This window comes from Oncorhynchus gorbuscha, linkage group LG01, assembly GCF_021184085.1.
Source record: "Oncorhynchus gorbuscha isolate QuinsamMale2020 ecotype Even-year linkage group LG01, OgorEven_v1.0, whole genome shotgun sequence".
NCBI classification, from domain to species: domain Eukaryota; kingdom Metazoa; phylum Chordata; class Actinopteri; order Salmoniformes; family Salmonidae; genus Oncorhynchus; species Oncorhynchus gorbuscha.
This window is the reverse complement of record NC_060173.1, coordinates 5987089-6057508: the sequence shown is the minus strand read 5'-3', so window position 1 is coordinate 6057508 and position 70420 is coordinate 5987089. Positions and strand designations below refer to the sequence as shown.

Genomic DNA, 70420 nt, shown 5'->3' with positions numbered 1-70420 from the left:
AATCTGAAATATAGGCTACCTATGTACACTGAACAAAAATATAAATTCAACATGTAATGCGTTGGTTTCACATCCCAGAGATGTGTTCACAAATGTGTTTACGTCCCTGTTGGTGGGCATTTCTCCTTTGCAAAAATAATCAAATCACCTGACAGGTGTGGCATATCAAGAAGCTGATTAAACAGCATGATCCGTCCACAGATGCACCTTGCGCTGGGGACAATAAAAGGCCACTTTAAAATGTGCAGTTTTGTCACGAAATAATATGCCACAGATGTCTCAATTTTTGCGGGAGCGTGCAATTGGCATGCTGAATGCAGGAATGTCCACCAGACCTGTTGCCAGATAATTGAATGTTAATTTCTCTACCATAAGCCGCCTCCAGCGTTGTTTTAGAGAATTTGGCAATACCTCCAACCGGACTCACAACCACAGACCACGTGTAACCACGCCACCCCAGAACCGCCACAACAGGCGGGATAGTCTGAGGCCAACCACCCGGACAGCTGATGAAACTGGGTTTGCACAACCTTTCAGAAACTGTCTCAGGGAAGTTCAACTGCGGGCTCATCGTCCTCACCAGGGTCTTTACTTGACTGCAGTTTGGAGTCGTAACCGACTTCAGTGGGCAAATGCACACCTTTGATGGCCACTGGCACGCAAGAGAAGTGTGCTCCTCACGGATGAATCCCGGGTTCTACTGTACCCGGCAGATGGCAGACAGCGTGTATGGAGTCATGTGGGGGAGCGGTTTGCTGATGTCAACGTTGTGAACAGAGTGTCCCATGGTGGTGGTGGGGTTGTAGTATGGGCAGGCATAAGCTACGGACAACGAACATAATTGCATTTTTTCGATGACAATTTGAATGCACAGAGATACTGTGACGAGATCTTGAGTCCCATTGTCGTGCCGTTCATCCTCTGCCATCACCTCATGTTTCAGCATGATAATGCACGGCCCCGTATCACAAAATCTGTAAACAATTCCTGGAAGCTGAAAAGGTCCAACTTGTTCCATGGCCTGCATACACAGGCCACAATCAACAGCCTGATCAACTCTATGCGAAGGAAATGTGCCGCGCTGCATGAGGCAAATGGTGGACACACCAGATACTGACTGGGTTTCTGATCCACACCCATACTTTTTTTTAAAGGTATCGGTATTCCCAGTCATGTGAAATCAATAGATTAGGGCCTAATTTATTTATTTAAATTGAATGATTTCCTTATATGAACTGTAACTCAGTAAAATCTTTGAAATTGTTGCATATGTTGTATTTATATTTTTGTTCAGTGTAGAATTATTATTATAGTCCTACAGTAATTCTCATGATGGAGGATTGTTGTCATTATTTTATTGAACAATAAAAAATGTTAATTTCTATATTTCTCTTTATTTAACCTTTTGTCTTCCAAACACCGGAAAAACATAGCAATAGAACAAATTATAATAAATTCTATGCTATGAACAAGCATGCAAGCATGCAATTATAATAAATGCTATGCTATGAACAAGCATGCAAGCATGCAATTATAATAAATGCTATGCTATGAACAAGCATGCAAGCATGCAATTATAATAAATTATATGCTATGAACAAGCATGCAAGCATGCAATTATAATAAATTCTATGCTATGAACAAGCATGCAATTATAATAAATTCTATGCTATGAACAAGCATGCAAGCATGCAATTATAATAAATTCTATGCTATGAACAAGCATGCAATTATAATAAATTCTATGCTATGAACAAGCATGCAATTATAATAAATTAACAAGCATGCAAGCGGACACTTTGCATCCATTCTAAACGGGTCAGTGTAGACCTACTGAACACTGAGTGTACAAAACATTAAGAACACCTTCCCCCTAAGAACAACCCCCCCCCGAATGGCACAAGCATTTACAAGCATTTTGCTACAACTGCAATAACATCTGCTGAACATGTGTATACGACCAATAACATTTGATTTGGGCACACACTCCTTATATTCAATTAAACCATTTCCTTCCAACCAGTCTCTCAACATGTTCTCTCACTAGTGTGGTGGGTTTGACAATCATAGCAACCGACCTTAATGAACAAGTGAATAGGTAATAAGGCATGTCTTTTCACAACCCCTCAACTACAGTGAGAATTTGGGTTGAGTGATTAACTGACTTACCGGATATTTTTTTGTTTTTAAAACAACTAATTGACTAAGGTCCGTTCATTTATTTGAATTGCATTTTGTTCGATCAAGCCCAAACTGTGCGATGTAGTAGGGATTTGTAGTTTCTAACAGGCCAATATTTGACAAAGTTCAGCATTAGAAAACATTGTAATTAACTACAATGACCATAATCCATTGCGTGCCTACTTGTCCAGTCTGAGACAGAGAGAAGAGACTGAAGAACAGACAATCAAGAGGGTCTCTACCTGAAAATACATGACCTAAGATAAAAGTGTGGCTCATTTACCTTGAAGAACTACTCAAATATAGATTTTGTCATGTGATGATGACTTGGAATTAAATCATATTTATCGAATAAGCCTAAAACAAATGTAATATATACAACATAAATATTTTATTAAAATTAAGTGAATAAGTGATAAGCAGGAATGGTCAGTCACTACCATCATGGGACTTGTATCGATTGTTTTATTCTGTGTTGTTACAGTCTTCAACCCACATAATGCACAGTGCATTTAATGACTATAAAACATTATCGAAATCGAAAACCAGGATACTAAAAATCATAATAAATAACCGTAGAGCTGAAATATCATTAGGTGTCAGTCATTTTATCTGATAATCCACTCTATAATGAACAGCCCTATATCAAAAGAAACCTGTCGTCAATCAATGCAGTTTTTCAGTCTTGTCAAGAGATGTTAGTAAACCCATTTATTCTTCCTATACACTGAACAAAAATATAAACGCAACATGTAACAACTTCAATTTTTTTTACTGAGTTACAGTTCATATAAGGAAATCAGTCAATTGAAATAAATAAATTAGGCCCTAATCTATGGATTTTACATGACTGGGCAGGGGAGCAGCAATGGGTGGGCCTGGAAGGGCATAGACCCACCCACTGGGGAGCCAGGTCCAGCCACTAAGGAGCCAGACCCACCCACTGGGGAGCCAGGTCCAGCCACTAAGGAGCCAGACCCACCCACTGGGGAGCCAGGTCCAGCCACTAAGGAGCCAGACCCACCCACTGGGGAGCCAGGTCCAGCCACTAAGGAGCCAGACCCACCCACTGGGGAGCCAGGTCCAGCCACTAAGGAGCCAGACCCACCCACTGGGGAGCCAGGTCCAGCCACTAAGGAGCCAGACCCACCCACTGGGGAGCCAGGTCCAGCCACTAAGGAGCCAGACCCACCCACTGGGGAGCCAGGTCCGGCCACTAAGGAGCCAGACCCACCCACTGGGGAGCCAGGTCCAGCCACTAAGGAGCCAGACCCACCCACTGGGGAGCCAGGTCCAGCCACTAAGGAGCCAGACCCACACACTGGGGAGCCAGGTCCAGCCACTAAGGAGCCAGACCCACACACTGGGGAGCCAGACCCACACACTGGGGAGCCAGACCCACACACTGGGGAGCCAGACCCACCCACTGGGGAGCCAGGTCCACCCACTAAGGAGCCAGACCCACCCACTGGGGAGCCAGGTCCACCCACTAAGGAGCCAGGCCCACACACTGGGGAGCCAGGTCCAGCCAATCAGAATTAGTTTTCCCCCACAAAAGGGCTTTATTACATACAGAAATACTCCTCAGTTTCATCAGCTGTCCGGATGACTGGTCTCAGACGATCCCGCAGGTGAAGAAGCTGGATGTGGAGGTCCTGGGCTGACGTGGTAACACGTGGTCTGCGGTTGTGAGGCCGGTTGGACGTACTGCCAAATTCTCGAAATTGATGTTGGAGGCGGCTTATGGTAGAGAATGGTAGAGAAATGTTCTGGTAACAGCTCTGGTGGACATTCCTGCATTCAGCATGCAGATTGCACGTTCCCTCAAAACTTGAGACGTCTGTGATATCGCGTTGTGTGACAAAACTGCATATTTTAGAGTGTCCTATCATTATCTCAGCATCAGGTGCCCCTGTGTAATGATCACGCTGTTTAATCACTCCATCCACCTGACAGGTGTGGCATATCTTGGCAAAGGAGACATGTTCACTAACAGGTATGTAAACAAATGTGTGCACAACATTTTAGAGAAATAAGCTTTTTGTGTTTATAGACTAATTCTGGGATCTTTTATTTCAGCTCATGAAACACTTGACATGCTGCATTCGTATTTCTGTTCGGTATAATAAGCCAAGATGTAATCATTGGAGACTGCGTGCCCCTCTCTCTCTCTCTCTGTTATCCAATCATTGACATAACTGCCCACGCCCTCAGGAGAAAAAGGTTTGAGAAGTTCAAGGTAGGACAGCCAATGCGATTGCAATCTCACTCTCTCTCGCCTTTGAGCAAGGCACTGAACCCCAATTGCTCCTGTAAGTCACAATGGGTAACAGTGTTTGCTAAATGACTCAAATGTAATAAACAGTTGGACGTTCTTCAAATAACAGCTAATGAACAATTTAAGAGATTCCTCTGCTACACCACTACCTTTAACTTAATTTGACAAGTATTCCTGTCAGAGCTTAAGGTTCAACTCAAAAGCTCATTCACTCGAGAAAGGAAAATGCACTGTGTTTATCAGACATCCTTGAGACCAACTAGGAGTCAGAGTCACATGTAGTTTAAATACAGGTCTGTAACTTTTCCCGGAATCTCCCACTCACTCCTTGATACTCTGAATTTCTGTCTGCTCCGGAACGTCTCGGAATTGTCTCATGAAGTCTACATCAACGGTTGGTAGCTCTAATAGGTATAATATAAAGTCTTGACTGAAATGGAAATAGGGTTAGCACACAAGAAAGTAGCTATGACCGATACAGTCAATATATTAATCCACCAGTATTATTATTTATTATTATTATTATAAAAGTAAAAAAATGCTGAATATTCAAAACATGGGGAATATATATTTAAAAAAAAACACTCAGACACAAGATGCAACAAAAACTGTTTATCCATCAGTGAAAGATCAAATAATAATATATAAAACACACAAAAAAAAATCCCTAAAACTCATTACTTATCACGGAGACACAGTTTCCTGAACGATCATATAACATTACTATCCATCTGCTCATAGCATGTACATATAGACTGTATACAGTGCCTCTGGAAAGTATTCAGACCCCTTGACATTTTCCACATTTTGTTAAGTTACAGCCTTATTCTAAAATGGATTAAATCATTAAAAATCCTCAATCTAAACACAATTTCCAATAATGACAAAGTGAAAACAGTTTTTATTTATTTAAATGTTTGCAAATGTGTATATGTAAAAGCAAGCTGAAATACATTCACGTAAGAATTCAGACTCTTCACTATGAGACTCGAAATTACATTGAGCTCAGGTGCATCCCGTTTCCATTGATCATCATTGAGATGTTTCTACAACTTGATTGGAGTCCACCTGTGGTAAATTCAATTGATTGGAAATGATTTGGAAAAGCACACACCTGTCTATATAAAGGTCTCACAGTTGACAGTGCATCAGAGCAAAACAGAAAACCATGAGGTCAAAGGAATTGGCCGTAGAGCTCTAAGATAGAATTATGTCAAGGCACAGATCTGGGGAAGGATACCAAAACATTTCTGCAGCATTGAAGGTCCCCAAGAACACAATGGCCTCCATCATTCATAGATGGAAGAAGTTTGGAACCACCAAGACTCTTGCTAGAGCTGGCCGCCTGGCCAAACTGAGCAATCAGGGGAGAAGGGCCTTGGTCAGGGAAGTGAGCAAGAACCCGATGGTCAGTCTGACAGAGCTCCAGAGTTCTTCTGTGGAGATAGGAGAACCTTCCAGAAAGACAAGCATTTCTGCAGCACTCCACCAATCAGGCCTTTATGGTAGAGTGGCCAGACGAAAGCCACTCCTCAGTAAAAGGCACATGCCAGCCCTCTTGGAGTTTGCCAGAAGAACCCTCAGAGACCATGAGAAACAAGATTCTCTGGTCTTATGAAACCAAGATTGAACTCTTTGGCCTGAATGCAAAGCGTCACATCTGTAGGAAACCTGGCACCACCCCTACGGTGAAGCATGGTGGTGGCAGCATCATGCTGTGGGGATGTTTTTCAGCAGCAGGGACTGGGAGACTACGACCCTAAGCACACAGACAAGGCAAATCAGGAGTGGCTTCGGGACAAATCTCTGAATGTCGAGAGGCCCAGCCAGAGCCCTGGCTTGAACCCGATCTTACATCTCAGGAGAGACCTAAAAATAGCTGTGCAATAACGCTCCCCATCCAACCTGACAGAGCTTGAGAGGATCTGCAGAGAACAATGGGAGAAACTCCACAAATACCGGTGTGCCAAGCTTGTAGCGTCAAACCCAAGAAGACTTGAGGCTGTAATCTCTGACAAAGATGCTTCAACAAAAGTACAGAGTAAAGGGTGTGAATAATTATGGAAATGTGATATTTCAGTTCATTTTAATAAATAGGCAAACATTCCTAATAACATGTTTGTTTTTTTGCTTTGTCATTACAGGCTATTGTGAGTATGAGATTTTTTTTATTTTTTGTAATCCACACAAATGCACTGTATATACCTGTGTTTTATGTATCCATGGCAATGTTATTCATATTTACCTCCATTTCAAGTCATTGATATCTATACTTATGTTATTATAGTACAGGGTACATATTAAAACACACACAGATAGGACCATGGTCAATGAGAAATGGCTTTCAGAAGCTGCGGAACAACACACACGACCCAACGACAATATGGAAGATTGAATATAGCCAACAGTCAAAAGGACTGTAGTTCTGGTCACAGGATGCCTCCCCGAAATGGAACCCTATCGTCTATATAGTGCCTTACTTCAGACCAGGTCTGCAGTTCTGGTCACAGGATGCCTCCCCGAAATGGAACCTTATCGTCTATATAGTGCCTTACTTCAGACCAGGTCTGCAGTTCTGGTCACAGGATGCCTCCCCGAAATGGAACCCTATCGTCTATATAGTGCCTTACTTCAGACCAGGTCTGCAGTTCTGGTCACAGGATGCCTCCCCGAAATGGAACCTTATCGTCTATATAGTGCCTTACTTCAGACCAGGTCTGCAGTTCTGGTCACAGGATGCCTCCCCGAAATGGAACCCTACCGTCTATATAGTGCCTTACTTCAGACCAGGTCTGCATTTGAAATGGCACCCAATATCGTGCACTGAGAAGTAGTCCACTATCGGGAATGGGCTTTGGTTATAAGTAAGTGCACTAGATAGGGAATAGGTGCCATTTGAGAGATAAATCTACAGGACATTGTAAAAGGTAAGCTTGGACACACTTGTATGTAACATCAATTACCACACATACCGCTATGGGACTTTGTACACAACATGACACACAGGTCTGATCTTGACTCACGAATTCACCAAAACCACACCTGTTGACTAACTACACACAGAAACGTTGTTTTGTTCTGTTGCACGTACTAGAATACACAGTAAAGAACCAAGGCTTCTGTCAACCATGTTACTACAGATGGACATGGTTAAGGATTGTAGCCTGGCTAAACCAGACACTCACCACTAACACTGGTGAAACGTAATGACATTCCGTTCAGATGCCAGGCTAAAGAGATTATAGTCTACTTTGATAGGTTATACTATGTGATTTTTCTGGTGCAAAATGAATTCATTACAACACAATCTATCATCTGGGTGGCACCTAAATATCAATTTACAAACATACACGGGCTCCACTGATGTTCATCATTTTATGTTCATCATTTACAAGTTGATCTGTAAATTCACATTTACGTTTGCTCCAGTGCATGTGAATACAGCAACCATTGAGGTTGAAATTCCAGGTTCAGTGTGCCTCAAATAAAACACAGAAGCCTTTACAAACGTATAATACCAACAACCAGAAGGACAAAGAACTGAGATGCATTCACACACATCATAGAAAATATACAGGGGAAAGGCAGGTCTGTACAATCCCCGCCCTCAAAGAAATTTGAGAATAAAAAAGAAAAAGAAAATCATATTGAATATCACCACACAATCAGACAAGACAATTCACAGGATTTTGAAATAACTGTCGTTCATGTACACATTCACATTTGTTTCAAGTCTAATACTGTATACACATTTTTGTAATATCTATTCATTAAAGAATTCTTAATTTAAGAGTTATTTTGAAGACTAAAGACAAAGGCTAGATAGTTATTTTCTTTCGAGTTTCAGTTCATTAAAATGAGATATTTGTGTTAACAATATTATATTTTCAAATACCATTTTCACATCTACGCTCATGGGTTCTGACTAGAGGAAGTACACCTAACGACCCGGAAGTTATTTTTTCGTAGCAGGTTAGGTTCATTTACACAGCAGGTTAGGAGAAGGGTTAGGGTTTTAGCTAAAATGCTCTCCTAACCTGCAACGAAAAGTCACTCCCGGGTCGAAGTTGTACCCCCTCTAGTCATAACCACACTCATGTACTAATGTTGCACTCGTCAAGGTTAAAAATCCACCATTACCCAGAGCAATACTGATTGTTATGACGTCACCAATGACACCATTTACAACCAGCTTTGCCCCCTGGGTAATATGTTAATTTTTTGTTGTTGTTGCATTCGCTTCACAGGGTTCACTTTCAGGATTAGTGAGATGATTGACCAATGGGAATAAACATTCATAAACATCTACTAACAGCAAATACAATATCTTCAAAATGGGGATACGAAGACTACATTTTACAACTTAATTCTTAACTGGGTTACAGTTGCCGTACTTGGAATGTTCCATCCTATATGAACACTGTACGTGTGTGTTTCAAATGACTTGTTATTATTCAACACCTAGTCTTGGTTTCACTGATAATCAATAGCATAATGACTGTTCAAAAAAAAAAAAAACTCCCCTGTAACCTGAAACGTAAAATGGTAAGGAACTAGTAGACACTTCTAACATGACTTTGTTATGCCTTTGTGACTGGAGGTGAAGAAGCCAACAGCAGTCTGGTATTTCCAGTCTAGGCAATGCTAGCCAAACATTGAGATGTAGCCATTAGCTATCCAGCAACTAGGTAAGATCTAAACACAGACTAGAAATAGATTTCTATTGTATTTCTATCCATTTCTATGTCTAAAACAAGGTAGATGGATATCACATCTTTCCTGAGAATCTAGATAAAAATTCAACATGGACAAAATTGCTCTAATCCTTTTTTAAATACGATTCAAATAAGATTCTCCTGCATGTTTGTTTGTTGTTATGTCCACGTTTATCCTTTTTATAATGATACAGCACTGCAACAAAAAAACAACAAGTATAAACTGTTTCTCAAAGACAAGACATCACAATCCTACTAGTTCCTGCTAAGCTCCTTCCATAAAATAAAACATCCTTCCAAAAGCAATAACCCATAATATTTTCGGAAACATGGCATTGGCTCTAGTAAGACTGTATTGTATATTCTTCTATTCAAAGCGAATCAGAATTACGGGGCAGTGCAAGTGTCTGTCTGGCACATGGAAGCCGAGAATTTCAGCTGGAAAAATGTGTAATAGTAACAACAACAATGTGCATGGTTGGAGTGTTGGTCCACGCTAAGGGATAGATGGGTGAGTTCAGTAAAACATATGCTTAGGGGAAACCTTTTGGAGCAAAATCAAAACATTACATCATCCTATTCTGAATTGAACCCTAAATTGTGAATTTTGTTCTCATTTGATGATCATCCCTTTTCATCTCGGTCTGTCCCTCACCTACCCTGTGTGGCTCCGTTTTTATCTCTCATGCCAACTGACGATTCCATAAGGAGTTGACGAGAAACAGACTGGCACCCTGGCTATAGCTCACCTCCCTCTCACCCTCTCCTCCACCCTGGCTATATCTCACCCTCCCCTCCACCCTGGCTATATCTCACCCTCCCCTCCACCCTGGCTATATCTCACCCTCCCCTCCACCCTGGCTATATATCACCCCCCCTCTCACCCTCCCCTCCACCCTGGCTATATATCACCCTCCCCTCCACCCTGGCTATATCTCACCCTCCCCACCCTCCCCTCCACCCTGGCTATATATCACCCCCCTCTCACCCTCCCCTCCACCCTGGCTATATCTCACCCCCTCTCACACTCCCCTCCACCCTGGCTATATCTCACCTCCACCCTGGCTATATCTCACCCCCCGCTCACATTCCCCCCATCTCCCACCCTGACACTCCCCTCCACCCTGGCTATATCTCACCCCCTCCACCCTGGCTATATCTCACCCCCCTCCACCCTGGCTATATCTCACCCCCCCCTCTCACACTCCCCCCATCTCCCACCCTGACACTCTCCTCCACTCTGCCCTACATGCCCGGGTCGTCGTAGTTATAGGTGGGTGCCTGTGAGTACTGGGGTTGTTGCTGCTGCATGGCTCCCTGCGCCACCCCTACAGCGGCCTGCTGCGCTGCCTGCTGGACGTGAGGGTTCTTCCAGGCCCCGGTGGTCCACTCCTCCTGGGCTTTACTCATACTGCCCCCAGTGCCACGGTACATGTTGTGCACCTGGAGAGTCAGAGAGATGGTATTAGAGTGAGTTATATTACTGTAGCTAGTGTATGAGAGAGACGTACAGAATACTGGCCCGGTGCCACGGTACATGTTGTCAGGGAGACATGGTGTGTGAGTTATATTACTGCAAGTAACACAGAGGTCTTGAGAATGAATATGGTCTTTTCTCTCCGAGAGAAAAACATATTTTTTGTTGATGTTTTGTGTATTTCACTTGTTTTGGCAATGTAAACCCGTTTCCCATGCCAATAAAGCCCTTTCAATTGAACTGAATAGAGAGAGAGAGAGCGAGAAAGTCAAACGGAGGACAGAGAGAAAGAGTACTGTCCTTTAGTGCAGCGGTACATGTTTTGCGTGTGGAGAGAGAAAGAACGAAATAGTGTGAGAGACATACAGACATACAGTCAGGTCCAAAATGATTGGCACCCTTGATAAAGATGAGCAAAAACACTATAAAATAAATAATTAAAATACTGAGCTACATTGTGTATGCAAAAAAAAAAAGAAAAAAAAATGGGAAACTCATATTTTATACAATTGCTCAGAAAAATAGATTTTAACAAGGGCAAAACAAATATTGCCACCCCTGTACCCCAGAACCCTCCCCTTGGTAGGATAACGACACAGAGCCTTTTTTCTAAAATCTTTAATGAGTTGGGGAACACATTGGGAAGAATCTTAGACCATTCCTCCATACAGAATCTTTCCAGATCCTTGATATCCTATGTATGCACTTATGGACTGCTTTCTTTAATTCAAACCACCGGTTTTCAATGGGGTTTCGATCATGGCTGGAAACTGAGATGGTTATTGCAAAATTTCATTTTTTTTGTGGTGAATTAACCATTTCTTTGTGGATTTCGATGTGTCCTTGGGGGGTTATTGTCTTACTGGGAGATACACTTGTGGTCAAGTTTCAACCTTCTAGCAGAGGCAACCAGGGTTTATAAATGTCCTGGTACTGTGTAAAGTTCATGATGCCGTTGACCTTAAGAGCCCCAGGACGGAAGCAAAATAGCCCCATAACATCAAAGATTTATTACCATATTTTACAGTAGATAGAGGGTATTTTCTTCCCTATTTTCATATCATTTGACCATATAAATGCTAATACTTTTGGACCAGACTGTATATAATACTGGCCCCGGTGTCACGGTACATGTTGTGGACCTGGAGAGAGTCAGGGAGAGATTGAAATGATGTTAGAGATTCATATTACTGCTTGTCAAACAACAAAAAGGTAAAAAGACAGACCAGGCCAAAACAAAAAATTGGCCAACGGCACCATCAACTCTGGTGTGGACCTGCACGAGTCAGAGATATATATATATATTTTTTAAACTGTGGCATTAACTAACATTTCAGTGTTCAAACATCAATGAGGGGTTAAATGTGCCTCGAGTTAGCAAAAGGGATTATTTTTTTAAACTGTGGCATTAACTAACATTTCAGTGTTCAAACATCAATGAGGGGTTAAATGTGCCCCGAGTTAGCAAAAGGGATTATTTTTCAAAACTGTGGCATTAACTAACATTTCAGTGTTCAAACATCAATGAGGGGTTAAATGTGCCCCGAGTTAGCAAAAGGGATTCTTTTTTTAAAACTGTGGCATTAACTAACATTTCAGTGTTCAAACATCAATGAGGGGTTAAATGTGACCCGAGTTAGCAAAAGGGATTATTTTTTTAAACTGTGGCATTAACTAACATTTCAGTGTTCAAACATCAATGAGGGGTTAAATGTGCCCCGAGTTAGCAAAAGGGATTCTTTTTTTAACCGCCAGTCCTTGAGATTTTGAGAGTCTTATTACAGCCAAGTCAAACTAAAGTCGCAATAAATAAATACTGTCTTTGCTCTAAATAAGATCTGATCTCCTGTTACTATAGCAACCCATCAGGTAGTTGTCCTCCGCAGGTCACAGACTTACAGATTTTTTTTCTTCTTCTAGAACGCATGGTCAATAGGGCCCGGAACATAATTGCAAATAATTAGTAGACTGCAAATTGACCACAAGAAGCCCAAACAGATATAATATTTGACTAAAACATAATCATTACTTTGATATGTATACAATCAAATACTATATATATATATATATATCTCTCTATTATTTGTGGGAATAATTTGTTACAGATTTCCTACATTTTAAATCACTTGGAACAGATTTGCTGGTGTTTTTAGTCTTATGTCCAATGACAAAAAAAAAAAAAAAATATATTAACTTGGGGGACCAATAAAATCACCCGCAGGCAAAGTTCGTCCCGCAAGGTTGGGGACCCCTGACATAGTTGGGGACCCCTGACATACAGTAACATGAACCACACATTTCACATAGTTACTAGAGTTGCATTATACTGTAGTCAGAGTGAGAAAAGTGGTCGCTAGTGCTGAAGTGTAAAGTGTATATTGTACCTTGGTGAGCCCGGTGAAGGAGAGGACAGCCATGGCAGTGAACATGATGGTGGGGATCAGCATGACAACAGCAGAGCCTATATTGGTGCTGAAGAAGGTGATGGTAGCCAGCCAGCCACTAGAGGAAGGAAGGAGAAGAAGAAACAAGTGGATGACTGTTCTAAGGCAGGGTTCCCTAATGGTAACAATACAATTAAACAGTAGGCCAATGGCTGACAATCAGGTCAATCAATAAAATAGTTTAGCCCTTTTTACATCAACTGTTGTCACAAAATGATTAACCCGGCCAAGACCCCATTAAAGAGCACCGACATTGGCAAGGAAAAGCTCCCTAGAAGGAAGAAACCTTAAGAGGGACCAGACTCAGAGGCCATTCCTTTTACAGCCAATATTCACGACTTTCGCCAACAATTTAAAACGTTTGTTTTAGTTTTTTTTATACTGACGTTTTGGCCATCAGTGTAGGGCTAGGCGGTATACTGTATTTTACTACATCGGTATTGATGCATGGACCGGCTTGGGTTTTACTTTAACTTCTATGGTGGTATTTGAATGTTTGGTTTGTTAAATGTGATACGCATCCCTCTCTATTCTCTCTCTCCACGCCGCTTCAACAGTACTAGACCCGCCCCCTGTCACTCAAGGAGCGCATTTGTTGTTGCTTGACCACGAGACACTTTTGTTCAGTCTACATGGTCAATGCAGCACACACACTATATCAATGTTGTTACCAATTTGATCTGAATATAAATCCACAAGCGTTCTATAATTACAATATTAGTTTGTGTTTCTTACATCTGCAAATAGCTAGTTTTTAATTTTCTTAGCAAGGTAAGCTAAATCGTGTTAGCCACTCATGCTAATCGCTAGTTAGCTGGCTATAAAAGTAGTCAGAGCAAACGTAGCTAGCTAATACAGCCTGATACCAGTGCTGGTGCAGGCCTAAATCAGCATTTTGTTTGCGCAACAGTATCTTCTAAATCGATGAGAAATAGGCAAAGCATGAATATGTTGGCTATATGAATAAAGATGTAATGTAGCCAAAGATTATAGGGGCCCCTAGGAAACACTGAACATCACTTTGGTTCCTAACCTATCACAATAACACGTCCATGGCATTTTCCTTCGTTGTCATGTCAACCACTGTATTCAAAGTACCCACTATTATTTATATTCTAACTATAGAATTATAATAAACATTCCAAAAGTTCACCCAAGTGTTTTGATCTAAATCGCAATTTCAACATTTGGTTAAATATAAGGCCTAGTTATTTTGTCCATATCATGGCAGTGTGGAAATGATCTCAAATGAGTGCAGGAAAGGCTAAATTTGATGGAAATGCAGGAAATTGTATTAGGTTGAAGTTGAATTGAACTGTATAAACCAATCAGAATGGAGAAAGACCCATTTAAATAATTTAGAATATGTGTTGCTTCCATAGGGTCACTCAATAATAAAGCAAATTTAGAATTTTTATTAATCAAAAACATAAAATATCGTCAATTTAAAAAAAAACTAAAAACCATATATGATATGATATTTAGGCAATATCGCCCAGCCCTATGTCAATGGCCTTCATCAGACTGAACCAGGCTCTATCCTTACCAGACGCCCCAGCCTGGGATGCCTATACACTGAATGATGCTGATCACCACCTGGGCCATGAACACGAAGAAGAACGCCATGAAGTTGAACGAGCTGTCAGTCCTAAAAAGGGGGGAGAAGAAGTAAATCTAGTCAGAAATCCAGGATTTAACCTACTGTGGAAATGGTCTACTGTAACTTGACTTGACGTCCTCTCTGCCTCATGAGAACTTAACACACGGTGTCAGAAGTGGACTCCAGATGTATGAGCTACGTTGTTGCCCCAATCACCTTCTCATTAAACATGTACTGTACGTTAACTTTAAATCACTTCTCTCCGCCTCATCCATGACAGTATAACGTAACATAAGGGTGTGTGCGTTGAGTAAGACAGAACGGTGTTCAACATTTATTTCAATGGAATCGGTACTGTTACTGAACGACCAAACTTTGGCAAAATGTTGAACCGAAATGAACGCACCCCAGGTGTCAGAAAGGATGTACTTACTTGAAGGCCTTGTAGATGGGTCTGAACCAGCACACGTAGGAACAGGGGGTGAACAGGATGAGCCACAGAATGGCCATGCCAAAGTTAGTGGCTCCACCCCCGCCGCACATCCACGCCAGGCAGCCAATCAGATTGACCGCCAAGGTGGCACTGTTAACTGTAACAATAACCGGTGGGGGGGTTAAATAACTATATTAATGGTCGACTTTGCATTATTTGAACTGCTGCAGCATTGGTCATGTTCATTAGGGCATGCAATGGAAATAAGGAACAACACGGTTTGTTATTGGATGATTAATCTAGCAAAGTAAAGTTTAATTGGTTACTTCAGATTTGTATAGGAGTCTGCAGAGACAGTAAAAGGTAGCTTTATGTATGGGAGTCTACAGAGACAGTAGCTTTATGTATGAGAGTCTACAGAGACAGTAGCTTTATGTATGGGAGTCTACAGAGACAGTAGCTTTATGTATGGGAGTCTACAGAGACAGTAGCTTTATGTATGAGAGTCTACAGAGCCAGTAACGGTAGCTTTATGTATGGGAGTCGACAGAGCCAGTAACGGTAGCTTTATGTATGGGAGTCGACAGAGCCAGTAACGGTAGCATTATGTATGGGAGTCTGCAGAGACAGTAAAGGTAGCTTTATGTATGAGAGTCTACAGAGACAGTAGCTTTATGTATGGGAGTCTACAGAGACAGTAGATTTATGTATGGGAGTCTACAGAGACAGTAGCTTTATGTATGGGGTCTACAGAGCCAGTAGCTTTATGTATGGGGTCTACAGAGCCAGTAACGAACGGTAGCTTTATGTATGAGAGTCTGCAGAGACAGTAAAGGTAGCTTTATGTATGGGAGTCTACAGAGACAGTAGCTTTATGTATGGGAGTCTACAGAGACAGTAGCTTTATGTATGGGAGTCTACAGAGCCAGTAGCTTTATGTATGGGGTCTACAGAGCCAGTAGCTTTATGTATGGGAGTCTGCAGAGCCAGTAATGGTAGCTTTATGTATGGGAGTCTGCAGAGACAGTAAAGGTAGCTTTATGTATGGGAGTCTACAGAGACAGTAGCTTTATGTATGGGAGTCTACAGAGACAGTAGCTTTATGTATGGGAGTCTACAGAGCCAGTAGCTTTATGTATGGGGTCTACAGAGCCAGTAGCTTTATGTATGGGGTCTACAGAGCCAGTAACGGTAGCTTTATGTATGGGAGTCTACAAAGCCAGTAACGGTAGCTTTATGTATGGGAGTCTACAGAGACAGTAGCTTTATGTATGAGAGTCTACAGAGACAGTAGCTTTATGTATGGGAGTCGACAGAGCCAGTAACGGTAGCTTTATGTATGGGAGTCGACAGAGCCAGTAACGGTAGCATTATGTATGGGAGTCGACAGAGACAGTAGCTTTATGTATGGGAGTCTACAGAGACAGTAGCTTTATGTATGGGAGTCTACAGAGACAGTAGCTTTATGTATGGGAGTCTACAGAGACAGTAGCTTTATGTATGGGGTCTACAGAGCCAGTAGCTTTATGTATGGGGTCTACAGAGCCAGTAACGGTAGCTTTATGTATGGGAGTCTGCAGAGACAGTAAAGGTAGCTTTATGTATGGGAGTCTGCAGAGACAGTAGCTTTATGTATGGGAGTCTACAGAGACAGTAGCTTTATGTATGGGAGTCTACAGAGCCAGTAGCTTTATGTATGGGGTCTACAGAGCCAGTAGCTTTATGTATGGGGTCTACAGAGCCAGTAACGGTAGCTTTATGTATGGGAGTCTACAAAGCCAGTAACGGTAGCTTTATGTATGGGAGTCGACAGAGACAGTAACGGTAGCTTTATGTATGGGAGTCTACAGAGACAGTAGCTTTATGTATGGGAGTCTACAGAGACAGTAGCTTCATGTATGGGAGTCTACAGAGACAGTAGCTTTATGTATGGGAATCGACAGAGCCAGTAACGGTAGCTTTATGGTTTAGAATCTGAGATATAAAGGAAAGATCTCTATGACCAAGTTATGGTCTGCTTCTTTTTTTGTATATCTTTTTTTTAACGAGGCAAGTCAATGAATAAAAATAACACTATAGAGGGCACCATTTGGGACTTTCTAAAACTAAAGCAATCAGCTATCCATTCAACACACAATACACTGACTAGTAGGCTAAGAGGCACAAACTAATCATGACCTATTTCTGAATTGAAACTTACTTTTATATTCCCCCCGGCCTGAGTGATAATGAAATGAAAATTACAAATGAATAAGAAATACAAATCATCCATATATAAAAGTTTACGATTTAACCATTAGCTTCATGTTCAGTTATTGTTGTCAGGTTAATGGTATAGAGATGGGAGGCTTTAAACTAGTGGAAGATGATTGTGATGAAAAAAAGACAAAACATTATTATTGGATGGATTCCTATATATCACAAATCAGCTATACCAGCCTTCCTGCTACTGTATACCTGTGTTTCCTCATATTATTTTGGGTAAAAAACACACACAGGTGATGTTAAAAGGAAGGCCAAACAGTAGCAGATGAGGCACTTAACAGTTTACCGGTATGTCGTCCACTTTAGTGATCTAAACATTAAATACAGTATGTAAATGGGATTGTTAAGAGTGAGCCAGTGGTGCCCGGTACGCAGTACCGGCACCTCTAATATTCTACCGGCATCTCTTTGAAGAATATAAGCTGTGATACATGATGGTAATTGAAATATAAAGAGTACCTTTGGAACATTTGAAGCTGGGTTACCCACACACCCAAATTTAGCCAAGTTCAGGACCGGACCTAAAAGCATTCTCAACGGAAAATGCCATATAAGAACTAGCTTTGCTATATCTATGTCTGGGAAACCAGTCCAGATGCCTCAGTCTCTAATCACAGGGTGTCTTCCAAATGTCACCCTGTTCCCTATACATGTACACTACTTCGTTTGGACCAGAAACCCTTAGCTTGGACCGGAAACCCTTAGCTTGGACCGGAAACCCTTAGCTTGGACCGGAAACCCTTAGCTTGGACCGGAAACCCTTAGCTTGGACCGGAAACCCTTAGCTTGGACCGGAAACCCTTAGCTTGGACCGGAAACCCTTAGCTTGGACCGGAAACCCTTAGCTTGGACCGGAAACCCTTAGCTTGGACCGGAAACCCTTAGCTTGGACCGGAAACCCTTAGCTTGGACCAGAAACCCATAGCTTGGACCAGAAACCCATAGCTTGGACCAGAAACCCTTAGTTTGGACCAGAGACCCTTAGTTTGGACCAGAGACCCTTAGTTTGGACCAGAAACCCATAGCTTGGACCAGAAACCCATAGCTTGGACCAGAAACCCTATGTGCCCTGGTTAAAAGTAGTGCACGACAAAAACAATAAAAAGGTGCCATTTGAGATCAGCCACACTCACAGATCCATAGGTAGTACAGCTTCTTGCACATGGAACGGTGTACATCTGGGATCTCGTTAAAATCCTGATAGAAACATGGCCTCAGAGGGATGAAGCGAGGCAGGGGAGGGAAATTGTTTTCTGCGAAAAAAAAAAGAAAAAAAAGGACAAAGCTATCACGTTGATGTGGCTGGTAATTCCCTTTTAATAGTCAGATCTTGAATGAAAACAATATATTATTTTGGGTTGAAGTACAGGTCATTGAACCTGATCAGGACAACATTTGTACTTGATGAATAAAATATTACTGTTAAGCAATGTGCAGTCATACTACAATTATATGATAATAACATGCTTATAACTATACCTTTAAAAAAAAAGTCATAATTCAATACACACAGAAGTCACACTAACAAAATCTCTACTATGATGATATCCTTGTATGAATGAGCTCATTAAAAATCAGTTATAACCTACCTGCCATTACAACTGGATCTGTCCCTCCAGTTGAAAATAAAATATGATCCAACACCCAATTGCCTTGGAAATTAAAACTGAAAAGAATATTAAGTTGTATTAATCAAAGTATAATATCATATGTTTTTGGCTTATCTATCATAAAAGCTATAAATTACCTTCATATTCAATCCAGAAACAAATTGGCTATACAATATTTTGCCCAGGTCATATGAAATGTCGATATGACTATGAAAAACATTGAGTGGCCAATGCATGAGGTACCTGTGAAATGACACCAAAACCGGCTGTCCCAGTGTCCCTCCCAGTGTGCTTTGCGCTCATATATAGCTAGCCCACCAGCTCCACTGCTACAATATGAGATTACAATGTAATGTGCAGCACTGCATGAAAAGCAACGTTTCTGGGTGAAATCGGATCTGCTATATTCCCGTGAAATTTAAGGTGCCCGGTCGTGGGTGGGAATTTCCCAATTTGATTGTGGACTCCTGTAGACTTCCGCGCATCCGCGATATGGTAATTGTGTTATAGTCAATTCCCAATTATGCATTAATACGTTTCTGGAAATATCCGGGCCGTGCACGTAAAGTAAAGTAAATTCTCAAATGCCAAATGCCACAGGCACGTACCTCTCAAACTCGTGTGTTGGAAGAGAAGCCAACTCTCTAATGTGCTAACATTATCTAGCTCAGCGCTAGGCTTTTAGCTTATATTGTAGCTGGCTAGCTGTTCTTAGGATTTTGTTACATTTAACGTAATGCATGGGTGTATATATAGTGGTTTTGCACATTTATTGATAAATTAGCTAACACTAGCTAGCCCGGTTCAAACCCTGATGCATCATACATACGTAACAGTATAACTTTAGACCGTCCCCTCGTCCATACCCGGGCTCGAACCAGAGACTCTCTGCACACATCAACAACAGTCACCCTCGAAGCATCGTTACCCATCGCTCCACAAAAGCCGCGGCCCTTGCAGAGCAAGGGGAACCACTACTTCAAGGTCTCGAAGCGAGTGACGTCACCGATTGAAACGCTACCAGCGCGCACCACCGCTAACTAGCTAGCCATTTCACATCCGTTACACTCACCCCCCTTTTGATGACCTCCTTTTCCGTAGCAACCAGTGATACGGGTCACGGCACCAATGTAACAGTATGACTTTAGTCCGTCCCCTGAAAGGCAAGCTACCAACGACTAGCATAAGCTTTCAGTGTGTGTGTTTGTGTGTGGGGGGGGGGGGGTAAGCAGGCCATTTACTGACATTTATGGGAGAGACGTGGGCGTACGTGGGCAGAGATGTATTGCAACTGATATCAAAGGCGTGCACTGGAACTTCAAGATGTGTCCTGGTAAGTGGGTGGATGTGTCTACACTGAACCATTGATGGTGTTATCGGAGATTTACGGGACCAAACAATGTTGGACACGTGCCTGCTAATTTTCAGAAACGGTACGTTTTTACGGACTTGTGGATGGTTCGACCCGTAAATGTGCATTTTCATGCAGTGACATGTTACTTCAATGATGCATCAGACAAGCCTTTTAAAAATACAACCCATACTCTAAATGGGAGAGATACAGTGCCTTCGGAAAGTATTCAGATCCCTGGACTTTTTTCACGTTACAGCCTTATTCTAAAATGGATGAAATTGTTTTCCCCCCTCGTCAATCTATACACAATACCACATAATGAAAAAGCAAAAACAATATCACATTTACATTAGTATTCAGACCCTTTACTCTGTACTTTGTTGAAGCATCGTTGCTCAGCGATTACAGCCTTGAGACTTCTTGGGTATGACGCTACAAGCTTGGCACACCTGTATTTGGGGTGTTTCTCCCATTTCTTCTCTGCAGATCCTCTCAAGCTCTGTCAGGTTGGATGGGGAGCGTCGCTGCACAGCTATTTTTAGGTCTCTCCAGAGATGTTCGATCGGGTTCAAGTCCGGGCCCTGGCTGGGCCACTCAAGGACATTCAGAGACTTGTCCCGAAGCTACTCCGGCGTTGTCTTGGCTGTGTGCTTATGCTGTCCTCTTGGAAGATGAACCTTATACCAGAGTCTGAGGTCCTGAGCAGGAGCAGGTTTTCATCAAGGATCTCTTTACTTTGCTCTGTTCATCTTTCCCTCGATCCTGACTATTCTCTCAGTCCTTGACTCTGAAAAACGTCCCCACAGCTTGACGCTGCCACCACCATGCTTCACCGTATGGATGGTACCAGGTCTCCTACAGACGTGACACTTGGCATTCAGGCCAAAGAGTTCAATCTTGGTTTCATCAGACCAGAGAATCTTGTGTCTCATGGTCTGAGAGTCTTTAGGTGTATTTTGGCAAACTATAAGCGGGCTGTCATGTGCTTTTTAACGGAGGAGTGGCTTCCATCTGGCCACTCTACCATAAAGGCCTGATTGGTGGAGTGCTACAGAGATGTATGTATTTTTGGAAGGTTCTCCCATCTCCACAAAGGAACACTAGAGCTCTATGACCATCGGGCTCTTGGTCACCTCCCTGACCAAGGCCCTTCTCCCCCGATTACTCAGTTTGGCTGGGCGGCCAGGTCTAGGAAGAGTCTTGGTGGTTCCAAACTTTTTCCATGTAAGAATGATGGAGGCCACTGTGTTCTTGGGGATCTTCAATGCTGCTGAAATGTTTTGATGCCAATCCCCAGATCTGTGCCTCGACACAATCCTGTCTCGGAGCTCTACGGACAATTCCTTCGAACCTAATGGCTTGGTTTTTGCTCTGACATGTGACACATTCTATAGACAGGTGTGTGCCTTTCCAAATCATGTCCAATCAAATGAATTTACCACAGGTGGACTCCACGTTGTAGAAACATCTCAAGGATGATTCAATGGAAACAGGATGCACCTGAGCTCAAGTCTCATAGCAAAAGGTCTGAATACTTAAGGTATTAACAAAAACCTGTTTTCGCTTTGTCATTATTTGGGTAGTGTGTAGATAGATGAGGAAAATAATTTAATTAAATCCTAAATCAGAAACATAACAAAATGTGGAAAGAGTAAAGGGGTCTGAATAATTTCAGAATGCACTGTACATTGTAGCCTACAAAAGATTATTTAAAACAATTTTAATAAAGCTTGACAGTGTGATGAAGAATATTTGCAGCTATCTCAATCATATTTTGACGACTGAAATAATCACATTTTGGCCCATTCAAAATGTGTCATGTCCATCAGAGGTTGAGTCTGTGTGGATGAAGGGCATTTTCCCAGCATATATTCTTGCACCAAATAATACCATCATACTGATAATAAACGATGTTTTGAGACCACGAATCTATGCAACATGAGGTTGTTTTTTTTTCAATTCAGATTTGTTTTTCAGTTTAAAGGATGGGCAGGATGCAAGATGCCGCTGTTTGTATGATACAATTGCATCGTGATGAGCGCTACTGTCAATGGAGAAGCAGCGCCCTTCAGAGGAGTAGAGCCTAGCCTACGACATGATAAGGTATTTTTCAGCTGAACTCAATAAAACAAGTCTGACGTTTGTACCTTTCTTGCCGCATTTACATTCTATTTATGCACAGATCATTCTGTAAATCTGTAATTTGCTCAATCGTGTTACTTAAACAGAATGAATGAATGGAATGGAAATAACACGGTATGGATTCGTTAGAATGGTTTTATTTCTTACCTCCTTTTGTTTCCCCCACAAACCACCAGTGCTGATACTATGCAACGTCTGTCAATTGCATTCTATGACGATATTCTTCACGAAACACAATAATACGCGCTTGTGAAATTAATCGAGAGACAGAAATTCAAAATTCGACTAAAATCAGAAATGTCTTCACCCACCGACAGCTTGGGAGTAGAACGCAATCACGTGACGTCACGTTTCTCCCCTCTCGCTCGCTCTCTTTTTACGCACGTACCGGTTGCACGAGGAACGGTTTGAGGAAACGGTTTTGTTGCTGGCCAGAACCGAACAAACCACTTACTAGCAAGTACAGAATTTATTTCTAAACCACTCCAATAAAAGTGTAAGTACCCAGTAAAATACTACTTGAGTGAAAGTCTAAAAGTATATTAAATGGAGTTTTTTATTTGTTTAATTTCACCTTTATTTAACCAGGTAGGCTAGTTGAGAACAAGTTCTCAGTTAAGTAGCAAGTGTGGGAAAAGTCCATTCGCAGGAACGCGAAACATCAGCAGTTCTACCCTTGAGCAAGGCAATTAACCCCCAATACCAACTGCCCTTTCCCTTACATTGTAAGATAATTAATGTGCAATATTTTAGCTTAAAATTGATGTGTAATCTGTAGATGTGTTTGTAACAGACTCTCTTTATGAACTTGTTGTGTTGCTAACATTTACAATAGCAAATTTCAATTTAGAAAAAGCCCATTTATCTACTGAGCTTCTTTTTAAAATTTAACTAGGCAAGTCAGTTAAGAACAAATTCTTATTTTCAATGAAGGCCTAGGAACAGTGGATTAACTGCCTTGTTCAGGGGCAGAAGGTGACTAAGCTAGCCGTTTCACATCCGTTACACTCACCCCCCTTTTGACCTTCCTCCTTTTCTGCTGCAACCAGTGATCCGGGTCACGGCACCAATGTAACAGTATAACTTTAGACCGTCCCCTTGCCCATACCCTATACTCGGCCTTGTCTCAGGATGGTAAGTTGGAGGTTGAAGATGTCCCTCTAGTGGTGTGGGGGCTGTGCTTTGGAAAAGTGGGTTATATCTTGCCTGTTTGGCCCTGTCCGGGGGGTATCATCGGGTGGGGCCCTCCGGTCTCCTGTCTCCTGACCCCTCCGGTCTCAGCCTCCAGTATTTATGCTGCAGTAGTTTGTGTCGGGGGCTAGGGTCAGTCTGTTATATCTGGAGTATTTCTCCTGTCTTATCCGGTGTCCTGTGTGAATTTAAGTATGCGCTCTCTAATTCTTTCTCTCTTTCTCTCTCGGAGGACCTGAGCCCTAGGACCATGCCTCAGGACTACCTAGCATGATGACTCCTTGTTGTCCCTAGTCCACCTGGCCGTGCTGCTGCTCCAGTTTCAACTGTTCTGCCAGCGGCTATGGAACCCTGACCTATTCACTGTGATTACTATTATTTGACCATGCTGGTCATTTATGAACATTTGAACATCTTGGCCATGTTCTGTTATAATCTCCACCTGGCACAGCCAGAAGAGGACTGGCCACCCCTCATAGCCTGGTTCCACTCTAGGTTTCTTCCTAGGTTCTGGCCTTTTCTAGGGAGTTTTTCCTAGCCACTGTGCTTCTACACCTGCATTGCTTGCTGTTTGGGGTTTTAGGCTGGGTTTCTGTACAGCACTTTGATACATCAGCTGATGTAAGAAGGGCTTTTATAAATACATTTGAAAAAGCTGTGAGGAAGTTTTTACTTCCACTTGTATGTTGACTCCATATTGAAGTTGAGGTTTTACGTTTTGGCTGACTTTTCTTAGCGGCTATACAATCATCTCGAATTGAATTACGGGACTTTTCAGGCCCCGAAGTAAACATAATTGTACACTCGCAAACACCCATTAAAAATGAGGGCTGAGGTACTTATGTTGCAAACTTCCCTTGCTTGGCTAATCATTTGGATCGAATACAAATATGGCAACCAGGATCCCCCCCCCAAGGGCATAAGGTGAGTGGACGAGGGTGTGTCTTGGATGAGTTTGAAACGCAGCCACTGCCTACTGGTGAGGGTAAGTGGATGAGGGATTGCATTGGTGAAAATGCACCATCACCAGTGTTGCCAACAAATTTTCAGGGTAAGTTGCTAGAGGCAGGCTGATTTGTTGCTAAAAGTTGTTGTGATGTCATTGCGTGATAACGTAAAAGTGCGTCATTACGTAGAATATATAATATCGTTACTCAAATTGACTGGCCATCTCGGCAAAAAATATGATTTGACATTTGTTCAGGTACAGAATTCCACTCTTTTCTTTCCAATTTGATTGAGACCTGTTGAATTATGTTGTAAGTTCTGCTCAAGCTCAAACATTCGTGACCAACTATATTCATTGGGTTTGGCTTGTCCAACCCGTACTACTGCTGCTGCAGTCAGCCAACAATGATTTGCAATTTGCTGAAATTGCTGCTGGCCTGCTGCTGCCTGTGCACGAGCTGAGCACCTGCTGCTGACGTCACTCACAATGCACGTTTGCAGCCAGGCACGTGTGTTGTGACTGAGTGTGACAGAAATAGTTGTCTGTATCATTTTGCGGCAAAATGCGTGCATTTTAGCGTTTGAGTCACTTTTCAAAAGTTGCTAAAAGTTCCAAATACATTTTTGAAAGTAACTCAATTTGTTGCTAGGTGCTGTTTGGAAAAAAAAGTTGCTAAATCTAGCAACAAAATTGCTACGTTCGCATCACTGACCATAACACGTTGGATGCCAACCGCCGACATGAAGCAACACAGGTAGCTAGCTAGCCAGGACACCAATAGGCAGTGGCTGCGTAAAGAAAATAACCAATATAAATATAATGAGGGGTTCCTGCAGATGCAGGAATGGTCCTCAATTCCACCATAATGATCTGGACCTCTGAGCAGATCACACAATAAACTGACATCCACTCTCTTCATTTTTTAAATTTCACCTTTTATTTAACCAGGTAGGCTAGTTGAGAACACCTTTATTTAACCAGGTAGGCCAGTTGAGAACACCTTTATTTAACCAGGTAGGCTAGTTGAGAACACCTTTATTTAACCAGGTAGGCCAGTTGAGAACACCTTTATTTAACCAGGTAGGCTAGTTGAGAACACCTTTATTTAACCAGGTAGGCCAGTTGAGAACACCTTTATTTAACCAGGTAGGCTAGTTGAGAACACCTTTATTTAACCAGGTAGGCTAGTTGAGAACACGTTCTCATTTTCAACTGCGACCTCTCCCTCTCAATTATATTTCAATTACTGGATTGTCATGACGTAACAATGTACATATTGCCAATTCTCAAGAAACAGCCCATGCAAAAAAAAAGAGACTCATTTCCTGTAAAATACACGTGGGACTGTTCCAACAATACCACATCTGCGTGATTAACCACTCAACTCGAGCCTACCTACCCATTTGCAGTTCGGTAATTCCTTGTCATTAACCCCTACAGATCTGATAGATGCCACTCTGAATTACCACTGAGCTAGTCTACAGCTAGGGACTGTGCCTCAGACTCAACAGTAAACAGTATAGTGGGCTATCCTCAGAGCCTAGTGCCTGTGCTGCCTTGCACTTTGTTGTAGGGTACTTTTCCATTGGTATTTACACTCCCCCAACCCAAAATAAAATACATTTTTTTTGTGTGCTTTTTTTTGCCATGGTGTAGAGGGAGAAAAATTTAGTTTAATAGCTAATTTCATGCAATTTTACACATTTGCCATGAGACTGAAAGAAAATGTTGCTGTTTTAATGCTCAGTGATTCTTGTAAGATGAGGCAATCAACTGTTCCCCAAAACATATTCGTCTTAACAAAAGTGTAATATATATATTGATAGTATCAGCCATCACACCATGTAAAGGAAAAAACTCCTAATTTTCTTCATAAAATACAAATCAAATGTTGGGTCCTTGGCACTCTCCTATCTGGCAGGTTTTTCTCCCGTACACAACCGGCAGGAAGCGGGGGAGACACGGTCTAACGATGTCGCTAGCTAGGTAGTTATATCACATGGTGTTCCCCCAGCCTCCCGTCTGGTGTGCTTGCGGGGGGCAACCGGTAGAGTATCCTCATCCCCCCTTGTCGTGCGCTGTTTTCCCGCAGGTATGTTAACGACTGTGAGGGCAGGCGGGAGTGAAAACTCAGATAATACTTTTATTTCCCTTTTGACCCACATTCAAAAGAGTGCAGAAACGCCCCGAATTATGGGCTGCAGTTACACACTATTGGAATCGGTTTAGCTACTGCCACTGGTTCTGACTAGAGGAAGTACGGCCAGAGATAATAGAAAAGCAGGAGATACGAATTCCAGCGGAAATGGGATGCAGACACATACAGTATAACGCTCCGCCCAGCAGGCTGTCGATCAATCGCGTTCACGTTGTCATGTTGCGTCACGCAATCCATTCTAAAAGTCAAAGAGTGATTTCCACATTTGTGGCTATTCATGATATCTGCGTTTTCTGTGAAAAAGAAGAATCTGTCTCCCTTATTCTTTGAATGTAAATTTGTGTCAGAATTTTGGGAAAACCTTGCAAAGTACTTATTTACCATTATGAACACTGCCTATAATTTTAACATAAAATATATAATATGTTACTATTGCAATGATAACAAAACCACGGAAATGATAGTTAATTTTTTAACTATTGTTGCCAAATACTTTATACACAAACAAAAAATCCAAAATTATATACCAAAATTACCAATTTTTCTGATTGAGTTTAATTATCTTATTTGAACACAAACCCTAGTGAATAACTACAATAATAACATCTTCATTAATCATTATAATACGATATTTTCAGAGTGAATATAATTGCACTTAAAATGTTTATTTTTTGTATTTTATTTGTATTTATATTTTTGTTGTATGTTTGAGCATTGTTAATACCTGTGTTTTGTTTGCTAGACATGTTTGATGTAGCAATGTAAGTTGATTTTTGTATTATGAATAAAATAAATCTAAAATATTTTTTTATATTTTTTTAAGAGTATTAGTCGAGAAACTTGCCTATTTTATTCGGAAGTACGTTATGTGACTATTTCAAAGTCAAAAAGACATTACAGAGGACAAGTTACGTATCTTAAATGTTGGATTTTGTTGTTGCAATGTTTTGCTTCTTGTTCACGCAATTCGTGCTAATAATGGGTTTTGGTGCTTGGCAATTGACTCCCATTGAAGCAGAGCATTTCTTACCCATAATCCACCGCGTGGCACATTGACAACGTACAGTGGGCGTTAATACGAGTCCAATGGAGTTTCCCATCTCCTTTAAAAGTATCTATGTGACGGCTAGTCACAACCTAGCTAGCTTGGCTACTTGTGTCTCAGTCAGGTATGTTTTTCTAGTACTCAGTGTTTTTAATTTTCCTGGAAAGTAATAGTTATTACTTGTTAGTTGACAAGTGTGTATACATATGGTTTGGTATTGTTTGTTGAGACAGATTTGTGTTGTTGTTGTTGCTGTCCGTCGGAAATGCTAATTAACTTGTGCTAAGCTAACGGTAGCTATTCATCTAGCTACCTAGTTTCATCTAGTTAGCTAACGTTAGCTAGCTAACTCTTTCGTCTTCACTCTTTGTTATTGAGTTTTTGCCTGACCCAATGTTTTTAAGGGGAAGCCTAAGATACGTTTGTAAAGTAAAATGTTGTCTCTTCAAACGAAGCGTATTGATTGTTTAACATTGTCGTAATGAACTAACAGCTTTTGTTGACATATGTGGGCACAACTATGTAAACATCACTAGTTAACTAACTATAGTCTGTGGCTGGCGTGAAAGTTTTCATGCTATTTGCACTCAACCTTTACCACCAAATACTTTTATTATATTAAGTTAACAAGACAACTAGGTCAATCCTTTTCTGAATCATTTCTGATTAGAAGGATGCAGGCACATTTTGAATGGTTTCATACAGTAAGTAGCACTGTTCTCTCAATCAATAACCTGTTTATTCAGGTATATTATCTGTCTATGATGTTGTGTCCCATGCCTAAGACCTGAAACACAATGTCTCTTATCTCCTGTGTCTACAGTGTTGGGAATGCAGCCACCACTCCCACCGGATGCAGTCAGAGAGCTGGTGTGTTCCTGTCTTCACAGGGACCCAGTAGCCGCTGATCTGAGATGCAGCCTGTTTGTGGCAGCTGCTCAGAACTACAAGCGGGACTCAGTTCTTAGACCATATCCCCCCAGATACATCAGAGACAGAGACACCAAGGAGTTTGATGAATTGGTGAGGAATTGGACAGGACAGAAAACACTGATATTTTCCATATCAAAGATAAGGCTTGACTTATAATTCAAACCTTCAGGTACAGGCTCTCTGCCTAAAAGTCAAGCATAATATTCACCATCACTGGCACCTGTCCTACACCTGTTCTGTGTTATAGCTGAGTCTACTGGTTATTGTCTGGGTCGTGTTCATTAGAGCATACAACAGAAAATGTTTTAGAATCTTTTGCAGTGAAAAATTAAATGTAGCATTTCTTATTTCTTAAGTCCAGTTAGTGCCTCTGTTTCAGTCAGTTTTCTTACATTTGGTGCCTAATGAACATGACACTGCTCTTGTGTTCCTTCCCAGCTGTCAGATGTCAGCAGTTTGCCTGGTGTGAGGGAGCTGGTGAGACTGAGACCTGGTGAAGCTGACCATCATCTGGCCCTCACACACTGGGTTCTCTCCTCCAAGAGCTTCGCTGTGAAAACACTACAGAAAGACGAGGTAAAGGCAATAATATCTCAAAAGAAAAGTGTGCAGGATACACACTGCACTTGACAGATGTCCTTTCCACTGCCTTCTTCTCTGCCCTCCAATAGTATGCCAAGCTGTGTAACCTGACGGAGAGTGAGGGGATCTCCACGCCTGTTCCAGACTTCCTGTTTGAGCTGGAGTACTGCGACCAGATGAACGCCAAGTTTGAGAAGACACGGGCGGGACGCGACCTCTTCTATGCATTCCACGGCAGCCGACTGGAGAACTTCCATTCTATCATCCACAACGGACTACACTGCCACCTCAACAAGGTCAGTTAATGTGACAGTAAGATGGCAGCTTCCAGTCCTGTGATGACTGTAATGATCCTTATATTTCTTTGGGGTTCCCAGTAGTTCTGCTTGAGTATATATTTTCAGATTGATGATTTTTTAAAAATTTTTGGTTGGTTGATGAATAAGTCCACAGATAATTGTTATGTTTAGACAAAAGCCAGTATTAGCTACACAAAAGGAATGGACTTTCATTTCTTGACAGACGTCGTTGTTCGGAGAGGGCACCTACCTCACCAGTGACCTCAGCATGGCGGTCCTCTACAGTCCCCATGGCAACGGTTGGCGTGACAGTCTCCTGGGACCGCTGCTAAGCTGTGTCGCCGTGTGTGAGGTCATCGACCACCCAGACGTTAAGTGCCAGGTGAAGAGGAAAGGTCAGAGCTTTGTCCAGAACGTTTACACAACACTCTTTATTTACTTAGGCACCCTGACTCTCCTCTTGTCCCCTCTATCCATGTCAGTTCTCTTGATGTTTGCCTCTTGCACAACATCGACCTCATAACAAATGAGTGGACCGTGCAACAATATCATGTCAACGATGGCTGCCTCTCAAAGTCCAGTAAATGTCAGTAATCATTTCTCTAAACCGGTTTCAGACTCGGAGACCATTGACCGTCAGCGCTCCAGAGCCAGGAACAGTGAAGGAGGAGAGGTCCCTCAGAAGTACTTTGTGGTCACCAACAATCAGCTGCTCCGAGTCAAATACCTGCTAGTGTACTCTCAGAGAAGACACCTGTCCAGGTTAGTACCTGCTAGTGGAGTCTCAGAAAAGATTGCTGCAGCTTCCCTAACTCTGATCGGACCGAGTATGGATCCAACTAGGTCCTCGGGTCCATTTGGAACGGGTTTCTATATTTTTAAAAATCAAGCAGATGTCACAAAGTGCTGTACAGAAACCCAGCCTAAAACCCAAAACGGCAAGCAATGCAGGTGTAGAAGCACGGTGGCTTGGAAAAACTCCCTAGAAAGGCCAAAACCTAGGAAGAAACCTAGAGAGGAACCGGGCTATGTGGGGTGGCCAGTCCTCTTCTGGCTGTGCCGGGTAGAGATTATAACAGAACATGGCCAAGATGTTAAAAAGTTAATAGATGACCAGCAGGGTCCAATAATACATCTAATGCATATGGGATCCGGATGGGAAAGCCCCTGGTCCATTTGGAACGGACCTGTGAAGGCTTAGTCTGTAGACAGTATGGTGATAGTTGTATTATCTTTGCTGCCCTCTATTGGTGTTGTGGTGAGTTGCCAGTACATTAGCAGAACTGATAAACATTTCAACAGGATGACAGTTCTGTCACTGCTTTAGATTTTCTCTCGGATAGGACCATTTGACTTCTGTTGTGACTTTTTTAGACCTTTTTAGAGATGACAACTTGTGTGACGTGATTGTAATGTGATTTTTCTGATGTGTTTCCAGACATTCCCGGGGCAGGTCATGGCTAGTCAGACATCACTTTGCCATTATGATGAGTCTCTATCTGCTGCTACTCATCTTCATCGGTGCCTTCAACTCCACCACATTCCTCTCCTTCTGGAACAGGCTTTTCCGGTGACGTCACAATCGCAAGACTGTCTCGTCCGGTGACCTCACAATCGCAGGACCACACTCTTCTGGTGACGTCACAATGAAATCACCGGACCTCACTAATCGCAGGACTTCTGTTGCAGTCACACGAGTCTCTGGTGCTTTCCTACTGCAGCCCCGGTTGGTCCAACCTGAGGCTCTCTATAGGCTTATTACCCCCAGTGTTTCCTGGGGAAATGGTTTCTCTTTTCCATCCTTAGGGCTGACATTGAGGACTTGTTGAACTTGACACACTGCTCTTCCCATATCTGAATATTCAAACCGTTTCTTATGAGAAGGAATAGTTCATATATACATGGACCATACTTGTCATTCATAGTGCCTTCCATAACAGAGAGAGACACCGACCGACCGAGAGACAATCGGACAGATGGGCAAATAGGACATCAATATTATACACTATTTCCCTTTAATCTCTTTCCTTTCTTCCACCTCTTTGTATGTACAGTATAGGTGGTTATTACCACGAGGTCGACCGATTAATCGGAATGGCCGATTTTAATTAGGGACGATTTCAAGTTTACATAACAATCGTAAATCTGTATTTTTGGACACCAATTTTGTTTGAATTATTATTTTTACACCTTTTATTTAACTAGGTAAATCAGTTAAGAACACAATCTTATTTTCAACGACGGCCTAGGAACGGTGGGTTAACTGCCTCGTTCAGAGCAGAACGACAGATTTTCACCTTGTCAGCTCGGGGGATCCATTCTTGCAACCTTACAGTTAACTAGTCCAACGCAATAACGACCTGCCTCTTGTTGCACTCCACGAGCAGCCTGCCTTTTACAAGAATGCAGTAAGCCAAGGTAAGTTGCTAGCTACCATTAAACTTATCTTATAAAAAACAATCAATCATTCATAATCACTAGTTTACTACACATGGTTGATATTACTAGATATTATCTAGCGTGTCCTGCGTTGTGTATAATCTGACAGCATACAAGTATCTAAGTATCTGACTGAGTGGTGGTAGGCAGAAGCAGGTGCGTAAACATTCATTCAAACAGCACTTCCATACGTTTTGCCAGCAGCTCTTCGTTGTGAGTCAAGCATTGCGCTGTTTATGACTTCAAACCTATCAACTCCCGAGACGAGGCTGGTGTAACCGAAGTGAAATGGCTAGCTAGTTAGCGCATGCTAATAGCTTTTCAAACGTCACTCGCTCTGAGACTTGCTCTGCATGGGTAACGCTGCCTCGAGGGTGGCTGTTGTCGTTGAGTTCCTGGGTCGAGCCCAGGTAGGGGCGACGAGAGGGACGGAAGCTATACTGTTACACTGGCAATACTAAAGTGCCTATAAGAACATCCAATAGTCAAAGGTTAATGAAATACAAATGGTATAGAGGGAAATAGATAGTCCTATAATAACTACAACCTAAAACTCCTTACCTGGGAATATTGAAGACTCATGTTAAAAGGAACCACCAGCTTTCATATGTTCTGAGCAAGGAACTGAAACGTTAGCTACATAGCACATATTGCACTTTTACTTCTCCAACACTTTGTTTTTGCATTATTTTAAACCAAATTGAACAGGTTTCATTATTTATTTGAGGCGAAATTCATTTTATTGATGTATTATATTAAGTTAAAATAATTGTTCATTCAGTATTGCTGTAATTGTCATTATTACAAATAAATAAAAATCGTCCGATTTAATCTGTATCGGCTTTTTTGGTCCTCCCAATAATCTGTATCTGCGTTAAAAATCATAATCGGTCGACCTCTAATTACCACCACTGGTTATAACACCCTAAGGCTGTTTCCACATGGTTATTACCACCACTGGTTATAACACCCTAAGGCTGTTTCCACATGGTTATTACCACCACTGGTTATAACACCCTAAGGCTGTTTCCACATGGTTATTACCACCACTGGTTATAACACCCTAAGGCTGTTTCCACATGGTTATTACCACCACTATGGTTATAACACCCTAAGGCTGTTTCCACATTGTTATTACCACCACTATGGTTATAACACCCTAAGGCTGTTTCCACATTGTTATTACCACCACTATGGTTATAACACCCTAAGGCTGTTTCCACATGGTTATTACCACCACTGGTTATAACACCCTAAGGCTGCTTCCAAAGGGTTATCACTATGGTTATTATCACTACTATGGTTATAACACCCTAAGGCTGTTTCCACATGGTTATTACCACCACTATGGTTATAACACCCTAAGGCTGTTTCCACATTGTTATTACCACCACTATGGTTATAACACCCTAAGGCTGTTTCCACATGGTTATTACCACCACTGGTTATAACACCCTAAGGCTGCTTCCAAAGGGTTATCACTATGGTTATTATCACTACTATGGTTATAACACCCTAAGGCTGTTTCCACATGGTTATTACCACCACTATGGTTATAACACCCTCCACATGGTTATTACCATTATGGTTATAACACCCTAAGGCTGCTTCCAAAGGGTTATCACTATGGTTATTACCACTACTATGGTTATAACACCCTAAGGCTGTTTCCACATGGTTACTGACCCCCACGATGAAATTGGGGAGGGGACTGCATATCTGTCTCTGTATGTTACTTATGTTAGTCACAATATCTCAGACAGCACTGGGACGATTAAGACGAAACTTGGATGAATGACACATCTTGCAATAAAGATTCGGCATTTTACAAAATTATGCTGATTGGCCAGATGGTGGCGCTATAACAAGAGATTGAAAATGCTAACTTTAAAAGGTCATGACCCTCACCCTGTTTGACCTAAAGCCATGAAAATCGGTCCCTCTACTCACAAGGAGCACATTTGCCTCAGGGACTCATAAGCAATGTTCCCTCTAATCTGCGTGCGGTCGCGCAGTAGCCCTTAGACTGCCGCATGACTCAGCCCTTACTCCACACAGACCGGTGCGGCATAACCAATCAGAGCTGGAGAGTGGGCCTATATGCAAATATACCATTGCCATATATGGATCTGTGCTATTTACTTTGAACTGCACTGTGTTTTACAGCTGTGGTCAGGAGTAGATGCTCTTGTTTTGAGATCCAAAGCGAACGCTGCATGTAGCCACGTGTGCACATTTTGTTCATATTCTTTGCTAGTTAGTTATTAGCCCACTTATAGATAATTTGTAGTCAGTGTAACGGATGTGAAACGGCTAGCTTAGTTAGCGGTGCGCGCTAAATAGCGTTTGCACTTGCTCTGAGACCTTGAAGTAGTAGTTCCCGTGGGTGACTGTTGTCGATGTGTGCAGAGGGTCCCTGGTTCGCGCCCGGGTATGGGCGAGGGGACGGACGTAAAGTTATTCTGTTACATCAGCAATAGGGGAGTGAATTGCTTCTTATAAGAGCACAAATCATGTACATTTCTAGTCCTCTTTTAAAATTGTTTTTTTAACAAGTAAGGTAAAGAATTTATTCTTTATTTTCTTACAGGGGCAGTGTTGTATTTTGAGCCGGGCTTGAATAAGCTAATTAGATTATCTGTAATAATGGTATGAGAATAATAATGATCAATTTTATTTTGTAGAGTGGTTTATTCCATCAAACACAACATTTTCAGTCACATTCTTGTCTGAAGGACAAGTTGATAACCAGTTTCATGTTTAAGCCCTGCATGTTTTTTGTGTTTTTTTGTGTTTTTTTCTTTCTCAATAGGCTCATAGAATGTAGGCTTTACATTGAACACCACACATTGGCTGTTACTGTAGGCTGAACGATAGAACAGCTGTTTCCAGGTTAAAATATTGTGGCATGCATTTTCTCCATGGATTGAAGGGGAAAAAAACTAGTTTAGTCAGTAAGGATGGAATTACGTAAATAAACATGTTTTTGAGTCATAGTATATGGAAATTTGTAGTACAAAATTATATCAAATATCAATATTTTACTTACAAACTGAAAACATTTAGCAAATGGTCAGTTTGCAAAATGCAATTTGTAGTTTAGCATTTTATCACGTTAAACAATTCCAATTCTTAACAGATATTTTAATCAAGAAATATCCCTCTCGAACCAGATTCATTAAAACATTTGCATTAGAACATTAGTTGTTTTCAAAAGAGAGTCAATAGCTGCCTAAAAGTGACTTGCATCGTCGTTATCTGTCAATTTGATACCATTCTTTTAATCTATTTGTAACGGATGTGAAACGGCTAGTTTAGTTAGCGGTGTGCGCTAAATAGCGTTTCAATCGGTTACGTCACTTGCTCTGAGACCTTGAAGTAGTAGTTCCCCTTGCTCTGCAAGAGGAAAAAATTAGTTTTAATGTCTCCAACATAAGTGCAAGTGTAACGGATAGCTTAGTTAGCGGTGGTGCGCACTAAATAGCGTTTCAATCGGTGACGTCACTTGCTCTGAGACCTTGAAGTAGTAGTTCCCCTTGCTCTGCAAGGGCCGTGGCTTTTGTGGAGCGATGGGTAACGATGCTTCGAGGGTGACTGTTGTCGATGTGTGCAGAAGGTCCCTGGTTCGCGCCCGGGTATGGGCGAGGGGACGGACGTAAAGTTATACTGTTACATATTCTCAACCTTTTATAAGTATAATTTGTCTTGTATTCCGTCTGGAAAATAACAGCTGCAAAGTTGGAATGTTGCCCTGAACATCCAAACATAAAAGTGGATAGTAGTTGTTGTGCTTTCAGACAGGCGGTGACCTGCAAAACTGTGCTTTTATCTGATTTATCTCTGTCTTACTAATAACCTTTTAGAATTCTAATTGAATGGAGAAGCAGCTTACATCCTCTTGATTTTTATCATCTTAGTTGTATCTCGTAGAAGCATGTGATTGTAACTGAGATATCCAAGATGTCTGTGGATTGACCGAATGAAGACAAGACATTGTTTTTACTGTACTCAGATTACCACCAGTGCTTGTGACTCTTTTTTTTTCTTTTTCTTGAACTATGTCTTCACTTTTACATGTATTTATTTTTTACAAATATTAACCAGGCATCAGAAGGATGTTCAGAGAACAACCAGCCCATTGTTGGACCAGGCTTTATTCTCACTTTCTACTGTTTCTGTTATGTAGGTGTAGCAGACTGTCTCAGAGGAGAGTACCGCGTTGCAGGTGTAGCAGACTGTCTCAGAGGAGAGTACCGCGTTGCAGGTGTAGCAGACTGTCTCAGAGGAGAGTACCACGTTGCAGGTGTAGCAGACTGTCTCAGAGGAGAGTACCGCGTTGCAGGTGTAGCAGACTGTCTCAGAGGAGAGTACCGCGTTGCAGGTGTAGCAGACTGTCTCAGAGGAGAGTACCGCGTTGTAGGTGCAGCAGACTGTCTCAGAGGAGAGTACCGCGTTGTAGGTGTAGCAGACTGTCTCAGAGGAGAGTACCACGTTGCAGCGGCAGCAGACTGTCTCAAATCAAATTTTATTTGTCACATACACATGGTTAGCAGATGTTAATGCGAGTGTAGCGAAATGCTTGTGCTTCTAGTTCCGACAATGCAGTTATAACCAACAAGTAATCTAACTTATAATTCCAAAACTACTGTCTTATACACAGTGTAAGGGAATAAAGAATATGTACATAAGGATATATGAATGAGTGATGGTACAGAGCAGCATAGGCAAGATACAGTAGATGGTATCGAGTACAGTATGAGTATATGAGATGAGTATGTAAACAAAGTGGCATAGTTAAAGTGGCTAGTGATACATGTATTACATAAGGATGCAGTCGATATAGAGTACAGTATATACGTATGCATATGAGATGAATAATGTAGGGTAAGTACATTATATAAGGTAGCATTGTTTAAAGTGGCTAGTGATATATTTACATCATTTCCCATCAATTCCCATTATTAAAGTGGTTGGAGTTGAGTCAGTGTCAGTGTCAGTGTGTTGGCAGCAGCCACTCAATGTTAGTGGTGGCTGTTTAACAGTCTTGATGGCCTTGAGATAGAAGCTGTTTTTCAGTCTCTCGGTCCCAGCTTTGATGCACCTGTACTGACCTCGCCTTCTGGATGATAGCGGGGTGGACAGGCAGTGGCTCGGGTGGTTGATGTCCTTGATGATCTTTATGGCCTTCCTGTAACATCGGGTGGTGTAGGTGTCCTGGAGGGTAGGTAGTTTGCCCCCGGTGATGCGTTGTGCAGACCTCACTACCCTCTGGAGAGCCTTACGGTTGAGGGCGGAGCAGTTGCCCTACCAGGCGGTGATACAGCCCACCAGGATGCTCTCGATTGTGCATCTGTAGAAGTTTGTGAGTGCTTTTGGTGACAAGCCAAATTTCTTCAGCCTCCTGAGGTTGAAGAGGCACTGCTGCGCCTTCTTCACGATGCTGTCTGTGTGAGTGGACCAATTCAGTTTGTCTGTGATGTGTATGCCGAGGAACTTAACTTGCTACCCTCTCCACTATGTGGATAGGGGGGGGTGTTCCACCGATGTGGATAGGGGGTGTTCCCTCTGCTGTTTCCTGAAGTCCACAATCATCTCCTTAGTTTTGTTGACGTTGAGTGTGAGGTTGTCGCGATACGAAACCTTCAGCCCCGCCCCTTGGCCGGCAGTGGGGCTGCTAAAGGTGGTTAGCGTCCTGTTCTCTGGATTGGACAGGGCACTATAGATACTTCAGGTTATCTCGGTATAACCAGGACCGCTCGCGTAGCCCTGCCTCTCTTTCTATATCGAAGCGTTGTCCGCGTAGAGAGGTCTTTTGCCTTGTCACTCTCAACGGTCTAGCTCTAGCTGGGATGTGTGAACCCCACCTTTATCCTCTAGACTCTTTGCTTCACCACTAATTGATCCCTGAGTTGTTATTAAGCACTAGTCCTACCAGTCTCTCTATGATTTCCCTGTGGTTGAGTGTTTCCCCTCTGTGATGTATCTAGTTTAAAGTGTGAAGACCTTTAGTCAACTTAGTCTCACTACTCTGCCCGTCGGCTATGTATCGCTTGGAAAATAAAACTTAGATAGATCGATAAGACAATTAAATGAATCACTACTGGACACATCTTCCTTCTTGTCTTTTAATGGTAACTCATTCTGTCATCGAACATTGATCCCCGTTTCCAGTGTCCCGGTAGCGGGGAGTGTCAGAGTTGTTATCTCCCGTGCCGTTAACTGTCTTTGAGAGAACCTTTTACTCGAGACAAAATAAGACTACCGTTTATTTTTGAAAACACTCTGTTTTTTGTCTTTTACAATCAAACACACTTCAAAATACACAATTTGTTACTCGGTCACACACAGCGTTAATAAAAAACATGCAATTGACTTAATGCTCTTATAAAATGCCTGGTACAATGATAACACTTATCTCTATATTAAATACTTGTAATAGTTATTTAATTACCTTTGAGAGATGACGAGGAGACCCACAAGATCCGGAGCAGAGTTTCAATTGGTCCGAGTTCTTTTATAACTTAGTTAGTAGCGACTCCCCTCTACTGGCTGAGAGGTTGACTTGAAGTCGGCGGTTTACTAAATTGAGAGATGCAAGTTTGGACTGGATGAGAGAACCCACTGGTGATTCCCTGCCCCAAATGGAATATCAAAAAGTCTGTGTCCGCAACGAGGTCGAGATGCTGAGCTCAATCGAGAGGTTCCGAAGAACACTTCTGGATGTATTTGCATCAACACCCACGCGCCTGGCGCAAAATCACAGGGTCAATTCAGACATCCATAAGAAAAAGCAAGGGATAACCTTAAGGTCTAGAGTGGCTCTCAACCCCGTTGAACTACCGCAGTGTCAATGGCCCGCAACAAGGTCGAGATGCTGAGCTCAATCGAGAGGTTCTGGAGAACACTTCTGGATATATTTGCATCAGCACCCACGCGCCTGGCGCAAAGCGACAAAACAACTGGTCAATAGTTAAACGGTATATCGGAGAGTCACTTCTCAGATCCAACAAGTTAGAATCTTTTAAGTAATTTGAGTCAGGTGTCAATTTACCCAAAGTCAAATGGTTGTCTAAATGAATTCAGAATTCAAGAAGTCAGCGCCAAAGTAATGGCAAATGTCTCTTTATATACCTTTTGATTCTCTGCACCCGATCCGCTGCTCCTCCCTCAGAGCAGAGAGGGTGATGACATATCTTACAACAGGAAATACTTTTCTTACAGTGCATATATGGGCCTCTGGTTATGACAGAGCCTATTACTCTAGCAATAATGAGGAAACACTTTTCTTACAGTGCGGATATGTCCCTCTGTTTATGACAGTGCCCTTACTCTATCAGCAATGAGTCTATCAGCTGTTCCCATTCAGAGGTGTCACTTGAGGCAGAGGGTGATTCTTCCTGACACCAGTCAGGTTCAATAGTTGGTTGGCTTGAGTCGTCTTCTGGTGGCTTTGCCCAATCCGGTATTTCAGTAGACGAGGTCATCTCTGTCTCTACCCTTGGTGGGTAAGACAGGGGGAGAGGACCAGGAGGTAGATCCATTTGGCGTTTTACTACAAGGTTATTTTCCTGACACCACACTCCGAGGGCCCTCACCTCCTCCCTGTAGGCAGTCTCGTCGTTGTTGGTAATCAAGCCTACCACTGTTGTGTCATCCGTAACCTTGATGATTGAGTTGGAGGCGTGCGTGGCCACGCAGTCGTGGGTGAACAGGGAGTACAGGAGAGGGCTCAGAACGCACCCTTGTGGGGCCCCAGTGTTGAGGATCAGCGGGGAGGAGATGTTGTTGCCTACCCTCATCACCTGGGGGCGGCCCGTCAGGAAGTCCAGTACCCAGTTGCACAGGGTGGGGTCGAGACCCAGGGTCTCGAGCTTGATGACGAGCTTGGAGGGTACTATGGTGTTGAATGCCGAGCTGTAGTCGATGAACAGCATTCTCACATAGGTATTCCTCTTGTCCAGATGGGTTAGGGCAGTGTGCAGTGTGGTTGAGATTGCATTGTCTGTGGATCTATTTGGGCGGTAAGCAAATTGGAGTGGGTCTAGGGTGTCAGGTAGGGTGGAGGTGATATGGTCCTTGACTAGTCTCTCAAAGCACTTCATGATGACGGAAGTGAGTGCTACGGGGCGGTAGTCGTTTAGCTCAGTTACCTTAGCTTTCTTGGGAACAGGAACAATGGTGACCCTCTTGAAGCATGTGGGAACAGCAGACTGGTATAGGGATTGATTGAATATGTCCGTAAACACACCGGCCAGCTGGTCTGCGCATGCTCTGAGGGTGCGGCTGGGGATGCCGTCTGGGCCTGCAGCCTTGCGAGGGTTAACACGTTTAAACGTCTTACTCACCTTGGCTGCAGTGAAGGAGAGACCGCATGTTTTTGTTGCAGGCCGTGTCAGTGGCACTATATTGACCTCAAAGCGGGCAAAAAAGTTATTTAGTCTGCCTGGGAGCAAGACATCCTGGTCCGTGACTGGGTTGGTTTTCTTCTTGTAGTCCGTGATTGACTGTAGACCCTGCCACATACCTCTTGTCTGAGCCGTTGAATTTAGATTCTACTTTGTCTCTGTACTGACGCTTAGCTTGTTTGATAGCCTTGCGGAGGGAATAGCTGCACTGTTTGTATTCGGTCATGTTACCAGACACCTTGCCCTGATTAAAAGCAGTGGTTCACGCTTTCAGTTTCACGTGAATGCTGCCGTCAATCCACGGTTTCTGGTTAGGGAATGTTTTAATCGTTGCTATGGGAACGACATCTTCAACGCACGTTCTAATGAACTCGCACACCGAATCAGCGTATTCGTCAATATTGTTATCTGACGCAATACGAAACATATCCCAGTCCACGTGATGGAAGCAGTCTTGGAGTGTGGAGTCAGCTTGGTCGGACCAGCGTTGGACAGACCTCAGCGTGGGAGCCTCTTGTTTTAGTTTCTGTCTGTAGGCAGGGATCAACAAAATGGAGTCGTGGTCAGCTTTTCCGAAAGGGGGGCGGGGCAGGGCCTTATATGCATCGCGGAAGTTAGAGTAACAATGATCCAAGGTTTTTCCACCCCTGGTTGCGCAATCAATATGCTGATAAAATTTAGGGAGTCTTGTTTTCAGATTAGCCTTGTTAAAATCCCCAGCTACAATGAATGCAGCCTCCGGATAAATGGTTTCCAGTTTGCAAAGAGTTAAATAAAGTTCGTTCAGAGCCATCGATGTGTCTGCTTGGGGGGGATATATACGGCTGTGATTATAATCGAAGAGAATTCTCTTGGTAGATAATGCGGTCTACATTTGAGTTCCTGTATGTTTCTTTCATCACACCATGTCTCGTTAGCTATAAGGCATACGCCCCGCCCCTCTTTTTACCAGAAAGATGTTTGTTTCTGTCGGCGCGATGAGTGGGGAAACCCGTTGGCTGCACCGCCTCGGATAGCATCTCTCCAGTGAGCCATGTTTCCGTGAAGCAAAGAACGTTACAGTCTGATGTCCCTCTGGAATGCTACCCTTGCTCGGATTTCATCAACCTTGTTGTCAAGAGACTGGACATTGGCAAGAAGAATGCTAGGGAGTGGGGCACGGTGTGCCCGTCTCCGGAGTCTGACCAGAAGACCGCCTCATTTCCCTCTTTTTCGGAGTCGTTTCCTTGGGTCGCTGCATGGGATCCATTCCGTTGTCCTGTTTGCAAGGCAGAACACAGGATCCGCGTCGCGAAAAACATATTCTTGGTCGTACTGATGGTGAGTAGACGCTGATCTTACAGTCGACAACGGTGGCTCAGGTGAAACCTAGAGAGGAAATGTGGGGTGGCCAGTCCTCTTCTGGCTGTGCCGGGTAGACTACTGAATATATGTAATGAAGCCTAAGATGACCCGTAAAAAAGGGTACTACAAATTTATTTGTAAGAAATAACACGTACAAAAAGCAAAAAAAACTGCATAGTTTCCCTAGAAAGGCCAAAACCTAGGAAGAAACCTAGAGAGGAACCGGGCTATGTGGGGTGGCCATCCTCTTCTGGCGCCGGAAGATTATAACAGAAAAACAAGATGTTCAAATGTCATGCATGGTCAAATAAAATGCAGAAATTACAGTCAGGTGGACTGGGGAAAAATCATGCAATCAGGTCCTGATTTTCTGGCCAGTTTTTGTTTTATACGTGGCCAAGATGTTCAAATTTCATAAATGACCACAGTTGAAGTGTACTTATGATTTAAAAAAATACAGGCCTCTACATGCTTTGTAAGTTGGAAAACCTGAAAAATCGTCAGTGTATCAAATACTTGTTCTCCCCACTGTACATCAGATAACATGGACTGCCACTCATACAGGTAAAGACACCAGTACATAACTTACACACAATTCAGAGTTCATACTGTATATTGTTATTGTGTATATATTTCCATACAACCATTTTATTTTTTTAACAACTTTATTACTTAGCTATTTGTGGATATTTTTGTTTAGGAGAGCTTGCAAGTAATCATTTCACTGTACTGTTTACACCCTGTATCCTGCGCACGTGACAAATAAACTTTGATTTGATGATCAACTCACCATTCATATCAGCTATCATAGTCAATAGAATAGGTGACTGACTTGACCAACACTATCTAGTCATCATTGACATTGACTATTTTCATTTTTAGAAAAATAACGTTCCCGTAGTAAACGGGATATTTTGTCAGAACAAGATGCTAGAATATGCATATAATTGACAGCCTAGGATAGAAAATATTGTCTGTGAGTAAAACAGAACTGATGTTGCAGGCGAAAGCCTGAGAAAAATACAATCTGGAAGTGCCTCATGTTTTTGAAAGCGCTGCTTTCCAATGCGTCCCTATTGAGCAGTGAAATGGGCGATCAACCAGATGACTTTTTCTCCTATTCCCCAAGGTGTCTACGGCATTGTGACGTAGACGTAGTTACGCATTTAGCGGCTACATTGCGCAAAGGGTCACCTGATGCTGCCGAGGTGGCTGTCGGGTAAAATACAGAGGTAGCCTTTATTCCAATCTGTCCAACTGAAAAACGAATTGTCCCGGTGGATATGTTATCGAGTAGATATTTGAAAAACACCTTGAGGGTTGATTATAAACAACGTTTGCCATGTTTCTATCGATATTAATGGAGCCAATTTGTAATATTTTTCTAATTTGTAATATTTTTCAGTGTTTTCAGTGACCGCAATTTCTCAGCCAAACATGAAGAAAAAACGGAGCTATTTCGCATACAAAAATAATATTTTTGGAAAAAAGGAACATTTGCTATATAACTGGGAGTCTCCTTAGTGAAAACATCCGAAGCTTATCAAAGGTAAATGATTTAATTTGATTGCTTTTCTGATTTCCGTGACCAAGTTACCTGCTGCTAGCTGGACAAAATGCTATGCTAGGCTATCGATAAACTTACACAAATGCTTGTCTATCTTTGGCTGTGAAGCATATTTTGAAAATCTGAGATGACCGGGTGATTAACAAAAGGCTAAGCTGTGTCTCAATATATTTCACTTGTGATTTTCATGAATATGAATATTTTCTAGGGATATTCATGTCCGTTGCGTTATGCTAATTAGTGTCAGTCGATAATTACTCTCCCTCATGAGGGATGGGGAGTCACTAGTTAACTACCTCAAATGTAATATCCATCATGACTCTAATAAAAGAACCACCCGGGTAACTTGGTCTACTTTTCCTTTACAATGGCAGTGGGTGCACCGTTCCTGGAGGTACTGCAAAACCAGGTCAATGTGTGAATTTAATATATGGTCTACATTATGAAAATCCATTTACTGTTTTGCAACAGCTCTATGTGTCTTATGGACTCTGTTCTAAAAACTCAACAACCTTGTTCCAAAATAAATGCTTGCAGACGATTGAGAAACTGTAATAGGTTGTTTCCTGATTTAAATAGTACAAGAGTACAGTACCATGAGGGACAAAGATGATGACAGCACCTGGTATTCCCAGGCAGTCTCCCATCCAAGGACTAACCAGGCCTGACCTTGCTTAGCTTTTGAGACCGGGCGTATTGTATTGTAATGTATATATGATGCACGTAAACACTTCACTGTACCATTTACACCCTGTATCCTGTGCACGTGACGAATAAACGTTGATGTGATGATCAACTCACCATTCATATCAGCTATCATAGTCCACATACAGTGGGGCAAAAAAAGTATTTAGTCAGCCACCAATTGTGCAAGTTCTCCCACTTAAAAAAGATGAGAGGCCTGTCATTTTCATCACAGGTACACTTCAACTATGACAGACAAAATTAGAGAAAAAAATCCAGAAAATCACATTGTAGGATTTTTAATGAATTTATTTGCAAATTATGATGGAAAATAAGTGGGAGAACTTGAACAATTGGTGGCTGACTAAATACTTTTTTGCCCCACTTGTATATCTGAAGTTTTCAGGTTTGGTTCGTTTCAAGTGTATTAGTCTATAAATAAATCTCTTTGCCAAAATTCATCATCTCTCCCATGTCTTATTCAACTAGTAGTAGTTCTGAAATGTTTTCTGTCTGCCAACATTCATCATCTCTCCCATGTCTTATTCAACTAGTAGTAGTTCGTTCTGAAATGTTTTCTGTCTGCCAACATTCATCATCTCTCCCATGTCTTATTCAACTAGTAGTAGTTCTGAAATGTTTTCTGTTTGCCAACATTTTACTCCCTCATCTATGTTTAATGTAACACACATACATTAATTATTCCTTTCGGGTTGCCAATCCTGAAGTGAAGTTTGTTCTATAGAAACTATTTGACTCTGTGTGCCACAGAAACTATTTGACTCTGTGTGCCGCAGAAACTATTTGACTCTAGCCACAAAATGAAGTAAATTAGAAGTGGGGGGAGAATTTCTGCCAAAATCAATGGAAACTCTCATTTGCAAATGTTGGACTTATGATTACACTGTAGATGAGCTAGATGAAGGCAAGATTGAACAAGGCGGTATTGAATGTGTGAATAATGTCTGTCACCTTGATTACTCAAAAGTCTCTCAACCTGTGTTCACCTACGTTGTAAACTTTCCTTCATAGGAAATATATGTACATAGCCTCGCTATTGTTATTTTACTGCTGCTGTTTAATTAGGCTAGGTTGTAGGAACCTCATGATGGGTACAGGGACAGTATCATGTAGTAGCCTAAACCGAACTTTCAGGATGAATCAAACCAGTGTAGTTTTTATTCATCAATATAAAGTATTTTCTGCGTAATGGCATTTTATGTGCATGATATGAAGTTTATTGTAGTGACTGACTAAGCTTAATTGTAAAAGTATGCCTCAACAGAGCCATGTTTGCTAAAGTCTATTATGCTGAGCACACATGTAGTTAGGCAGCCAGGACCATAGGCCGGGACCACTCCGTAGGACGCACTGTCGGTCTAGCTCTTACTGCAGTCCAGTGTCATGGACATCTTTGAAGTTTGGCCTCTAGTAATTTAGGAGGGCAACTTTATAAAGGCCTCCTCACAATGACCTTAGACAGATTTAAAAATACATAGGCTTTGTTTGCGTTGATGGTGTATGTATTGAAGTCAACTGGGGCGGCAAATAGCCTAGTAGTTAGAGTATTGGGCCAGTAACTGAGGTTGCTGGATCAAATCCCTGAGCTGACAAGGTACAAATCTATTGTTCTGCCCCCTGAACAAGGCAGTTAATCCACTGTTCCTAGGCCGTCATTGAAAATAAGAATTTGTTCTGAATTGACTTGCCAAGTTAAATATATATTTTTTAAAGTGGTTCAACATTCAAATGCGTTTTGATTGACCACATAGGAGAGGCGACGGTCGGTGGAAGTCTGGCGCCACCAAGTGGACAATTATTTTAGTTCCCTTGTGGCATCAACGCTTCCTGAGATATTATACAAAAGATAACATGTTATGTCAGTTTTATTATCTACAAATTATTTCTCCAACCCCTATTTGATAGATTCTTATTCCAATTTAGCTGTAAATCTGGTTTTAACTCTATAAGGATTTGTCTCGTTTCCGATTGGAGGGCGGATGCCCACGTCAGTTTGGAACCTACCACTGTGTTCTTTGTAACAGTGAAAAGTGTCTTTTCCCGACGTTGATCAACTCCCAGTCTATGTCACCATTCATTTTAAATAGCATCATCTTTGATATTTGTTGTAAAGTGTACAGAGCTCATTTAGGTGGAACCGTTACCGGATTTGACGTGTCTGAGAACGGCACCTTCCTCCCGAAAGCATTGCAGTATTGCTTCTCGGCCTTTTGGCTAAGATCAAGTGTAGTGTATTGATTATCTGTTTACCCGGGACTGTCCCCAACTGATGCTAGAATAACCCCTGCTTTCTTCTCAGATCACGTAATGCTGACGTGCACCCTTTCACTATCTTCGGGTGTGACTGTGGGAAGAGGGCCCTGGAAATTGAACTGCTCCCTTTTAGAAGATGATAGAGTAGTTAGCCAGTACAGAGAGCAGTTCAGCCAGTGGCAGACGCTACAGGACTTCTTTGACACACGAGCACAGTGGTGGGAAATGGTGAAGGGAAGGATGAGGACTTTCTTTAGAGAGATAGGAAAGGAAAAAAGCAAAGAAAAAGATAGACGCATGGTGGGACTGCAAAAGCGACTGGAAAGGTATTTTAACCTATGCCAACAGGGCCTTGATTTTAACCAAGAAATTAAAGAAGTAAAAAAGGAAATGGCATTTTTAGCAGAACAGAGAAGCAAGGGGGTTATTTTAAGAAGCAAGGAAAGGGAATTAGAAGAGGAGGAGAAGTGCACAAGGTACTTTTTTAAGAAAATAGTAAGGGTAGGTTAATGACTCGTTTAAAAAATAAAGATGGGGTTTTAAAAACAGATACAGAAGGAATAAAAGAAGTAGTTGAGGATTTTTATGGGGAACTGTTTGGGGAAAAGATGTGTGCGAGGGAACAATGGGGGACCTTTTAACATACCTCGACAAGACCCTACCCAATACAGACGACCTGACAAAAGACCTGACGAGGACAGAAATCGACCAAGGACTGAAACATTTTAAGAGGGGTAAATCACCGGGGGAGGACGGCCTCCCTTTGGAGTTTTATCTGACCTTTTGGGATGTTTTAGCCGACGAACTTCTGACTGTTTTTACCGACTTCGAACACCTTGACAGACTACCTGACAGTTTTAGAGTGGGGATCGTGACTCTTTTATACAAGAAAAATGACAGGACGGACCTGAAAAACTGGAGACCGATTACCCTTTTAAACTTTGATTGTAAACTTTTTTACCAAAGTTTTAACACTCAGAATGTCTTCTGTTTTAGGGGAGGTGATCCACCCGGACCAAACCTGTGCTGTGCCCGGAAGGAAGATCACGGACAGCCTGATATTGATCTGAGATGCCATCTGTTATGTGAGAGACGGACAAATGCGGCTTGTAGTCCTAAATTTAGATTTTGAAAAAGCCTTTGATCGGGTCTCGCACCAGTACCTCTTTAAGGTACTGCAAAAAATGGGTTTCCCGGACAGGTTCTTAGCTTGGGTGGGACTGCTGTACGGGGACATCACCAGCAAAATCCTTGTAAATGGGCATCTGTCAAAAGCAGTGGGAGTACACTGCGGCGTCCGTCAGGGCTGTCCGTTATCTCCTCTTCTGTTCGTGGCCTGTATTGAACCACTGGCACAGGTCTTGAGAAGGGACCAAGGGATCAGTGGGGTGGGTATCCCGGGGAGTGGGGGGATGACCGCCAAGTGAGTCTTTTACATGGACGACGTCAACATTTTATGTACCGACCTTTTATCCCTCGACAGGACTCTGGACAGGACTGACTGGTATGGACGAGGCCTCTGGGGCGAGACTGAACAGAAACAGAGGCCCAATTCTTTGGACCGTGGGCAGACCCAGACTTGACCAGACTACCTCTGACAGTTAAACGGACAGACATAAGGGTACTGGGGGTAAAGTTTGACCGGGGGGGAGGAGGGAGCGGTAACTGGAGTGGAATCCTGGGGACTGTAAGACAGAGACTGGGTTTTTGGGGACTACGACAGCTGACTTTTGAGGGCAAGGTTTTAATCATTAAAGCTGTGATTTTACCTGTGCTTTTATTAATCAGTTCTGTTTTTATCCCCCCACGAAGGAGTATTTTAGACCTGGAGCGAATGCTTTTTTACTTCCTGTGGGGAGACAAGTGGGAGAGGCTGAGGAGGGAGGTGGTCAAGAGGCCCAGGTCCAAGGGGGGGGGAAAGGCTTGCCTGACCTCTACTTATTTACATTTACATTACATTTAAGTCATTTAGCAGACGCTCTTATCCAGAGCGACTTACAAATTGATTGTTCCTGGGCAGCCGCTACACAGCGTTACATCTGACTCTTGCCACCTCCCCGGTCAACAACAAGACTCAGGCCCTCGCACGGTTCTGGCTGGGATCTTACCTCAGGACTCTGAGGCTGATCCCAGTCGACCTGCGAGCCCCGGTCTCTTTCCTGCTACCCCCGCCCCTACGTCCAGCTCCAGAAGTTTTTAAGACATTTTAAACTGGAAAAAAAAAAAAAAAACTGAAACAGTCACGGTCTTAACAAAACACCGCTCTCTTCTCTCTCTTGTGCAGGAGCGGGAACCAGTATGTCCAGTGCGCGGGCTCGCTATAGGTGAGCCCACAACGGTTTGGCGCAACGTGGCCCATCCTGCTCTCCTGAATCGGCATCGGGACCTGTCCTGGATGGTCGCCCACGAGATCCTCCCGGTCAGGGCCGTTATGCACTCACGGGGCATGGCGAGGACATCCGCGTCCCCCCCGACCAGGCTGCGGCCAAGAAGAGTCGGTGAGGCACATGCTCTGGGAGTGCAGAGCCGCCAGGGACTTGTGGAAGGAAGCAGGCCCCCTGATCTCCTCGTGTCTGCCATCAGGGGAGGACCTAACACCTCAGCTCGTGCTGTATGGGGTGGGCCGAAGGCCCATTCCATCGAAGACCTTCACCAAGCTCTGGCCCACCCTCACGTGCCTGAAGGAAGCACTGTGGTCCTCCCGTAACCTGCTGGTAGCGAAAAACGTAAAGACCACGCCCAGGCAGTGGCCATGGTAGCCACGGAAGCCCTGGGGTGGTACGAAAGGAAGGGGGCCTCGACCCCAGGCGAAGGGTCCCCCACAACACCCTAGGTCCCGGCGGCCACGGCGCCTAGGGTGATGCGCCTAGGGGAGGGATCTCCTCTGGGCCCCGAAGGACGGGACGATGATCTATTCAGAAGAGCAGGATGAGGTGAGCTTGATAAAGACTCACCCCGCTCCTGTACAAGGGACTGAAGAAAGCTTTTTAACAAAGTGGCTTTTTAACATGTTTTACCTTTGTTAGATCACCAGCACACATTTTAAATGGCTTTTACAGATTTGATGTTTTTACAAAGAAAGTACTTTTATTCAAGGTTGTTTTCATTGGTTTTAACATGTACTTTTTAACAAATTTAAATGTAACTTTCAAATGCTGTGTTTTATGCTTTGTTGCCGTTTTGATGTGTGTAAATGATGTAAAAAATGTATGAGCTGTTTTTAAAGGAATTGTGTCAATAAAACACAATAAAAAAATCTGTTCTTATCAGTTTAATATCTGATACGTCCCCTATCTGGGGACCATATATTAAATAGATTTTTGGAATAGGGAGATGGAATAGGGGCTTTCTCCGTCCACTCCACGCATCGACCTGGTATTGCATTACCTCCAGGAACGGTGCACCCCCTTCCGTTGTAAATATAAATGAGACGAAGTTAACCGGATGTTACTTTTATTAGAATCATTACGTTTGAGCAAGTCTGTCAATGATTCCTAGAAAGTGGTGAAGCCACTCGGCCTTGACGATTTCATGCCTTTTGTATGTGTATAAAATGATGTACAAAAATACAGATGAGCTGTTTTCAAAGGAAATGCAACAAAACTTCCAGAAGAAGACACCTGTTCTCACTTGCACTACTTTCTAGGCATCATTGACAGACTTGCTCTAACGTAATGATTCTAATAAAACCAGATTTACAGCTAATCTGGAATAATAATCTATCAAATAGGGGTGTAGGAAACCATTTGCAGATAACAATATTGACACACAACATTTGATCTTTTACAAAATATCTCAGGTAAAATAATTGTCCACTTGGTGGCGCCAGACTTCCACCGACCGTCGCCTTGTTCAAGCTGAACTATGTGTTCAATCAAAATGCATTTTAATGTTGAACCACTCGACTTCATTACATAGTACATCATCAACACAAATAATGTAGGAAATAAAAATAGCCTATATCTTTTTTGAATATGTCTGTAGAGCCTTGCATGATAAGGTCATTGTGAGGAGGCCTTTATAGAGTTGCCCTCCTGAATTACTAGAGGCCAAACTTCAAAGATGTCCATGGCACTGGACTGCAGTGAGAGCTAGACCGACAATGCGTCCTACGGAGTGGTCCCGGCCTATTGTCCTGGCTGCCTAACTACATGTGTGCTCAGCATAATAGACTTTAGCAAACATGGCTCTGTTGAGGCATACTTTTACAATTAAGCTTAGTCAGTCACTACAATAAACTTCATATCATGCACATAAAATACCAATAGGCCTATTGGGTTGGAGAGCATCTATCTACTCACGAATTACTGTATATCGATGAATAAAACATGCACTGTTTTGTTTCATACTGAAAGTTGTCATAATTCAAGTTCCATCCATGAAATATTGGAATGTGGAGGAAAAGTGTCCAATAGTGTTTGAACTATAATCCTACAAATCTACTTTCATTCTCACTAATCGTGGAACTGTATGACAACAGTCCAGTCGCCATGAACCGTGCGCCAGGCTCCAGGTTTAACCTGCTACATAGTTCCATAATGATTACAATAGGCTACATGTCCAAAATGATCGCTAAAATAAATGTATGTGTGTATTACTGACAGATGGCTCCAGATCGTTGCTGATACTAATTGTAAAATAAAAGCCTGGGCGTATAATCGAACCCTTCTAAATCGCATGTTTTCAGCTCGGCAGGTTTAGCCCTACAGAAGCCTGAAGCTTGAGGCTCCAAATTTCATACAAGCGAATCATGACGGCACACAATCAGAATTCTGAATAATGGAAAAATCCATTTCATATATTGTCCCCAGATAGGGGACATATCAGATATTAAACTGATAAGAATAGATTTATTTTATTTTGGAAAAATGGTTATTGTCGCAGGGTTTCTTAAAATAGCTCATACTAGTAACATAATCATTTGTACACTTTAAAATGACATATGCATAAAAAAACTGCATTGAAACATTATATGTTAAAAGTACATGTTATTAAAACAATAAAACACCCTAAGATTCAAACAAGAGTATACCTTTTAAAGACATTAGATTACTTTTCAAACAAGAGTATACCTTTTAAAACATATCCAATCTGTAAAAAAGCCATTTCAAATGTGCACATTATGATTCAAACAAGAGTATACCTTTTAAAGACATTATGACATTATGATTCAAACAAGAGTATACCTTTTAAAGACATTATGATTCAAACTTTTAAAGACATTATGATTCAAACAAGACTATACCTTTTAAAGACATTATGATTCAAACAAGAGTATACCTTTTAAAGACATTCAAACAAGATTCAAACATTAGATTCAAACAAGACTATACCTTTTAAAGACATTATGATTCAAACAATGAGTATACCTTTTAAAGACATTATGATTCAAAACTTTTAAAGACTATACCTTTTAAAGACATTATGATTCAAACAAGAGTATACCTTTTAAAGACATAATTCAAACAAGACTATACCTTTTAAAGACATTATGATTCAAACAAGAGTATACCTTTTAAAGACATAATTCAAACAAGACTATACCTTTTAAAGACATTATGATTCAAACAAGACTATACCTTTTAAAGACATGTAAACGGTCTAAAAGTACCTTTATTAATAAAGAGGTCTTCTCTCCTTTGTGCAGGAACGAGGTGAGTCCTTATCACATTTGCCTCCTCCTGCTCTTCCGAATCGACTCTGCCCCCATCCTTCAGGGCCCAGAAGAGATCCCTCCCCTCGGCGCTGCAGCACTGTCAGGCCGGGACCTGAGATGGTGTTGGTGATGCTTTGTCTGGGGTCGAGGCTCTATTTTGTCCGTACCACCTCAGGGCTTCCATAGCTATCAAGGCCACTGTCTGATGGGTGGTCTCCATGTGTTTCCCTACCAACAAGTTGTCAGAGGACCACAGTGCGTCCTTCAGACACGTGAGGGTGAGCCAGAGCTTGGTGGAATCGGCCTTTGGTCCACCCGTTACAGCAGGAGCTGAGCTGAGGTGTTGTGTCCTGAGCTGAGTTGAGGTGTTGTGTCCTGAGCTGAGCTGAGGTGTTGTGTCCTGAGCTGAGCTGAGGTGTTGTGTCCTGAGCTGAGGTGTTGTGTTGTGTCCTGAGCTGAGGTGTTGTGTCCTGAGCTGAGCTGAGGTGTGTCCTGAGCTGAGCTGAGGTGTTGTGTCCTGAGCTGAGCTGAGGTGTTGTGTCCTGAGCTGAGGTGTTGTGTCCTGAGCTGAGCTGAGGCGTTGTGTCCTGAGCTGAGCTGAGGCGCTGTGTTGTGTCCTGAGCTGAGGCGTTGTGTTGTGTCCTGAGCTGAGGCGTTGTGTTGTGTCCTGAGCTGAGGTGTTGTGTCCTGAGCTGAGGTGTTGTGTCCTGAGCTGAGGTGTTGTGTCCTCCCCTGCTGGCGGTCACGAGGAGATCAGGGGGCTTCTTTCCACAGGTCTCTGGTTTATTTCATTGCAGTTACTCTTCTCTTCCTTATAGTTTCTTAATGTTTGGTATCTGTTTTGATATTTACATTTACATTAGTGGTACATATAGAGAGGAGACTGGGACAGGCCTTTCTCCAGTATTAACACTAAAGCTCACCACACCTCCTCCTCTTCCTCCTAACTCACGATGGAGGTATAGGACTAGAATAACCTCATCAGGCCTTTCTCTAGTATTAACACTAAAGCTCACCACACCTCCTCTTCCTCCTAACTCACGATGGAGGTATAGGACTAGAATAACCTCATCAGGCCTTTCTCCAGTATTAACACTAAAGCTCACCACACCTCCTCTTCCTCATCTTCGTCCAACCTCTTCCTATTTATCCTCTTCTTTTGTTTCCTCCTCTCGACTCATTTATTTAACTAGGCGAGTCAGTTAAGAACTAATTCTTATTTACAATGACAGCCTACTGACCGGGCAAAACCCGGACGACACTGGGCCAACTGTATGGGACTCCTAATCACGGCCGGTTGTGATACAGCCTGGAATCAAACCAGGGTCTGGAGTGACGCCTCTAGCCTTAGACCGCTGCGCTACTCGGGAGCCCAACAATACCCAATCACTTATCTACCAATTTAAATCAACCTTTTAAGTATAATTCCTCTTGTATTCCCTGAACATCCAAACATAAGTGGATAATAGATGTTGTGCTTTCAGACAGGCTGTGGCCTGCAAAACTGTGCTTTTATCTGCGAGATATTGAATCTCTCTCGTCTTACTAATAACTTTTAGAATTCTAATTGAATGGAGAAGCAGCCTGCATCCTCTTGATTTTTATCATCTTAGTTGTATCTCGTGTGAAGTTTCAGAAGCATGTGATTGTAACTGAGATATCCAAGATGTCTGTGGATTGACCGAATGAAGACAGACATTGTTTTGCTGTACTCAGATTACCACCAGTGCTTGTGAATAAAAAACAATCTTTCTTGAGGAACTATTTCTTCACAATTTTTTTACAGAAGGATGTTCAGAGAACAACCAGCCCATTGTTGGACCAGGCTGTATTCTCACTTTCTACTGGTTCTCTTATGATGGGCTCCTAAAATCTCTTATTCAGGAATTGGCAGGTGTAGCAGACTGTCTCAGAAGAGAGTACCACGTTGCAGGTGTAGCAGACTGTCTCAGAGGAGAGTACCGCGTTGCAGGTGTAGCAGACTGTTTCAGAGGAGAGTACCACGTTGTAGGTGTAGCAGACTGTCTCAGAGGAGAGTACCACGTTGCAGGTGTAGCAGACTGTCTCAGAAGAGAGTACCACGTTGCAGGTGTAGCAGACTGTCTCAGAGGAGAGTACCACGTTGCAGGTGTAGCAGACTGTCTCAGAGGAGAGTACCACGTTGCAGGTGTAGCAGACTGTCTCAGAGGAGAGTACCACGTTGCAGGTGTAGCAGACTGTCTCAGAGGAGAGTACGCGCAGGTTCAATTTAAGGTGTAGCAGACTGTCTCAGAGGAGGTAAAGGAGGAGAATGCAGGTTAGCAGACTGTCTCAGAGAGAGTTTGATTTTTTGGACAGGAAAGGAACATTTGATGGAGAGTTCGTTTTGGAAAGGAAGTTCTACCTCTACGCCTGACAGCAGACGATGTGCACTGCCTGCAACAGAACACACCGAGAAGTTCTACGATGTGTCTTTCTACACCATCACCCGGCTGGAGGAAGTAAGAGGGCTCTTCCGTGCGAACGCGACAGCACCCGCCCTCGTGGATTTTAAAGTTGAGTCCATGTGCAGGCACAATATGAGGGTGCTAACGGTACATATGTTCAACCCATGGGTCACTGAAGAAACGTTAGTGTGCTACCTCAGCCGGTATGTGACCATCTTGCCTGGAGTGAGAGACATTAAGGATGCCCTAGGCATCTGGACAAGGAAGAGGCAGTTTCGTGTGCTGCTAAAGGAGGACGAGAGCGGCCATGATGGATACTGCCATCCTCCTGCTTCTTTTTCCATCAGTGCAGACAGGGGCTACCTCATGTATGCTGGACAGCCTCGTTTCTGCAGGAAGTGTAGCACGTACGGACACCTTGCAGATGCCTGCACACAGACAAGGTGCAGAAACTGTGGGACTATTGGACATACAATGAGAGATTGCACCGTGCCCAAGCGCTGCAGTTTGTGCAACTCGGAGGACCACCTGTTCCGTCACTGCCCGAAGGCAGTCCCCTCTTACGCCAGAGCGGTGAGCGGGAAAAGAGCGCAGAGCGGGAAAAGACCAGATGAGGGAGAAGGCATGGAACTACCCGCTATTGATGAGGTTGTGGATGAGCTAGTGATGGAGAGAGAACTGCGAGAGTCAGAGGAGAGCGGGAGTGAGACGCCATCATCATCTCACGAGGAGAGAGGAGAAGCGGACAGCAGTTGGACAGTTGGAATAAGCAAGTGGAGGAGGAGAAGGGAGAGCCCACCGCGCACGTGGCTACCGAGAGCTGGACAACGGTGAGAGAGAGGAGAAAGTGCTCGGTGAAAAGGAAGCAGATGAGCCCTGTTTCCCCACTCATCCGCATGGAGGCGATGGAGAAGTCCGCTTTGGGGGGGAATCTCTTCATTTATTTTGAAAGCGGGAAGTCTGAGGAGAAAAGCGAGGGAAACCTGGGCAGCGCAGAGGAGACTCTGCTATCCCTGTCAGGCGCGGCCTCCATCGAGAGCAGCGGTCTGGCACCCAGTGGGGTTCCAGCACCCACGCAGATGGAGGGGGAGCATGAGGAGGAGGACAGTGTTTTCCCGACCCCTGTCTTGGTGGACAGTCCTCCGACTGGAGACCACCGTTTCCCAGACAGGCCGCCTAATGAGTTAATGTACTTAAAGTGAGTTTGGAAAATAATGTCATATTTAGATAGTTGTCTTTTTCCCTCGTTACCTCATGTCGTCTATTAACCTAGCTAGCATCAATGTTAGAGGGCTTAGGAACCCAGTTAAAAGGGCGACTGTTTTTTCCCATTTGTCCTCCTTTCGCTTCTCTGTGTGTTTTTTATAAGAAGTACATTTAAAAGATCAAAATGGCGTGGAGAGGTTTACGCGGGAATGGGTTCAGGGAGAGTCGAGGTGGAGTGTCGGAGGGGTGCATTCTACAGGGGGTTGGTGTTCTATGTGGGAATAGGGAGTTAAAAATAGTAGGAAGTTTTTCGGCAGTACACGGGAGGGTTTTAATAGTAGATATCGATTGGAAGGGTAAATGTTTTAGATTTAGAAATGTATATGCACCATCGACACCCAAGGAAAGGAGGGAAATGCTTAACGACCTAGACGCTATTTTCATGACAAACAGACAGGTGTTTATGGGGGGAGATTTTAATGTGTCATATGACCGAGGTAATCTAGGCGGGCATCTTGTAAAAAGTCTTATAGGTAAATATAATTTGGTTGATACTTATAGAATAGCGCATGCAGATGATCCCGGTTTCACTTGGGGAAACAGCAGGGGCTCGAGGAGCCGAATAGATTAACTGTTTGTTCCGCGTGAACTCCGTGTGTCCTCCTCGGGCGTCACACCGGTCTTTTATTCGGACCACAGTTGCCTGTGACAGTAGAATTAAAAACAATTGAGTTTGGAAAAGGGTATTGGAAAATTAATAACGGCATTTTACATGACAAAACTTTTGGGACAAGCTTTAGGTCTTTTTTCCAGGGCTGTGTAGCTATGAAACCTTTTTATTCCACTGTCATAGAGTGGTGGGAGAGCACAAAATTAACCTGTTAAGGCTACCACGGTTTACTGCCCCTTCTGGAGGATTTGGGTACCCATATAAAACAGGATAAAAAAATGTTCAAACGTTGCTAATATATGCATATAAAAATATTATCGAATAGAAAACACTCTAAAGCTTCTAAAACCGTTTAAATTTTGTCTCTATGTAAAGCAGAAGTGTCAGGGCATGCATTCTCCCAAAATCTCTCTTGTCATGGAAAAAGTTGCCCCTAACTTTGACGTCATCTTAAACGCACTTCCCAAAAGGCTACCGCTCTGAGAACAGTTTCTACGTGTTCAGCGGGAAGCCTGCTTTCTATGGGGCTTCTCATTGTGTGAATCGCGCGCTCACGAGACGTTGAGCGTGCCGAAAGGTCTTGGTCACGCCAAAAAAAAGTGCACCTCTATGCGCGCTCTGCTCCCGCTCTCTCTTTTCTTCAGGATCAATGACAAGACGTGTGTGTTTCTCTTCATCCTCACAATTGCTGTACACCTTTATAACATGTTAAAGCTTAATTATGAACATAGTTTGACAAGTTTACTCGACTTATAATATATATTTTCGACATTTTGGTGCGCATCCACTTGAATTTTGCCTACATTTTGACCAAAATGAGGCTATTTTGAGAACCGAAAGACGCAGACTTGAAAACTAAAGGCTGTTTTTGGTAAGTATAATTCCTTCCAGGTCTTTTGATGGAAGAACAGCAAAGGTAAGGGAATATTTTTGTGTTAATTTTGGGTTTCTGTCGACTCCAAGATAGAGGAGCCAGAATGCTACATTTTGGAGCGCCGACTCCCTATTATAGCCTAGTAAACGCAAACTGTAACGTTAAAAATAAATGTAACACAGCGTTTGCATTTAGAATAAGTGTATCTTCCTATACATATGTAAAACATGCATATTTAGTCAAAGTTTATGATGTGTATTCCTTGTTAGCTGACGTTATCTGCCGGAGCTATCGTCATTTCTCCGGACATTTTAGTAGCATTTTTTTGAACGATGCTTCATTGTAAACAGAGATTTATGGATATATATAGCATATTATTGAAAAAAAAATGAATGTACTGTGTAATATGTTATATTACTGTCATCTGATGAAGATTTCAAAAGGTTAGTGAAATGATTTTTCTTTTAATCCTGCGTTTGTTGATTGCATATTTTTTCCTACTTGGCTATGCTAATGAGCTATGTCTGCGGTGGTGGTTTGACATAAATATGTGCTATGTTTTCGCCGTAAAACATTTTATAAATCTGACTCACTGGCTAGATAAACAACTTGTTTATCTTTCATTTGAGCTATTTTACTTGTTAATGTGTGGAGGTTAAATATTTTTAGGAATATTTTTGCGCATTGTGCGTTATGGTAATGAGCTTGAGCTGTAGTCACGCTACCCGCACAGGAATGGGAGTCTTAACAGGTTTTAAGAATCAAGATTTTTATTCAGAATTTTTGCAAAGACAAAGTATGTAATAACCACACAGAATTGTATAAATTGCAGAATGAACTAAAAGATCTACACATCCAAGGAAATGTAAATGGTGGTGGATTAGATAAAGACAAATTGGGCATCCTGCTGAAAAAGTAACACACATTATTTGAAAAGAAAGCTAGAGACTTCATTTTTAAAAGTCAGCAAGATAAATGGGAAAATGATGAGAAGTGCTCAGCATTTTTCAAGCAAATTAAATCACGGGGAAAGAGGAGGACTATTTTGGCTTTATTGGACCAAGATGGGGAGATGGTTGAGGATGGAGATGGCATGCTTGGTGTCGCTACACACCACTTTTCTCAGCTATTTCAAAAACAAACAATTGATTATGAGAAAGGGACTACATTTTTAAAATGTGTGGATGTGCAGATACCTTTAGATATTAGAGACCAATTAGAAGGGGAATTGAAATTAGATGAAATTCATATTGCGCTGAAGAGCATGAAAGATAAAGTACCAGGAGTGGATGGGCTCTCTAAAGAGTTTTACATCGTTTTTTGGGATATAATTGGATGTCATCTGTTGGAAGTGTTAAGAGGTATATTTGGTTTAGAGCATATGGGAGTTTCGATGTGTGAGGTGGTAATCTCTCTACTGTATAAAAAGGGAGACCAAGACATTAGCAAATTGGAGACCTTTAACAATGTTGTGTGTCGACTATAAATTATTAAGCAAAGCCGTAACTAATCGCCTATCTTCTGCCATGGCATATGTTGTTGGTTTAGACCAAACATGTGGTGTGGTGGGGGAGAGGTTTTGATCACAGAAGTCAACAAATGATTTGGGTGCAGATTAACCTGGAACTTACAATTGCACAGAGACGTTCAAGCCTATTTAGAGGAAAGGCACCTGCCAGCCATTACTGTGAATTTGGACCAGGAAAAAGCCTTTGACATGGTAAACCATTAGTTTTTGTTTAGAATTATGGAAAAATGTGGGTTTGGAAATAATTTTATGAAATGGGTAAAAATTCTGTATAGTAATGTGGGTAGCAGGGTAAATATTAATGGGAATATTGGAAATGTTATCAAGCAATTACGAGGTGTCAGACAGGGTGACCCTCTATCTGCTCTATTGTATGTTTTATATATTGAACCGTTCGCATGCACAATTAGGACCAATTATAACATCAAAGGCATCATTTTACCTGGAGGGGATATGATAAAAATATCGCAATATGCGGATGACACAGTTTTATATTTACAAGACGACCTGAGCTTGAAAGAGTATCAAAGTCATTGATGAATTCTCTGTTGCGTCTGGGTCGAATATAAACAAGAATAAAACAGAAATAAAATATTTGGGACAGTGGAAATGGAGAACGGATCAGTTATGTGGTTTGACAGTGTGCACAGGACCAATGGTAGTGCTCGGCATATCTTTTGGAAATGAAATGAAAGATGACATGTTTAATTGGAAAGAAAAACTATTATTGATAAATAAAAGATTGGGACTGTGGAAAGTGAGGCGACTATCTTTTAGTGGGAAGGTGTTAGTGCTGAAGGCGGACATTCTGCCTTCATTACTTCACCTTGCCTATGTCACATTTTAATCTAATTCTGGCTGTCTGTACCGTTAAGGTTCATGGTGAAGTGGGATAATAGTAAGACAAAAGCTGAAATGATCCCGTTACATTTTAAGAAAATAGTGGAACGGGCAAGGAAAACCCCTGTCTGCAAAGTTAAAGAAAATGTAATCAATCACAGATTGCTATACGCAAAAAAATTAATAGAAAATTGTCATCCTAGAGACAGATTACCAATATTGCCTTCCAGTTGGATACGGACACAATTAAAAGGGTTAGATAACAGGGTAAATATTGAAAATGAATATTGGAAAAGGGTTAGATAACAGACTGAAAGATTTTAATTGGCTTGTTTTACACAGACGTCTTCCGGTCCGTTCAATTTTACACGATCATAATTTGACTCTGAATAAATTCTGTCCCAGGGACAATTGTTTCGCAATTGAAACAATTCCCCATGTTTTATGGGAATGTTCTTTTGCTCAATTAGTGTGGGGAAAAAGTAAACAATTTTTTGAGATTTAAAAAAACATTGATTATGAAGGGGTTGCCAAACTTGAAATAAAAAATGTGGAAAAGGTGCAATTATTAGCATTAGTGACTCTGGTGTCCCTTATCAAGACCAAACTTTGGGAGGCCAGATGTGGTGCAGTTAATGACACCTCAAGTGGTCACCGATGGGATTGGTTCAATTTATAAAACAGGAAGTTTGGAAAAGAATACAATTCGAAATAGATAAGGGGGGCATCATATCAGTCAAACAGAGATGGAAAGGGATTTACCCGTCATTGTAAATGTTTTTAGAACCGATATATAAGTGTATTACATAGGTACAATTGGAATGTAAACTAAGCCTTTGTAGATATTTTATATACACTGAGGTTTATCCAGAGTGCATTTTGGCATATGTATATATTTTTATTTGTAGAATTGTTTGTATTGTTTTTGGAGATTGTTAGAGGCATGTTAATCTTGAATATAGGCCAATAATACTGGTCAGGTTCTGAAGAACAGCACTTTTTTTTAGGAGTTTTGATATTCTTATATTGTTATGATACTTTTTGATACTGTTTGTAAGTATCCATGTTATGTACAACGTTATGTACAACTAAATTTGTAATTGTATTTGAATGTGAAATGAAAATAAAAATTATTAAAAAAAAAAATAATAATAATCTGTTATCAGTTTAATATCTGATACGTCCCTATCTGGGGACCATATATTAAATTGATTTTTGGAATAGGGAGATGGAATAGGGGCTTGCTCCGTCCACTCCACACATCGACCTGGTATTGCAGTACCTCCAGGAACGGTGCACCCCCTGCCATTGTGAAGGAAAAGTAGACCAAGTTAACCGGATGGCTCTTTTATCAGAATCATGATGGATATTGCGTTTAAGCAATTCTATGTCAATGATGCCTCAACAGTGGTGGTCAAGTCAGTCACCCAATTAATCTAAGAAAATTATATTTGTCACATATGCCGAATACAATTTAACCGTAATATTTTACTTACAATTCCTTAACCAACAATGCCGTTCTAAGACATTTTTTAAAAGTAGCACAATAACAATAACGAGGCAATGTGAGGGGGTACAGGTTAGTTTTATTCGTCACGTGCAATTTCCTCCTCATATTGTAGTCTAATGTGTCTCCACACAACTAGACATTGGCTATTGATGGATTCAAGAAGGTCGTTTCCATTGATCTCGGATTCTCAGTTTGTCATTTCGCTCATTTCTGAGGGATCATGGTGCTTTCAAGATGACTGGGAACTCCGGAAAAAAACGAGGTTGAATCATGACGTCAGTGATCTTTAGGTCGGAAAGTCGGAGCGCTAGAAAGAGGCCAGAGTTCCCCACTTCGAATTCCTAGTAGGATGACCTTTCAAGATGAATTTTCCCAGTCGGAGCTCTTTTTTTTCCAGATTTCCCAGTTGTCTTGAACGCTGTGTAGTCTGATTTCCCAGCTCCGAGTTCCCAGTTGTTTTGAACGTGATATTAAAAAAGATTATGCCAAAGTCTCCAGTCATGTAAAATGACGTACAACTACATGAAATGTGTTCCTAAAAGGCCAAACACTTCTCTGAACCTAGCGGTGTCTAGGGATATGATTCTCGCTTTAGGTGTGAGATTCAGGTTCAGATTGTGGGTTCAGATTGTGGACTTCAGAAAACAGCAGAGGGAGCACGCCCCTATCCACATCGACGGGACAGCCGTGGAGAAGGTTTTAAGTTTTAAATTCCTCGGTGTACACATCACAGACAAACTGAAATGGTCCACCCACACAGACAGTGTGGTGAAGAAGGTGCAACAGCGCTTCTTCAACCTCAGGAGACTGAAGAAATTTGTCTTGTCTCCTACAACCTTCACAAACTTTTACAGATGCACAATTGAGAGCATCCTGTCGGGGGCTGCATCACCGCCTGGTACGGCAACTGCTCCACCCAGAACCGCAAGGCTCTCCAGAGGGTAGTGAGGTCTGCACAACACATCACCGGGAGCAAACTACCTGCCCTCCAGGAAAGCTACACCACCCGATGTCACAGGAAGGCCATAAAGATCATCAAGGACAGCAACCACCCGAGCCACTGCCTGTTCACCCCACTATCATCCAGAAGGCGAGGTCAGTACAGGTGCATCAAAGCAGGGGCAGAGAGACTGAAAAACAGCTTCTATCTCAAGGCCATCAGACTGTTAAACAGTCACCACTAGCCGGCCTCTACACAGTACCCTGCCCTGAACCTTAGTCACTGTTACTAGCCGGCTTCCACCTGGTTATTCAACCCTGCACCTTATAGGCTGCTGCCCTGGAGTCATTGAACACTGGTCACTTTAATAAATGTTTACATACCGTTTTACCCAGTTTATACAGTGCTTTGCAAAATTATTCAATTTGTCTTACAAAGTGTGATTAAAATTTCTTTGAATATATATATATTTTTTGTGAATAATCTGCTCAAAATACTCTAATGTTAAACTGGTAGAAAAGCTACATTTAAAAAAAGATTCATTAAAATTAAATAACAAAAATATAAAAGTCCACTCCCAGAATCAATAGTTTGTAGAATTACCTTTGGCAGCGATTACAGCCGTGTGTCTTCTTGCGTATGATGCTACTACAAGCTTGGCACACCTGTATGTGGGGAGTTTATCCCATTATTCTCGGCAGATTCTCTCAAGCTCTGTCAAGTTGGATGGGGAGCGTTGCTGCACAGCTATTTTCAGGTCTCTCCAGAAATGTTCGATTATATTCAAATCCGGGCTTTGGCTGGGCCATTCAAGGACATTCAGAGACTTGTCCCGAAGCCACACCTGCATTGTCTTGGCTGTGTGCTTAGGGTGGTTGTCCTGTTAGAAGGTGAATCTTAAACCCAGTCTGAGGTCCTGAGCTCTCCGCAGCAGGTTTTCATTAAGGATCTCTCTGTACTTGTTATGCTGGTGAATGAGGACCCAAAAGCGACTTAACGAAAACAGAGTCTTTATTCCAGTATATGACAAAAGTAATAATCCTGGAAAAATCAAGAAGAAAACAAAACAGGAAAAAACTTAAATCCACTCGTAGTAACGAGGACAGACTGGAGACTCGACCATTGACTGCAGGTTGCTTCGGGAAGGCACCGACCGTAGCAGACTAAGACACCTGCTCACACGCAGCATCTGAAGGAGACAAAACACGACAGGGCGAGACAAGGACACACAACAGCGTACATCATACAAGGATCCGACAAGGACAGAAGCGGAAAACAAGGGGAGAAATAGGGCTCTAATCAGAGGGCAAAATAGGGGACAGGTGTGAAAAGAGTAAATGAGTGAGTTAGGAGAATGAGGAACAGCTGGGAGCAGGAACGGAACGATAGAGAGAAGAGAGAGAGGGAGGGGAGAGAGAGGGATAGAAAAAGGGAACGAACCTAATAAGACCAGCAGGGGGAAACGAACAGAAGGGAAAGCACAAGGACAAGACAATATATGACAAAACATGACAGTACCCCCCCCACTCACCGAGCGCCTCCTGGCGCACTCGAGGAGGAACACTGGCGGCAACGGAGGAAATCATAGATCACAAACGGTCCAGCACGTCCCGAGAAAGAACCCAACTCCTCTCCTCAGGACCGTAACGGAAGACGAAGAAGAGGGAATCTAGGGCTACTACTCTAAAAAAAAATGAGACACGGGTAGAGAACTGTAAGCTTTAGAGCAAACAGGACCAAACAGGCCAGGAGAGTAACAACTAGGGACAGACTGAGACACAGCAAGGCTAAGACCAGGAACAGGAGAGAGGCGGTGGCTGTGGACAGACTGAGACACAGCAAGTGCAGGAGCAGGACCAGGAGAGATGCGGTGGCAGGGAACAGACTGAGACACAGCAAGGGCAGGAGAGATGCGGTGGCTGGGGACAGACTGAGACCCAGCAAGACCAGGAGCAGAAGCAGAAAAAAGTTACCAGACTTATTCTGCGCGCAGTCCGAACAAGCAGCCACGAAACGGCGCGTGTCACGCTCCTGAGTAGGCCACCAAAACCGCTGGCGAATAGAAGCAAGCGTACCCCGAACGCCAGGGTGGCCAGCTAACTTGGCAGAGTGCGCCCACTGAAGAACAGCCAGACGAGTAGAGACAGGAACGAAAAGAAGGTTACTAGGACAAGCGCGCGGCGACGGAGTGTGAGTGAGTGCTTGCTTAACCTGTCTCTCAATTCCCCAGACAGTCAACCCGACAACACGCCCATCAGGAAGGATCCCCTCGGGATCGGTAGAAGCCACAGAAGAACTAAAGAGACGGGATAAAGCATGAGGCTTGGTGTTCTTAGTACCCGGGCAATAAGAAATAACGAACTCGAAACGAGCGAAAAACAACGCCCAACGAGCATGACGCGCATTCAGTCGTTTGGCAGAACGGATGTACTCAAGGTTCCTTTGGTCAGTCCAAACGACAAAAGTAACGGTCGCCCCCTCCAACCACTGTCGCCATTCGCCTAGGGCTAAACGGATGGCGAGCAGTTCGCGGTTAGCCACATCATAGTTACGTTCCGACGGCGACAGGCGATGAGAAAAATACGCGCAAGGGTGGACCCCATCGTCAGTATCGGAGCGCTGGGACAGAATGGCTCCCACGCCCACCCCCGACGCGTCAACCTCGACAATGAACTGTTTAGTGACGTCAGGTGCAACAAGGATAGGAGCGGATGCAAAACGCTTCTTGAGGAGATCAGAACAACAATCATACGACCTGTGAGGAGGAAGGGAGTTGGTTCTGGACCGACTGAAGACCGTGCGCAGATCATGATATTCCTCCTGCACTCCTGTCAAATCACCAGGTTCCTCCTGTGAAGAGGGAGCAGAAGAAACAGGAGGAATAGCAGACATTAAACACTTCACATGACAAGAAACGTTCCAGGAAAGGATAGAATTACTAGACCAATCAAAAGAAGGATTATGACACACTAGCCAGGGATGACCCAAAACAACAGGTGTAAAAGGTGAACAAAAAATCAAAAAAGAAATGGTCTCACTATGGTTACCAGATACTGTGAGGGTTAAAGGTAGTGTTTCACATAATATACTGGGGAGAGGACTACCATCCAAGGCGAACATGACCGTGGGCTCCCCTAACTGTCTGAGAGGAATGTCATGTTCCCGAGCCCAGGCTTCGTCCATAAAACAGCCCTCCGCCCCAGAGTCTATTAATGCACTGCAGGAAGCTGCCGATCCGGTCCAGCGTAGATGGACCGGCAAGGTAGTACAGGTACTTGACGGAGAGGACAGTCTAGTAGCGCTTATCAGTCGCCCTCCGCTTACTGATGAGCTCTGGCCTTTAACTGGACATGAAATGACAAAATGACCAGCGGAACCGCAATAGAGACAGAGGCGGTTGGTGATTCTCCGTTCCCTCTCCTTAGTCGAAATGCGAATACCCCCAGCTGCATGGGCTCAACACCTGAGTCAGTGGGGAAAGATGGTAGTGTCGGAGAGAGGGGGACACAGTTAACGCGAGCTCTCTTCTATGAGCTCGGTGACGAAGATCTACCCGTCGTTCAATGCGAATAGCGAGTTCAATCAAAGAATCCACGCTGGATGGAACCTCCCGAGAGAGAATCTCATCCTTAACCTTAGCGTGGAGTCCCTCCAGAAAACGAGCGAGCAACGCCTGCTCGTTCCAGTTACTGGAGGCAGCAAGAGTGCGAAACTCTATAGAGTAATCCGTTATGGATCGATTACCTTGACATAGGGAAGACAGGGACCAGGAAGCTTCTTTCCCAAAAACAGAACGATCAAAAACCCTTATCATCTCCTCTTTAAAGTTCAGATAATCGTTAGTACACTCAGCGCTTGCCTCCCAGATAGCTGTGCCCCACTGCCGAGCCCGACCAGTAAGGAGTGATATGACGTAGGCAATCCGAGCTCTCTCTCTTGAGTATGTGTTGGGTTGGAGAGAGAACACAATATCACACTGGGTGAGAAAGGAACGGCACTCAGTGGGCTGCCCAGAATAACATGGTGGGTTATTAACCCTAGGTTCCGGAGACTCGGAAGACCCGGAAGTAGCTGGTGGCACGAGACAAAGACTCTGATACTGTCCTGAGAGGTCGGAGACCTGAGCGGCCAGGGTCTCAACGGCATGCCGAGCAGCAGACAATTCCTGCTCGTGTCTGCCGAGCATCGCTCCCTGGAACTCGAGAGTAGAGTAGAGAGAATCCATAGTCGCTGGGTCCATTCTTGGTCGGATCCTTCTGTTATGCTGGTGAATGAGGACCCAAAAGCGACTTAACGAAAACAGAGTCTTTATTCCAATATATGACAAAAGTAATAATCCTGGAAAAATCAAGAAGAAAACAAAACAGGAAAAAACTTAAATCCACTCGTAGTAACGAGGACAGACTGGAGACTCGACCATTGACTGCAGGTTGCTTCGGGAAGGCACCGACCGTAGCAGACTAAGACACCTGCTCACACGCAGCATCTGAAGGAGACAAAACACGACAGGGCGAGACAAGGACACAGAACAGCGTACATCATACAAGGATCCGACAAGGACAGAAGCGGAAACAAGGGGAGAAATAGGGCTCTAATCAGAGGGCAAAATAGGGGACAGGTGTGAAAAGAGTAAATGAGTGAGTTAGGAGAATGAGGAACAGCTGGGAGCAGGAACGGAACGATAGAGAGAAGAGAGAGAGGGAGGGGGAGAGAGAGGGATAGAAAAAGGGAACGAACCTAATAAGACCAGCAGGGGGAAACGAACAGAAGGGAAAGCACAAGGACAAGACAATATATGACAAAACATGACAGTACTTTGCTCTGTTAATCTTTCCTTCAATCCTGACTAGTCTCCCAGTCCCGGCTGCCGATTGAAGTTTGAGTAGATATTAGCTTGACTAGCGGTAATTATTTCTCTGTCTCTCGCGTCTCCACAGTGTATTTCTTTGTTTACCGCGTGTTCCGGTAAAACATCACAAAAATAAAGCAGAGAAATGGTTTGAACGTAATACGTTATAAGTAAAAACGTTCCCTTTGCTGAAGGGGATCCTATTTTGTGCTTGGAAGCAAGATTTTTATACAAATAGGATTAGCTTAGCACTAGATGCTGCAGCTAACAAAGGAACAACAGCCATGTTTTCTTGTGTAAAAGTATTGGCAAATACCTGATTGACCATTCTTGTCATGTTTTCGAGCCAGCAGTCTCTGTGAATGAGCAACTTCCCTCCTCTTTGAAGTCGTGCAATACCTCAGTTGAGATTAAATTCTCTTGCCCCTCGGACACTTCCGCAAGCACTGCGGCAGTCTCAGCAAGAAAAACATAGATGCTTTTTATGATACATCTTCTACTTTCAATGACACCAATGGAGTCAGTCCAGAAACTGACCCGATGACTACCACTGGTGAAACACTTTACAATATCACAGACAGATATCCTTGTCTCAGTTCGCAGGAAATGAAGAGGTTGCCACATGCGGATGCTGTGGTGACTGACAGGCCTCGACAGCCACTGAGGTTGTTGAAGCACAAACACCAGGAGATTTGGTTGATAGGTTACAGCCACTCTCATAATAATGCGGCCACTGACGAGTTACATAGGGTCCAACCTTTTAGTTTGCACCTCGGACACCAACACCATCCACTGGTGGGGGGTCCCGAGACACAAAGGGGGGGAATAGTAGACAAGGGGGGGGGGGTGTCGAGACCACGTGCAACACCGTACAAGGCCGCCAGAGCAAGAAACAAATCTAGTTGTAGACTCCCCTATGAGAACAGTGAGGAGCAGACAGGCCCCTAGACGGGGATTATCTTAGAACACATCCAAGATAGTCCTGAGGTGTCCCACACTGGTAGTAGAAGAAGTCCAGTGGACTTGTCCACCCCCAAAACAAATGGCAAAATTAGTCATGTCTTGCCATGTGTAGGTTCAACTGCAATACAACTAGTAAAATGCTCTAAGCATGTGTTCCTGTAGGATAACATTTCAGAATAAATCGGTAGGACAACTGGTCCAGTACCAATATCTCAGTCAGTCCAGCAACAATCAGTAAGAGGATTAGAGAGCTCACAAGTCAAATTGCTATTGATAATAGCGACAGAGGAGTTAGCAGTCACTCACATTGCAACATGTGGAAGGGAATCTCCAGAACACTCTTCTGATGGTCAACACACATGCCACTAATGAATAGAACCCTCCATTCAGGAGGAAAGTTATTAGAAGTCATGAACCATGATCACACCACGTATGACTGGTTCAGTGCTTAGAGAGTACTTCCGTCGTGAGGTTAGCTCCTCCGTGGATAACATAGCTATAAAATAGACTTCCTCATACCTATCGCCACTACAATAGTGGAAGACACAGTGACTTGTAGTAAAACCACTACAGACTCCATCAACACCTATTCTGACTGACCTCCAGACATTGACCTGAAAATAACCTGATTACTTCAGACTCATTCTGAACAAGTTGTAGTTTACGAGGATACTTAGTTTTCTTCCCTTGGCATGCACGCTTGGGTAATCATAAACGCACATGTACAAAGGAACATTCAATGAGGATTTATCCTAGGATCACATAAAAACCTCTTAGGGCTAGGGGGCAGTGTTCGGAAGTTCGGATGAACGACGTGCCCAAAGTAAACTTCCTGTTACTCAGACCCAGAAGCTAGGATATATAATTTAAATATATAATTTGTAGCATTGAATAGAAAGTAGTCATGTTGCGCACTCTTCGTTATTTATCTTCTCTATTGAACACGCTATTCTCGGTCTTAACTTCTTTGGGACTGGGGGGCAGTATTGAGTAGCTTGGATGAATAAGGTGCCCAGAGTAAACTGCATTCTACTCAGGCCCAGTTGCTAATATATGCATATTATAGTAGATTTGGATAGAAAACATGCTGACATTTCTAAAACTGTTTGAATGATGTCTGTGAGTATAACAGAACTCATATGGCAGGCAAAAACCTGAGAAAAAATCCACCCAGGGAGTGGGAAATCTGAGGTTTGTAGTTTTTCAACTCATGCCCTATCGAATACACAGTGTCTATGGGGTTATATTGCACTTCCTAAGGCTTCCACTAGATGTCAACAGTCTTTAGAACCTTGTTTGATGCTTCTACTGGGAAATTGGAGCGAATGAGAGGGGAATGAGTCAGAAGTCTGGCAGAGTGCCATTAGCTGACCACGCACGTTCACGTGAGAGTTAGTTTGCGTCCCATTGCATTTCTACAGACAAAGGAATTCTTGGTTGGAACATTATTGAAGATTTATGATAAAAACATCCTAAAGATTGATTCTATACATCTATACTGAGTTTGACATCTTTCTACGAAATGTAATATAACTTTTTGTCTGAACTTTCGCATGGACTTGCCTGTGCGTCGTGATTTTGGATTGTGTATTGACTGACACATCTGCAGAAGTGCAAAAACAAACACAGGAAATCACATTGAACGTGTTCTGTGTTAAAGGCAGTGGGACCAAAGCAAAATATAGAATACGAAGAAATATGAACCATAGGGCACGGAACTCAGGAAGCCCTGAGACCAAATGGTTAGCAGATGTAGTACTGTACCTGCACCCAGGTAATGCCTCCTCATGGGACAACAGAATATTAGGAGGGAGCAATGGCATTCTTTTACCATTTGCAAAAAACAGAATTTATAACTACCCAGGATTCATTGGCGGCCCTATAGATAGATTTCACAGAATGGAGTATGGAGTGTGGGGACATGATATCCCCCACTCCGCAAGAACCGGAGAAAAAACAATAAAATATTCTACCACAGGGTGGGTATGTCTCACAACCCATAATAGTTCAAATCCGGGGATGGCCGACCCTAGGTCATTCCATGGACCACTCTAAACATTCAAAGTTTGCAGGAAAATTATCAACCTAGTCTAGAGATGGCGCAGGAAATGTGTGCTGAAGCTCCCCTATGGAACTGGGACAAGAACCAAACAATAGGTTCCATAGGAAAAAAGAAAAAACAACAATATTATGATCAATTGGTTAAAACCCCCGCAAATAAGACAGAAGCCTGGGCGAGATATCATTGTATTTCGACCCATTGGCAATCTAAAAGAGTCAGGGATCCCCCACTTTCATAGATGGTCAGGGGGATATTATCCCTCACCCGGAATGTTGGGAGTAGCTCCAGCATTCACAGAGAGAAATGAGGAAACAAACCAATGACTGATAGATTGGGCAAACACGAGGGGTGTGTGTACCTCTAGAAAGTTAGAGCACAAGATAGAATGGACCATGTGCATCAGTTTGGGTATAGTTTTCCACCCATAGGCAGAGTAAACAATGATTAGTTCATTTGGATGTATGGTTTGACCCTACAAAAATGGAACACTACTATGGAATATCACTACAGGCAAAATGAGAAGAAAG

At 42.7% G+C, this 70420-nt stretch overlaps 2 protein-coding genes, 1 non-coding gene and 3 pseudogenes across 6 annotated transcripts; 4 read left to right on the top strand and 2 right to left on the bottom strand.

Moving 5' to 3' along the window:
* Positions 1-10393: 10393 nt before the first annotated feature.
* LOC123995048 (secretory carrier-associated membrane protein 5) lies at positions 10394-22863 on the bottom strand. Of its 2 annotated transcripts, none has more exons than XM_046298359.1 (7): positions 22647-22863; positions 18983-19059; positions 18527-18646; positions 15129-15285; positions 14642-14743; positions 13036-13153; positions 10394-10617 (listed from the first exon to the last, which is right to left on the bottom strand). In XM_046298359.1, exons 2-7 carry the CDS (start codon positions 18987-18989, stop codon positions 10420-10422), a joined length of 702 nt encoding a protein of 233 aa, XP_046154315.1. In that variant the 5' UTR covers positions 18990-19059; positions 22647-22863; the 3' UTR covers positions 10394-10419. The 2 variants fall into 2 exon arrangements, with proteins under 2 accessions (XP_046154315.1, XP_046154400.1); XM_046298444.1 differs by lacking the exon at positions 22647-22863 and adding an exon at positions 19247-19286.
* A 5003-nt stretch (positions 22864-27866) lies between these two features.
* On the top strand, positions 27867-31823 carry LOC123994910 (protein mono-ADP-ribosyltransferase PARP16-like). 3 transcript variants are annotated; one of them, XM_046298142.1, is made up of 7 exons: positions 27867-27966; positions 28666-28865; positions 29214-29351; positions 29447-29653; positions 29880-30051; positions 30274-30418; positions 31095-31823. In XM_046298142.1, exons 2-7 carry the CDS (start codon positions 28674-28676, stop codon positions 31228-31230), a joined length of 990 nt encoding a protein of 329 aa, XP_046154098.1. In that variant the 5' UTR covers positions 27867-27966; positions 28666-28673; the 3' UTR covers positions 31231-31823. The 3 variants fall into 3 exon arrangements, with proteins under 3 accessions (XP_046154098.1, XP_046154177.1, XP_046154014.1); XM_046298221.1 differs by lacking the exon at positions 27867-27966 and adding an exon at positions 28250-28546 and having other exon boundaries at positions 29880-30038; positions 31095-31229; XM_046298058.1 differs by lacking the exon at positions 27867-27966 and adding an exon at positions 28519-28546.
* Positions 31824-48375: 16552 nt separating this feature from the next.
* Positions 48376-49579, top strand: LOC123994845 (annotated as a pseudogene).
* On the top strand, positions 49580-49778 carry LOC124048669. The gene has a single exon (XR_006841272.1). It is a non-coding gene; the product is annotated as a U2 spliceosomal RNA (small nuclear RNA).
* A 1309-nt stretch (positions 49779-51087) lies between these two features.
* On the bottom strand, positions 51088-51242 carry LOC124048695 (annotated as a pseudogene).
* A 9452-nt stretch (positions 51243-60694) lies between these two features.
* Positions 60695-60873, top strand: LOC124048679 (annotated as a pseudogene).
* Positions 60874-70420: the final 9547 nt, after the last annotated feature.

What these genes read in the sequence shown, in the direction of transcription:
- LOC123995048 (XM_046298359.1), bottom strand. An exon ending in CCCATCTACAAGGCCTTCAA is followed by an intron (nt 14,744 to 15,128) that starts GTAAGTACATCC and finishes CCCCCTTTTTAG; the next exon opens with GACTGACAGCTCGTTCAACT. An exon ending in CCTTCACCGGGCTCACCAAG is followed by an intron (nt 10,618 to 13,035) that starts GTACAATATACA and finishes CTGACTCTCCAG; the next exon opens with GTGCACAACATGTACCGTGG.
- LOC123994910 (XM_046298058.1), top strand. An exon ending in TACACTGCCACCTCAACAAG is followed by an intron (nt 29,654 to 29,879) that starts GTCAGTTAATGT and finishes ATTTCTTGACAG; the next exon opens with ACGTCGTTGTTCGGAGAGGG. An exon ending in CAGAGAAGACACCTGTCCAG is followed by an intron (nt 30,419 to 31,094) that starts GTTAGTACCTGC and finishes ATGTGTTTCCAG; the next exon opens with ACATTCCCGGGGCAGGTCAT.